This window comes from Aphis gossypii, chromosome X (genome assembly GCF_020184175.1).
Source record: "Aphis gossypii isolate Hap1 chromosome X, ASM2018417v2, whole genome shotgun sequence".
NCBI lineage: Eukaryota > Metazoa > Arthropoda > Insecta > Hemiptera > Aphididae > Aphis > Aphis gossypii.
In genome coordinates this window covers 11,401,262-11,473,350 of record NC_065533.1, presented here as the reverse complement: position 1 = coordinate 11,473,350, position 72,089 = coordinate 11,401,262, and the positions used below count along the sequence as shown (strand labels likewise).

Genomic DNA, 72,089 nt, shown 5'->3' with positions numbered 1-72,089 from the left:
ACGAATGGAAATTCCGGTGGCCGGGCGAGGCACTATAAGCCTTGGCTGTGTGATTATAGGTCGTCCGCTCATCGATTGTGGCCATTCGATGTGAACATTTCATATAATGGATCGTTCCGAGGGTTTGGAGTTTAGGTCGCATTATCGGACATCCGTATATAACAATAAAGAACAACCGGAAATGAAAAGAAAACGCGTGGCCGTTTGCGGCAGGTGAGGTTATGTGGGTCGACGTGCAGAGGAATGAGCGACGTATACATAGGGGGCTGTTTAAATTCTCGTTTCGGTATTATTTTTATTTTACCTTTTAAATAATACGTTTGTTTTCCGTTAACTACCCACGACGGAGAACGTCTTAACCCGGATACGTGTACTCATTATTAAACTCGATTAATCTTGGAGACGTTTTCGAGTTGTTCTAGTAATGGGTACCTACACATTATACAGACATTTCAGTTTTCATGACACAACACGAAAAAGCCTCGCAAAAAAAAAATATATCCAACTTAAAATACTATAATGTTTGTATGAACCATGTTTCACACGATAGAGCATTATTATTATTGTTCCAAAAGCGCGTACAAAATACGTTTTAATTATTTCGATCGGAAAGTCATAACATACGACGTGTCATAACATTAACGTGCAAGCACAATAGTGTGTGGGGTGGCCCATCACATCTGATATAATAATAATACAGGGTTGTTCAGCAAGCATGCTCATCCCTCCTTTTTTCCTCCAATAATAGAGTTGTCTAAAATCTGATTTTCTATACTCTATACCTATTATATTTTTAATTCTATTATTTAATCTAACAACTGAAATAGCTATTTATTTAATATATTTACATTGTGCTTATATTATATTAAGTATACTACGTTTACTATTCGTAATTTATTGTATTTGTTTAACATTGATATAATATACGTAGGTATCGCATAAAGGGTGAATTTTTAATAATTATTTTATTCTTAGCGGTTTATTCAGTAACTTCGTTATTTTGAATTTTTTTTTTTTTTGCTCGTAACCATTTCAATTTTGCAGGAGTTTCGGTTTTGATCGCGGTTACGGTGATTGTCGAAAAATGAAAAACTGAGGTTGCACTAAATCAGTATCAAACCTTGAATTTAAGTGAACTTTTTGGAATGATATATGTATTTATATGACATTTTAAACGTTGTATTATACAAAATGTAATGAATATTATTATGTAAGTCACTTTGTACTGCTGGTGATAGATAGTATATTATTTACCTTTACAGTTCAAAACTAATTAACATTGTAATACGGCGTTCATTGGTACGAACAAATAAAACGGTCTTTTGCCGAGTAAGTCCCTATCTATATTGCTGCAAACAGCCACTACAAAAGTCATCAATTAATATTTAACCATTACACAATATTAGCATACATTTTTCTATTATAAAACAGTTCGATATAATATAATGTTTTGTAAGTCCAACGCACTTGTGTACGCAATCAACGGTTGTAACTATCGCCATAACCAATATTTGTCTTTATTGATTGATCAGTTATGTCAATATAGTAGGTATTCATTACAAATACCGGTATCAACAGAAATGTATTGTAATGCACACAAATCATCCGATGACACGTTTAATGATGCATTACAATAGCCAATAGGTATTAAACAGTATTTACATGCAAAGTAAACATAGATTACGCATAACACGTATATCTTATGACGGTATAGAATATAATTGCATTATTATTAGGCAAGCGATTAAACAAAAATAACAATAATGTGATGATGATGATACATTGTCTTGAAAATGTTCATTTTAAATTTACATAAAGTTAAATACCGCGGAATCGTGTTAACAAATATAATATTGTATTTTGATTGTTTAAATTTCAACATATATTTTGATATGTTGTATATTATTATTATAAACTGATTTAGCTTATGTCTAAGTATTGAAGATACTGGAATTACGATTAAAATAAATAATTATTTCATTTCGAGCACTTATGTACATTTTAATATTTTTGCAGGGTAACTCTTTTAAATAATCGACGGAAAAACGTTTTTTAATAATTTACACAATCATTATAATAAAATAATTGTTTGGTAATCTTGTAAGTTTTCATACAGTTTGATCGTCTTCTTTCAGAATTGCTTTTCATCGTGACGTATTATGCTATATCATTGAATTTGAATTGAACACGTCGTCCATTACGATTCCAATATTTATTAACGAAGTGCACTCAACTGTTATTGCAGTACATAAGAGCGATTACCCACTTTTTTCCTTTTTTTTTTTTTTTTCATCATTTCATTCGCCAATAGCTGTAAAAGGTACCTATAACTTATACCGGCCGTTGAAACTCTACATCGCAACTTAATACGAATTCAGTAATAAACGTTTCGCCATTGTTTTCGAGTTTTCAGCTCATTTATGTGCGCAATAAGAGTAAAACGAAGATCATTTGCTTACGACATTATAAACCGTCCCCAGACGATTTGTTTTTATTACGTCTTGTTCAAAACTGCTCATATTTTGTGTAGGTATACGAAATACATACTATATTATTATGCCAGTAGCAACATTTTTTAACGTCTATTCTTATACGTGTTATTAAAGTTATTTTTATTAAAAAAATAATTAAAAACTCACTTACATTTATTGTTATTTTGTATAATTATTATTTTAAAAGTATCTAGGTATTATGGTTTTATGTTTCCTTAATTTTAATAATGTAATCACAGTGAGTGAAATACGGAGAGAAGTGATTTTTATATTATAATAATTTTTACTGATGTATCTTTTTAATAAAATAATAATTACTATAGTTGATATCTGCACAAAAAGGCGTTAAAATCATATATAATACTGAATAATTATACACTATATATAATAATACACCAGAAATCAACATCTATCATTAATTTAATTCCGCGTAATCAGCTAACCTATTGTTTTACATTCGATTACAATCAAAAAACGAACATCTCATTTATTTGCAGAAATAATGTCACACGTATCACAAATCAATCTAACTTTCATCTTCTGTGCACTCTGTAATGAAACTATGAAGCGCATATTTTTTTTTATCGCATGTTTTCAAACGCATTATATTCAATTATTTTCAAAATCAGTTTATTTTGCGTGAATCGACCAATTACTAGAACAAAAATAATATTATTTTAACAACTAATTATTTTTTTATACAATAAACTATAAATTTATTCATCCTGCTAAGGAATGATTTTTTTTAAAAAAACATGTGTACTATAATATAATCTGAGGTGATTTATTCATAGTTAAAAATGTTTCTAACATAATTGTAACAGCAATCAATAAATAGCAATAAAATGAATTTAAAAAATAACATTTATATTTATTATTTTGTAATAAAAAAAAATTAACTGGTCTGATAAATAAAATAAAATAATTATTTTTATATTGATTGTAGATTCGTGTTTATTAAATTTTAAATTACTATGTTTATAAACTAATTGAATTACAAAAATCAGACTTTCTGCACTCGGTTTTAAACGAAACTTCGATATGAAGAATACAAGTAATGGGGCTTCCCTATAATTGACTTGTCAAAGGTAAATGACATATTTTGAGTTATGATAATGGAAAATTACTTTTTTTACCACAAGTATTGAACAATGAAAAACGTTTTAATTTTAATAAAAACAATTATGTTCCTGCTATTTTAAATTTGATTAAATATGTATAAACTATTATCAAAAATATTGTAGTCATGTCATCAGCCATAACTGTCACGTATTTTTGTTTATTATTATTTAATATTTATTTATAAAATCTTGTATGATATCGTTGTCGTCCTGAATCGTTTTAATTTGGCTGTCGAAAATGTATAATATATTTTCCATTGCAGAGAATTTTGAATACGTAGTGGTTTGTGTGTTGTATAACTTATTTAAGATTAACGAGTAACTTCGGGGATCAAATAAAAAAATGAAAAAAATCGGTACTAGAAAATTTAAATATATAATATGTTTTAGTATTAAAATCTAGGTCCCTGTATTATTACATATTATAATATGAACATACTGGTATTAATGTTTCTATATTATCTATACGCAAGATTGCGGGATTTAATAATATTTTCGATTTTCGTCGAAGTGAATAAATAATAAGTTTCTACCCTCCGAAACCTGTCTACGAAAATATTTTATGCTATACACACGCATAGTGATCGAATCAGATTTTTTTTGTATCGAATACCGGAAAAATGTTGAAAAAATAATTTTTATCTATCAAAGCGCGAGTCCACAAACAATAAAATTGCACTTGATAAAATGTATTCTCTATGAAAATTGTTTCTATATTGATATATAAAGTATAATATAATATATACATATATATATATATATATATATATATTATTATTATATACATACGTACAAGTGTGCATAACTAACCGACTTGCATGATCCTATTGTGTAATATTATGATTTCGATGTCGATATTTATATAACACGACAATATAAACGAAACTTCAGCCACGTAATACCCATATTCAGATATTAGCTCACTTATGTGCAGAAGCTGTATATATTACAATAAGATAATAAACGAAGTAATGTATTATTATGCGAACATAATTTACAATCGACGTCGGGAATAATAATTAATACTTACTGCGGCGCGCAGGTACGTCTCTAATGCTTTTATGTAAATTCGACTGAGTTTGCGGATTGATATACTCACGTTTAAGTTCACCGCTGGTTAGGTAGCTTTATGCTGTAGATATTATACAATGTGCGTATATATATATATATATTATATGAAATCATTCCTCGTTAGTGCGTGTATCCAGATCCCGAGCCCAGAAATCATTCGTTACACCGACCTCACCACGACGTTCATTTGGCGTTTTATACTATATAGGTATTATATTATTATAAAACTGGGATAAAGATGATTTTTGAGAACTCATAAAATAATAAAAAATATGTCTAAATCGCATTTTTATTTTCATTTTTATAAAATATTAAATATAACTCATGTGTCAATTCGATTTAAAATTTCGTTCTTGCTTTTGCTGAAACAATATTTAATTGTATATAATATTACCATAAAAAGCTATATTATTACACTGATAATAATATTTGAATCCAAGATGTAAATTAATTAGAAGATACCTATATCAAGTGTTTTATTTTCGAAATCTAAATTATTTTTTAAAATAAATATTTATATTCATATTATTAAGGAATAAAAGTATATGGTAGTCTTGCGGCCGAAGGCCATAACAATAAACGTAAAAATTTTAATTAAATTAAGACAATCATCACTAAATGGGATTATCAGAATTCAATCGGAAAAGATAAAAATCGAATTACTCGATAGCGCATAGCTCATACTAAATAGAATTTACTCGTGGATTCCGTAAAACGAAGGATGATTACTTTATGTGTGAATCCTGTGGTGTTAGCCATCAGTACAACACATTTTAACCGAACGCAACATCTATTATCCTTATCGCTTCTAAATCAACATTAGATGCAGTTTTAGACAACTCCCTTGACCACACTCAGAGAATGGTCTCAACACTTTACTATTTATATATAAAAAATAACTGATTGACAAAATTAAAAAAAAAAAAAAAAAAAAATGTTCATTTTAAAAGTATAACTAATATCTGTTATAGATTGTTTGAAATTCAATAAAAATCAAGATCAATAAAAAATAATAATAATTACTAAATTACGTGCAGGCTGTCAATTATTCGTCACAGATATCTATAAAATGTGTTATTTTGAAATATCGTCGTGAGACTTTAAACAGTGTTAATCTTGAATCAAATAATAAATATTATAACTTGCGAGTGTTTACATAACATAATATAACGGTTCTTATATCGCAAACTATAGGCATTATATTGCAAAATATAAAAAATAAAAATAATATTTTTCTATCGTTAGATACATAGACAATGTCTATTAGACATGATACTATTTCATATTTTTATATGGACGTCTATATATTTTATTCTTTTAAAATGCCTTATAAATTGAATTCTCTGAGAAAAAAAAAAGAAGTTATATACTTTGATTTTTTTATTAAGTGAGGCAAAGGGGCGCTTAAAATATTTGGTATTAAAAGTGTACTAAAAGTTGTTTGAAATGGTTTTTATGAAAGAAGACATCACGTTCCTTCGCCCTTGTGTGCGCCTTTAATGTGACTTCGTTAGGTTTGCATTTTCCTTTGATAATAATTTAAGTATAATAATATCATAAAGCTAGTGGCGTACTCAACTCATTTAACTGCGGTTGGGGTGGTAACTGCAGAGTATTGTAAAGTTTAACGTGATAAGACCAACACGTGAATATTATTACAACGTATATGTTTATTATGACATTACATCCATCTTTATCGCATTCTTTGTTCAACGATCAAAGTCGAAATAATTCTACTCGGTATTTTTAATTTAATAGGTCAATTTAAAAATCACAGAGAATTTTAATTTAATGATGAGCTTGGGTTACTCGAGCATTGTCAAACATTTGTTAATAAACGGCTGTTTTAACTTTTTTCATTTTCGTGTTATTTTATTTTTATTTCATTCAAGTGTACTGAGAAATTTAAAAACTTTATTTTCTAAAGGACAACGGATCATCTATAAAAGAACTATATAATTCTTTTCGAGTTTTTTAATCACTTACAAGTGTTAATCGAACATTTTTTACATTATTGTAAAACCGAGGGCTACCTAAAATCCACTCAGAAAAAAAAAACAATGATTACCACTTTTCATCTTTCTATTACAATGACTCTGGGCATAGTTACAGTATTGTTAAATTAAGTTTAATGCTTAAATAAAAGATAAATTGTAATTCAAATATACCAGAATCCTTCTATAAAAATGTGTTTATAATATAATGTATGTTAATATTCTTTAAATGTATTACTGATTTTTTCTTTTGTTAAAATAATCTTGATATAAAATACTTATTATAGTATATGTTTTTTTAGACCTGTTCTAACCTAAAAATCTGTACACTATAAAAGTTAAGTATTTTATAATTTTGTGATATAAGTAAAGAAATATTAATGACGTTGAGTAATACAAACAAATTTAACTCGATCCATGTATAATATAGATGTGTGTATATATTTATTTTCCGTTAATAGGTCCCAGGGCAGAATTTCATATTAAACAATATTATTTCTCGGAAAGTTTAAATTTCTTGGGAAGTAATGTATATTATTAAAGATAAACAGAAAATCAATCTGTTCGAAAAACATACTAAAAGTGTACTAAAATACAAAATGTGCGTGCTCCACACGATGTTGTTATAGACTGCAGTGTTAATAAAGTCTGTGTATTGTGTTTGCATACACATCATATATACGAGTGCGTTTTAAGATTTATTATAATATGTACCATTAAAGTTCGGAATTATTTGCGAGAGTGCACGCTTTTACATTATATGATAGTATGTTCCCGTATAATATTCAATCGCGTAAAATGCAATATATTTAGCTACACTGTAATAATTTAATAGAACTATCTTCACTGATCAAATAACGAAAATACGGTTTAATAATATTTTACGACTCTACGATCGTATATCCGAAAAAAATAATAAACCGCTAGCTGTGACGATGATTGGACTCGTCATACGCACATATCTGTTACCATTACCCCGTCCGCAATATAATGTAGAAACCAAAAATCAAATAATATGATATGAGTAAATAAATAAACTAGTAAAAAAATCAAAAAACTTATGATTAAAGTCGTTATATCATAATATTAACGTCGAATTTTGTTTTATAGCTGATTTTAATCAACTTTATAATAATTGATACAGAAAATAGGTAAGGTACACAATAATATTACATTAAAATATTAAAAGATCGTAAAATCAAGATATAACGATTTTTTTTACCCTTACCTCCATCATCACATGACCATGACGATGAATGTCTGAATGTAATTTGTACGATTTTATAATACTGTAATGTTACAATATGGATGACGCATTGTCTACATAATAGTAATAATAATATGATCTATCTTTTTCTTGTTTTATATATTTCCCTTGCATTGTGACACTGGGAGGGCCATATTTTCTCGAAGTTGACTAACCATTTATAATACAGTACACCCTTTAGGTCATCTATCATAAATATTTTTAGATTCCAAACGAAAAATACATTGGTTTTTACATTTAAAATGACGTTTTTTTTCCAACAAACATTTCTTTCGTGTATGGTCTTCAAAGGAAATTGAGTCTAGGTGGTGGTTGTGTTTTGATTTTTTCGGTAGTTTTCTTGAACCCGTGAAAACATTACGGTCGAATCGTGATGACAGTTTCTATAACATTTCAGCAAGTCTGACTTTAACCGAATCGGAATGGATTTTCGATTTGCTGTTATACCATTACAACTTCACTATTCTTCGCCGGGCTGAGAAAAGTTAAACGAGTTACGAACATGATTAATAATAATATTCTATCTGGCCTTTACAGTTTTAATTTGAAATTATGAATTATGTAAGTTTGTCAAAACAAACGTTTTTAAAAACTACTTAATTTCTTTAACGATTCAGTAATTTTGATAAATTTATAATGATAACGTATGATTTTTATAATAATGTTATTATCCAGTTATCACTTGCTTACTTATGATAATCAAACATTTTTAGTGCTTGTAGAAAATAATTTTTATTTTAGTCAAATAATCAAATTGTACTTGAAAGTATTGAAAGTAATTATCACTATCAATAAATAACATTAAAAAAAACCCCGTGCTTTGGTGACCACATAAATCAAATGTTAATTAAAATATTACAAATTAATAAATACCTAATTTAAGTAATTTGAAACTTTATTGGATTATAAAAGAAAATTAGTATAGCATAAACAATATAAAAAAATCGAATTTAAATTATAAAAAAGTTTTGAACTGGTAAAAAGTTTGTTGATTGCTGACAAATTAATAAAATAACATTTATGTATAATATAGAAAACACTTGTTTTCGTGACATTTTAAAACAATAACGATAAACAAATATTTAAAAAAAAAAAATTATACACTACACAAACCATGATATTATAATAATTAGAATAATAAATAAATATTATTTGCGATATCGAAGAAATGTTGATTATTTTTTAATTTTAAATACTTATTTTAATATCAATGCTTCGATTTTTCACATTTATTTAGCTGGTAATACATCTGCGAAGTTATCCTATTTAATGTGGTAGGGAATTTTGGATATGATAATTGTTGATTGATATTTATGAACATATTTAGAAATAGTACATGTGCTATACAATTTACGTCTAGAACTCAATTAATGAAAATGATTTTTTGTATGACTATTCTAAGGTAAATAATATATAAATAAGGAGGTACATGTAAATGAAATCCGTTATTACTTAATAAAAAAAAAATAATAATAATATTATATAAATATGTTTTTATGGATCTTTATAGGTATATAAAACATTTTTCACACGCCTTTACAGGCTTAAAACGGCGTACTTTCCATCATTGTATTTTTTCTCGACAAGAAAACGAATTTTCCGTCTACGATACAACATTATTATTTATTCTATAATAACGGATCGATACAATTGTTATAATAACATCAGCCAGTGCGCAACGCCTCGTCATCACTGCCATATAACGAAGTCGTGATTTAATTTTATGGTTCAAGTTTTGTTAAAAAATCATACCTAGATCGAAGTAAAAAAAAAAAAAACAATTCGAAAAATAGACGAAACGAAACAAATCCACGTGCGTAAGCAAACTTTTGCATATTTTATAATATTGTGAATTATTAATGATTCGGCCGTGATATAAAGAACAAAAACAAAACAAAACATTGTATTTTTAGATATAGCTTTTCAACTAAAAATAATGTATATTCGACTTAATGGATGCGTGTTTTAAGTAGGTAAATTCAATATTAATGTATGTTGGAAATGAATGCAGACTTCTAATGAATATACTTTTAAAAATTAATGAATGGTAACTGAGTATAATATGTGTATATATTATATGAACACTATAGGTAGGCACTTAAGAATTAAATATTTAAAAAACTTATAACGATTTTAAGAAAAAGTAAGTAGTTTTTAAGTTGAAATATTTATTAGAAAAATAAATCATGAATAAGCACTCTATAAGAGTTAAAAAAAATATCGAGAAATTAAATTCTGTTTTTTTTTTTTTTTTTTTTGTTAACAGAAAAAGTAATCTTTGATTAATTAGAACATAATTATATTATATCATTGAAATATAATTAATTCTGAGGCTTATTACATCCAAAGAGAAGGGAGAAAATTAACTTGCCTTAGCTCTACCATCCCGTTGTTTTATTGCACACTAACCGTACTTGGTTTAGGAAATCACAATTCTGTGTATATTCAATTATAAATCTAGAAATATTTGTTTGTTTATTTTTATTTAAAATCGTTTTATATTATAAATCATTATAGCATAATAATAATAAAAAAATTAATTATTTAATTAGTTTTAGCTACAGGTAAAACTGGTTACCTACTGAAATAATAGATACCTTGTTAATAATTAAGTTATTACTATGGATACTATGGATTTAATTAGTTAAGTTATGATATTAATTAGGTAATTAATAAACTAGGTATGTACAATATGTTTAAGATTATAACTTTTCAACTGTATCGTCAATGTTTACCTTTCATTATGTGTATTCTCGTACTTACATGTAGTAATTACTGTAATGTGTAATACATGACATACAAGTAAATTGCGTACTTAGAAATTATATAAAATGAAAAATAATAAAAAATAAATAGTTCGATTGGTAATCTTTAAAAATAATATTATTAATCACTCACTCGCTCATGGCCGTATTCAACCCCGGCGGCTGATTACGAGACAGTGGTTAACTTTTTTAATATCTTAATTACATTAAATTTGTATTTGGTATAATAAGACTTTTTTTTGTATTGTTGCCTTAGGGTGGAAAATTCCTAAATACAGCTCTGCACTTGCTAAACATAATAATCAATAGTTCTTTTTGCTTAACACAAAATTATACTAGTAATTATATGTGCTTTGAAATCCTGAAAATATCGTATATTTTTTTTTATCTGTTGTGTCCAATTAAATAGCGTGATAGGAAACTGCACATTTCTTCTACTTATAAAATAATTCACCGAAAATAAATATATATGTATCTACTTGTCTTATAAACATTATATAGCAGTCTTTCAAGTTTTGTAGAATTGTAAATTTTATAAAAATATCCGTGTATCAAATTAGTACTATCCGTATTATAATGAGAATTATAACTCTAAGTTATTACTAACCCATTACATTAATACACTTATTTCAATAACAAACTTGTAAGTAATTACACAGAAAACTATCATAAAATAAATAGTATTTAAGTTCGAAAAATAATGCTTTAAGAAAAGAATGTGTTGTGTAATATTCAATGACTTACGGAAAAACGATATTTTTTTCTCACTATAAAATGTCAGAGATTAACTTCTACAATTTCTCCTCTCCGCTTTTTAATTTGGTCCCATTTTCCGAGCTATAGGTTGACGAACGGTAGCGGTGGCTCTCGAAATAGTCACTAACAATAATTATAAAATATGTAATTGTTTTGGACATCAAACTAGTTGGCTATCAGCGTACCATGTACCTGGTACACACCTGGTATGTTCAGCGGTGTGAAGGAGTAGGCAATCAGGTAGATTATTTGATTTTGTTCCGTAACGGAGGTTAACGCTGATGAATTTTTGTAGGTTTTCAACGTTTGATGAGCCTGTCATTGAGGATTATTTTGCGGTTTTACCCCCGTCAATTATCTCCTGACAGAGTGATCGAGGTTCTTATAGTAAGTGTCTGACCGTAACTGACTTTCCATTGATGTAATACGAGGTGGGGGGGGGGGGGGCATGAGGCATTCTCTGCCCTTTATGTGTTGTTTTTAGTCCAAATAGTCCTTGTCTTTTCGCTAGTGTTAATGGACTAATCTGTTGATTAAATATTTGTATATTATCTGTTTATTCGAAGAGCGTTTCATACTTTGGTATTTCGTGTCCATTCCATTATTGCATCGTTCTTAATGTACTATTATTATTGGTTGTGGTTTGTTTTTTTAGGTCATTTTCTGAAAACATTTGATTTTAGTTTCAGTTGTATCGAACAATTCTGTTTGTTGATTTTAATATGTATTATGTAGTATACGGTATGGTTTAATAATGGTACGGATATACATAAACATATATATATATATATATATATATTAAATAAATAATAGCTACTACAGAAATAATAATGTCCAAATTTGAGAGTATAATAATAATAACAATAATAATAATATACATATATATTGCATACTCTTCGAATGATTATTAATCAGAAAATACATTCAGAATCGAGCGATCAAATCATTTGATTTTGTTTTTGAATTTGCAATAGATATAAATAAAAAAAAAAAAATAGGGACAAATTCTTTATGATAAAAATACAATACTCAAAATCCCTAGTTAATTATAATAACATCGTCGATACTTATAATTTGAATAGATTACATAAATCAAAGTGCAATATTTAAAAATATTCCAATAATTAAAAATGTTTTTATATAAGGTTGGGTTGAAAAAAAAATAAGAATATTAACAAAAACATAATTTATTATTCTAATTAAATGGAAATATTTTTCAAGGAATCGATAAATGGTAATTACTTTTATTTTTATTATTGGTTATCTACTTAATAGTTTTGTGTGGATGAGTTTTATTTTTAATACAGAAAAAAAAATATACATCATTGACAATTATTTTAAAATATTTTACAACATTTATTCATCTATTTTTCTAGTACCATAAGATCTGCACTTCAGCTACCCCGTCATAATTAACTTAAATTTTTGTCTGAACTTAAATATTATCATCTCAACTTTTAGTTGGTGGAAAATAAAATAAAATTTTTATCTTCTTTTAATATTGAGTGATTTGCTATTAAATATCAGTACAATTTACAAGACATTTTTCGTTATAAACAATTTAAAACAATTAGCGGTGGGTCGAATTCAAAAGTTTGGTTTTGAATTGAACATTTGAATTGTATGTCGAACCGATGATAAAGTCGAACGATTCAGTGATGATGCCGAACTTGAATCGAATATTTAATTCAAAATTGAACCAAACTATTGTGATAAACTTCAATTTTGTAAATAATTCAAAACCAAAATAACTACATGCTAGTCATATAGTCTATCAATCATTTAAAAACATAAGAAATAATGGTTGTACGGACAATAATATGGCTATTTTATTTTTATAATTTTAAAATTATAATTGACAATAATGTAATCAAAATGAATATTCAATTCTACACTTTAAAATAAATGAAAATGCATAAAATGTAGGTGCCGATAAAATATTTTTTTTTAGAAATGAACACCGATAACATTTCTGATTCGCAACGTTAATTAATGTAATGTGTTTGAATTTATTTGGAGTTCGTACATTTCTTACATTTCTTACGTATATATATATATGTTGGAATTCGAACTATTTTTGGACCCAGATTAATCATAGAATTTCGAATTGTTTGCTCAAGTTCGTTTTTTTAAAAAAAATCAAGTTTGATTTTTAAAGCCAAACCGAACACTTTTGGTTCGTTTTTTCAAACTTCGAACAGTTTAATCACCTCTGAAATATATTTTTTAAGCTACATTCTTGTTTACCATATGTTAATAATGTAAATATTAGCTACTATTTGAAAGCATCATAATAATCTGGTAAGAAATAAGATTTCTTTTCGTGGTAATGTTTATTCTTGCTTTTAATTGAAATACCACCACACAACATTTAGACACATCGAACCAAACAGTGATCATCTAAATTTGAAGCTAAAGTGTTCACAAATGGATAAATTTAAATACATACATTGTTTTAAATTCTTATCCTAAGTTTAAAATATAATAATTAGTTATTGGGTAGTATACACTATACGGATAATTAGAAATCTACTCTGTTTTTTGAAGTAAAATAACAAATATAAACTTAATGGAAATTATTTGTAGACCTTAGTAATTAATGACCGCGATTTAATACTAGTATAGTTTTTAACAGTATTTGAGTTATGTTTTCTTAAAAATATCTATAATTTTAGGTATACGTGGGTTTTATCTCATCGTTATTTTTAAAAAAAATTTAAGATAGTTGTAAAACAAAATAGTTCCATCTCTCAAGGATCTATCGTCAAATCTAATCACCAAGGATCCCAAAAATATTCTAGACAAGTTTTTTTTCATTAAATAAAATATTGTTAACTTTTGTCTATATAAGTTAGTTCACTTATTGTTTTATATATTATAGAGTGGGTAGATCAAAAGTGTGAAAAAGAGTTAGTAAAAAGTTTTATCGTATAAGATTAAATTATATATTTCTAACGGTGAGATTTTATAAAAAGCAAACATTTGCTGTTTCTTAATAATGAGAAAAAACAAAAAAATATAAATAAATATTGATTAAAATCGGGATGCAACATTAAAATGATTAATTAATGTTGTCTTACAATTATTAATGTGGTTCAAAAACGAGATACTTTATGCAATTAAAATCTTTAAGAAATGTTAATTAATGCTATTATAATAATTTAAAAAATATTGGTATAAATACGATTTTTTTTTTAAGCGTTTTACCTAATTCATATTATACAATTCCTTAAAATCTTAAAAATTTGTAAATTTTGTATTTCAAAATATATAAAATACCTAAATGAATATAATTAAAGTCAGAACATTTTATGAAATATTTTTCCTTTGTTATTTCTCATCAAAACAATGACAAAATTAACATCTCAAAGAAAATAATGAATTTTAGTCAAATTTCGTTTTTTACTGTAGTATTTTAAAAGCATTATTTCGTCGAGACTCGAAATTCTTTGCTCTATTTAAGTAATCATTATTTACTACAAACAATGGAATTTTCAAAATATTTAGATGAATAATAAATCTAAATACTTTGAGATTTTTATAGGCGTGCTACAGTCGTACACCATAATAAATAAATAATAATAATAATCGACTCGACTCCACGGCAGTGGCGGTACGTCAATATATCGACTTGTTAAGTTATAAGTTATTAACAGCTAGGGTAAAACCGTATGTATATATGAATTGTGTACTAGTATTAATAATATATATATATATATACATATATAATACAATACAATTTCCTAAGAAAAATACGGCTGACTACGGTCAGTGTCCACTCGTAATCGTTTTTCGTATATAATATATTATTATACGCGACGTTCGAATTCGAATTCTACAAATAGTCCATCGTCATAGTGACCTAACTATTATAATACGTATACCGAGTGGCGGGACTCCCGTCGACGACACTCGCGACCGCTGCGCGGCATAGGATTTTCCCCGTTTTTTTTCGCGTGAACCCGATGAGTTCACAGTCAAATTTATCAATCGTGCGTGTTGCAGGTACCTACGACCGGGGAAGCCGAAGAATCGTCGGTGAAACGTCGTCGAAAAGACAATTTCCGTCGTCCAACTACCTCCGGAATCAGTCCGCTGCGGGGAAGAAAATTCGAGGTCGTCTAGCGGTGGCGGTGGTGACAGCGTGACGGACACTGCGACGGACGGCGACGAGATGAAGCTGCTCGTCGTCACCGGAAGCGTTTCCTGGATATTAATATTTAGCCGGCCGGCGAACAGCGGTGCGTAGCCCACGGTCGTCGTATCGTCAACGTCATGCAAACGGGCGGCGTGGCGGCGGCACACGCGCCGGCACCGCCAAACGGGTACGGCTCACCGCAGCAGCAACAGCAACAGCAACAGCTGCAACAGCAACAGATGTTGTTGCCCCAGCACAACCAGCAGCAGCAGCTGTCCAGCAACTCGCCCGCGTCGACGGCGGCCACCGGGACGGCCACCACCAACAAGATACTGGTCAACGGCGGCCGGTTCGACTTCGACGACGGCGGCACGTACTGCGGCGGCTGGGAAGACGGCAAGGCGCACGGGCACGGCGTTTGCACCGGCCCCAAGGGTCAGGGTGCGTACTCGGGATCTTGGCACTACGGGTTCGAGGTGTCCGGCGTCTACATGTGGCCCAGGTAAGCGTTTGTGAGGTGTTTGGCGGGCGGGTGGGTAGATGGGTGGGTGGATCAAAGTCTAAAACGAGATAATATACAATAAGACCTCTCTATAACAGAATCGCACTTAACCAACAACTTTTTTCCCTCATAAAGTTTTCCACTTTAGGGAGGTAGAATTATATTATATTGTTTGAACAGGAACTATTGACATTTTTTTCGTTATAAGGAAGATTCCGTTCTCTATTAGAGGGTGCGTTATAGAGAAGTCTTACTGTATTCCTCTCCCTCCGTTGACGATTGTTGTACGTACAACCGGTGGTGGTTAAAATTCTTTGCAGATATGTATCATATTATATAATATGGGAACGCAAAGTTTTTTTTTTTTTTTAGAAGTTCGAACGTTGACGGAATATCCGTTTGAACGAATAAGGTTTTGACGGAATTTAATAACAAAATATAACTAAAAAAACAGGACGTGTTTTCGACCGACACACGGCAAGGGGTTGGCCAAGCGGATGGGAGGGTGGATTTTGGCGACACTACGGGTATTCTGCGACGTTTGAGCGTGTGGCCTGAATACGTGAGCCGAGTGTGCTGCCTCGGGGGCTTATTCGATCACACACACACACCTAATGGGCGTAATATTATAGAGCTCTTAGAATATTCCCAGTGGAGCGACCACAAAATCAAAGTAGAAAACAACTCATCGCAATACTCTTGTTATAATCATTAAAATATTATATCGTCGCACATTCAACTGTACGCGTTTATATTCTTAAACGTCAGATGTGTAGACAATTAAATATTAAATCAGTGTACACTTTTTATTTTTCAATGCGTGTAATATTTTATAAACGTATGCGCATTAATTACGATACATAATATTTCGTTACAACATCATATTTTAGCCATTGATCTTATTATTTTTATTACTGTATTCGATAGGGGGGGGTCCTTATAAGGTTTGTTTGCTATTAATAGATAACTGAATCTAATTTTTCACTATAGGTAAACGCGTTGTGTTTATGTTGTACGTTTTAATTCTCCACGCAAGAGAAATGAAGCCCGCACAATTTTATGCAGCCTTACGTCGCTATGATTTATTTCTCTGTGATAACTGAAACGACCAATAACTACATTACTTATACGTTAAAATATTAATAAACGATTATTTATAATTACACTTTTTATACGACTCAACTTCGCCCGATAAAAAATGAACAAACGTATGGCGTTATACTATTGTATCTCGGTCTTAATGTAACTCAGTTCTCTGACAAATCGTTTATTATTTTATTTTTTTATAGATATCCATGATCGTTATACACTAAAATTAACCGAAAATATTTAAACTAATACGATATTGACAATTTATTTATTTACTCTTGACTTGTCAGGAAAAAAGTTTTAAAATTTTTTTTCCCATTTTTTCCCATTTTTTTTTTTTTTAATTTAATTTTATTTTGACAGTTGATATTACTTGTGTAATTTTTTTTTATTGCTCAATATTTCGTGGACAAGAATTAGTTCCATGCAACTATGCTTATAACTGGGTTTGTAGTGTGCTCTTATTCTAGCTATTTTATTTTTTTTTTAAACAAGTTAGCAAAAATTTTTCATTCAAACAAAACTTTGAAAATTCGACGTTTTTGCTATGATGACGATGACGTCTACTTTTTTTGCTCAACCAATTTTCAATCACACTTCATTAATACTAGTTATAATATTTGATAAAAATAATATTGTTTGATTAATATATTTATATTACAAAGTATAATAATATAACTGTTAATTAATACTATTAATTTTTCACTTTTAAAAGTGTTTATTCTAAATTTATAACAGATCTTTTATTTTTTATTTTCATATTTAAAATTTGGATTTTTATATAGTATAGACCAAAAAACCTAATAACCTCATTAAATATTATAAGGACTTAAAAGGACACAACTCTTATTCTAAATCAAACACGAGTGTTTACACTACCTACTACACCAAAAATATACTCAAAAATAGCATTCGAAATCAAACGTTTATTTAATATGCATTAAAGGTTTTAATTTTTAATGATTACCTACATATGTACTATTATGAGTAGATACTATATTTACCACTTAACCGTACAATAAATAATAAATTAGTTTTTACGAGTATTTAAGATGTCAGTAAAACAATTTGACTAGACCCATTAATAAGGAATACCTGGTATACGTGGATTTCGGATCACTACATTTTCTATATTACACGGTGTGTAAAATAAACAAAACGTTTCAAAAATTGCATTTTAATATTTGATATATCTAATTATAAAAAAAAACTTAAAAATTCCATAAAAAGTGTCAATATTTATTTTTTTAATTGAATTAAAAACTTTTTAAATAGAAAAACTTAATTTTAAACATTTATAAAATATTTATAACTTTCAAAACACGAAATTTCATAGTCATATACAAGAACTTACAAGTACAATCAAGTTGGAGCCTTATTTGTAATAATAACAATCGATGCTCAGAAATCACTACTTATAATGTGGTGGTTTACACAATAATAATAAAAAAAAACTTGGTTCAATAATTATTGTTAATTTTCGTGTGACTAGTATAAATAATATTATTGTTATGCAAAGTTTGGTTTGTTTACAAAAGAAAACCCTTAATATAACGGCTGTTAAATCTAAAAATGTCCTCAAAAACGTTTAATTTAAATACACATTCTTATTTGCACAGAATATGGTATGGGGACATCATTTCTTCTTTGTGTATTTTATTGAAGTGTAAACTTTTTTTTTTTTTACTATTGAATTTATTTTATTTTATGCTATAAATGATATAATAGAAACATTTTATTAGTTGAATTATCTATTCAAGTAATTAAAGTAAGTTAGTAGTTTGTGTGTTTGCGTATAAACAATGTAAAATTGCACGTTCCTCGATATCCAAAAATCAGACGTTTCTGCATACTTTCAAAAAAATGTGCCCTTCTAACATAGTTTTAATAAAAAAAATTGGAGTACTAGTTAAAATTTTAAAAACTACTGATAGTAATAATACATAATTAGATATTTTTAAAAATGATGTATTTTAAATTAATACTTTCATGTTGTATTAAAAATAGTGTCCACATTTAAATTTCTGATGATCACATACCGGACATACCATAAAAAAATTTGTATAGTAAAGATTTATCTTGAAAAACAATATTTATGACAATAAATAGATAATATTATAATATTATGACAAAAAAGCTCTAAACTTTGTTTATTAAATTTCTAGAGGTTTTTTTGAATAATAAATAATAATAATAATAATAATAGTTTGTCGGGCTGTTTTTATTTTATATAGAATTAAAATTAGCCGAAAAAGACATATTTGATACGTTATAAACTTTTTTTACGAAAAATTGCGTTATAATGGAATACTTGACTGTTACGACGAATGTACAGAGTTCTATCTATAATCTTAAAATAATCGTAATTAGAATAAAGACAATTTTCAAAAAAAAAAAAAATAATAAACATTGGTCCTAGGTATCACATTAATTTTCTTATATATATATATATATAATATTTTTATATATTATATGAAAAAAAAATTCTTAAGTGAATAATATTTTCACGGTGTGCGTCACGAACATATTTAAAATTGCCAATTGTGCAGTCAGGTAAAATTGGTCGGGAATCTCTAATTTAGTAAATCTAGACATCAAACTATATAATATATTCCGTAAAATAGACCAAGGTCTTATAACAATTAATATATGACAGCACTGAATTAATTTTCCATGATGGTTTATTCAAGAATGAAGGGTTCCTGATAAAATTATTCCGAGTAGGTACAATTAAATTTGGTGTACCCTTGATTATACTCGAAACTGATAAATATTCCTAGTCAAATATTATACTTTATGATACAAATTAAATTATACAAAATCCTGATCTAATATTATAATAATATAAATTGTATGAATAGAGGCTCTTGAAAGTCGACAGTGACATAATATTGTTATACATATAAATCACACTTATTCATGTTATATAATATTTATACTGAGATAAATAATTCCTTTTGTCATATTATATCAATCTGTTATTCATCGTGCGTCTTGTGTAGGAGTTATTCGAAAACTATTTATCTTATTGTAGATGAGCAAATAGCGTAACCAAAAGACAAATACACGTTTAAAACTAAAAATCAAAAAATAGCTCTCAGATTTTGAGCAATTCTACTGTACATAAATAATTAAATCACGAAAATACATAAATGGCAGTTGCCATTTTGGATCGATAAATATAATAATACGTGAACTATGAAAAAAAAAAAAAGTACCTATATATAGGTTATAACTAACAATAATATTATTGTACTGATCTTGAGTTAACTTGATTACAATTGCATGTTGATTTGTTTCTTAGTCACAGCATATTTCATTCATAATCTCAATAATTTTGATAATATTATACAAAACTTTTTTGGGACTGTCTTTGTACGCAATGACTAAGAGAAACAGGCGCTTTAAGGGTTTGTACCACCGTATAATAATGTATAAATTGAAAATAAATTGTATAGGTAGACGTTTTTCTTTTTTTTTTCACAGCGAATACCACCGTACTTACATCCTCTCTAATGTCCATTACACCATAAGCTCGAATGACATTTATTGATTTATCTATTATACACAGGAAATGGGAATGCGGTTATATTATACATAAATATAGTTAGGTCACTGATAGATATTTCTGTAACCATTACCTAGTTTCAAATAAGTTTATCCACAAAGATTTAGAGATGTATCGATGACGTCGATCGAGATCATAGTATATTTTTTTTATTCTCTCGGTGATTTGGAATTGGATTCAAATAAAACCACAAGCGATAGACTGGTCGAAGAAAGTGCCTGGCAAGACAACAATCAATTAACGTTATCGTCGCACAGCGAACAAAGAATTGTTTTCAATTACTTTTAATAATACAAATTTCAACCGTTCATACATCGACCATCATATTGTTGTGTCAGTTTCGGTTTGTGATTCCACAAGCGCAATCATTATATTTTATAATATTATTTTTAAAAACAAAAACTAAAATTTTAATGTGATTTTGAATCTTTTACCTAATCATGAGCGAATACGTGACCATTCTAATGAAAAATAGGTAGGTAGAGTTTTATTTTTAATTTGACTAGGATGTTCGTAGATTATTTTTTAAATTATTTAGTGCAACATACTAGGTATGGCAAATAAATTCTGTTCAAATACAAATTCGTACAAAACTATTGGTATCGATTGAAATTTTATATTTTTGAATTATGTTTAAATAACATGTGTATCCAATTTAATGTACTTTTTGATTCTATTATTATAATTTTTTTTTTTTTTTTTTTTGGCATTTCATTGAGAATTTATTATACACCATACATATTATATCCTTGAATTTGAGTTAACGGTATAAATGTTTTTCACATACTATTCAATGTAATTTTTACTTTAATTGACGATTTAGTATAAAAAGAAAAAAACTGTATTAACAATTATTTTGGAAATGTACACACAAATCATTATACGAGTTTTAAGTTTTAATTTAATAAACAATAGTACCAATATTATTCAGCTTAAACTTTTCAAATGCAATAAAAACCAAGCTAAGAGAATAATAAATAAATATTATCTTCTAAGTTGTAAAACCAATGGATAATTATTTTCAACAATAATACAATGGATGCAAACGAAATATTCGTAAGTACTTCAATTAATTACGATTAATGAGTTCATAAGAGTGTCGTAGTTCACGTGTTTTTATCATAAAAATTTGTCTCGCAGGAAAAACTATCACGCAATGTAAAATAGTCAGATTTTGTTATTTTTTTATTGTTTGAAAGGTAAATAATACTTTATAGAGGTCGATTGGATTTCGATTCAAAAAATGTATTTTCAGAAGTTGTAATAAATGTTTATAAATCAAAAATATTTGATTATTTTAAAGTTAATTTTCGAAAATCAGAGCACGATGTGACCTGAATAATCTATTCATATATTAAATAAAATAAAAAAATGATCGAAATCGAACAATTCTACGACGCGTGCCCCTAAATAAATAGCTGTCAGTGCCGAAAGCATATCAAGTGATTCCGGAGGGCTTTTTCTGCTGTGCCGGGTAACCTCGAAATGTTTTATTGAAAGTTATTTTTATAAGTGCCATACAATTACGGTTGGTTGTATAAAACTATATAAGTGTATTTAACGAAAAACATTCTTAATAATTGAAAAAATAAACTCATCTTGTTCAATTTTTAGCTAAAATATAAAGCATTTCAATAACAAGAACATAACAATAGGAACTCATACAAATCATTAAGGAACAACACAAACATCATATTATTCATAATATACATAGTCGTTTTATTTTTATTTTTATAGCACATTAAATTGAATTATTTTTTTGTTGTTGAAATGAAAATAAGAACATATTTTGTTGAATAATAATTATATTATATAATATTACAATTATAAAATATAAAATATTTAAAATTAGAAATTAAAACATGTAATTTAAATGGTATTAAAAAATGATAGGTATTCTTTCTTTAAAATAGCGTGAGTGTCTATACTATAGACTCTATAGAGTATAGACATTTGGTTCTTTTTCAAATTGCTTTTATAAAATAATTACTAAATTATAGGTTTTGTCACAAAGTATAAAGTATAGGTGTATCCATTAAAACCTTGAAAAGGTCATTAAAAATTAAGGTATTTTTATTATCAATATTATGTAATGTATATTTTGTGATTTATATTCCTTTAATATTACTATAAATTCCAGTAAAATTGTAAATTTATTCCACAAATTTCCGGTAGGAAGATAGAATATTCATAATATAAATTACATACAAATATTTTGTATTGAGAAATTGAAAAATTATTCTCGTGTTAAACAGCGATATGAGAGAATGGTTTTTGTACATTTTGATTTTTGACCCTAACTTTAATGTATTGGTCTAGTGATTTTGGCTAGTGATCATTTTGATAAAAGATATAACTGTTAGCTAATCTGTTGGCTTTTCGAATCGAGAAATATAATACTTCGTTGTACCATTTAAATTAAAGGCAACCATAGCATTAGCACTATAATATTAAGAAAAACACGTAATATAATCTTTTGTACTTGTATAAGAGTATTATATTGCATTAAGTGGATGTCAGTATACTATTTATTTTCGCTATCTGACTCGCGTCCGACATAGACAGTTTCTATGTAATCTTAAGAATGAAATCACCCTTATTGATAAGATTATTGGGAATAATATTTTTGAAAGTTTGACATATCGCTATGTCAAAATATTGTCTTAAAATAAATTGTATTATCTATTTTAATTTTTAAATTCTAATAATTAATAAAATACCATGCCGATGCGTTAAATTCCTAAAACTTACATTTTCTATAATTTTTATAATAAATTATTGTACGATTTTTTCACCTTACTCGCGTTGAACTAACAAATGCTGGCGAAGGCTTAGTGCAATTTTTATGTATATAATTTTATTATTAATAATAATAATAATAATTATTATTATTATTATTATTGTTTATATGATTTTCAAAATTATTAACATTATAATTCGTGGCAGTGAAGTGCGGTGATATTTTGTGTTGGGTAAGCTCTAAAAAAAAATTGTAAATTAAAACATAAAACTAAAGGTATTTTAATGATAAAATTACAAAAACTTGTGTGAAAGTGTATAATTGATTATAAAAATAATTCGATATGCGAAAGGAAAATAATGAAATTAAATTTTTAAAAATATCGATACATGCTCGGCACAGCGTTTTCAATCGCCACATAAAACACGGATATCTTCTTCTACCGCAACCGGTCATTCCTATATTAACGATACCTACCGGCTGGGAAATCTAAAATACGAACGTTCCTGTAAAGAAATCGTTTATACGAAAAAAAACCATTTAATTTTTTCTAAGAAAACTGATAAGTCAAATACTCAATTATAACAATTAATAAATAGTTGTGATTTTAATATAAATTATGAGACGCATTGTCATTTAATACAATACAAGTTCAATTTTTTATTTTTTTCCTTTTTAACCGAGTGAATATCAATTGAATATTTTAAATACATAACGTATTTGATGGAAAACAAATAAATTATGATTGAAATATTAACGCATTTAAGACCAATTGGTAACTGCGTAAAAAATATTAAATAACATTAAAAACTATGCAATTTGATAAAAGTAAGAACACGACATTATGTCGAAAATTAAATATTTTATATATTAGCTAATATTCTAATATATTGTGCTCCAAATCAAATTTAAACCTGGTTTTAATATTTTTTCGTCAGATTAAAGAAACATAGTAGTTCTCGAATACTCATCAACTATCCGGGTTTAAGCTGACGTCGTATAATAATATTTTAGTTATCGCGAGAGTTATATAACACCTGTTCATACTCATTATATTATCGTTGTGTGTTTACAGATTTTAATACCCGATAACGATTGATTAAACCAAAATGACGGTTTGAAAGTAGGTGGCATTATTACTGAGCTTATCTAGTCGCGTCTGCAGTGATAAATACACCGCGGAGATTTACCCCTTGCCATAGTTTTTGCGAAAATTGCTCACGTTTTCTTATAAAAGGAATTTAAAGATCCACCTGAAACGTGCTTAATCGCAACGCACACTCTTAATCAGATAAAGCCGTACGACGGGATTCGTTTTTAATATCGAATTATACTTAACTTTTATAATTATTATTTTTGTCATTATCATTGTACTCCGAAAAACTTCAACACCAAAAGTTTCTCTGTCCTACCGCATCAAAATAATTTAATATAAGTACGTCACCTGTCGCCAGGAAAAAGGATTAAAGAAATCGTTTTTTTTTTTTTTTTTTGAAGGGGGTGTTCTGTGTTTGGGCAGGAGAAAAGAGCATAACTAATGAATCGTATATATTATACAATATATATATTTTAATCAGTTCGACTTATCTCCTGGGTTTTCCATAAGCCGTTTAGCGAGTTATTCGTCAGGAACTCATGCGCGCACCCTCGCAATATAAGTATTAACATTTTCTTGTTAAGCGTTACTATAGTTATATAATAGACAGTCAATCTGCAGTTGAAAGATTTACTTACATTTTGCTGGAGTCTCGATTTTCTACGGACATTTATTATTTTGTACTTGTATACGGTTTTTTTTTATCCCTATTGAAATCCAGAAATAGGTCATTTAACACTTTGACATTCTATACTTTAATATTTACAAACATACGTACATATAAAATTATAAATAATACCGTCCATAACGACCTTAAATGCAAACAGCTAGTAAACGAGCTTGCTAAAAGCCACTATAAAAATTTCCACTCAAATTTAACTAACCATATAAAACCTTTCATTAAAAACATGTCTTTTCACGTGTTACCACAAATTCCCTGAATAATAATAATAATAATAATAAAAACTGTTCTAGAGACCTCTTAAAATAGGAAAAAAAATAATATTTTTTTTGGGATTCTGTTAATCTATGGTCTCTTCTTAGCGTGATTTATGTTTTGTTTTTACTTTTCTCTATGTTATCCTTATTAATTATTAATATTATTGTTTTTATTTTGTAGATGGAATACATTAAAATAATAATAGTATAAATCTATTGAGTTTATATTAGGAAAAATATGAATTTAACGTAACTATGAAACTAATTTTGATACTAATGAATAATTACAAACGCATCGTTGAAAAAAATCCTTTAAACTGGTAGGTAGTTAATTTTAAATAAAAAAAGTAACTCGTTATATTAAGCCACTTTAACTTTAACCTAACCCATTTATGCTCAGTCTTACAGTACCATGGAGACCATTCTGACGATTCCGATGGTCACACTCGTGTACTTACGATCACGCAGTATAATCGGGCTGAAACCGACAATCGTGCAACATGCGTAGATATATCGCCGTAACTATGACATTATAATATTGAAACATGTGCGTTTTACCGATTCGGGACGAATAAAAACGATAGTCGCATAATAATAATTGCAAATACGGCGAATAAAATTGTTATGGATAATTATATTACGTGGGTAGATGTGTATCAACCTATTATATATTTTTGTGGATACGTAATAATATGTGTACAATGATATTATTCGGTGTTACGCGGACAATATTTTTTCAAAGGCCGTTCGAACTCCCTTTACACTCGCCCACGGCAGTCGTGACCCGACCACAATAGTGCCGTAGGTTACCGTATTATTACACGTGCGTAATTTTTTGGGCGATGTCGTGTAGTTATTATTAGATTAATATTATTATAATGACGGTATTATAATTTTTTATTATTCTGTAGAGATATAATATTATGATTATATTTTTATAAACTCGTGTGTGCCCCTCCCCCACCCCCTAAATAAAAAATGACGTTTTGTAGTCATTTGATTACATCATTGGTAACGATATATCTATGCTGAAATTTATAAATAAAAAAAATTATAATATGAACTCATTGATAAAATGACTATAATTATGGTATTCAATTTTAATGTGATAGGCACTGCTAAATTTTCAAACATAAATAGCATTCAATGATTTCGAAGTATTGCATTCATTGTAATTACTTATACCTATACCTCCACTTATGTTAAATTATATTTTACTTGACGACCTCTTGGTACAATAAAAAATGACAGAAGAAGCTGTAAAAATGTCCATAATGCTTTAATAACCGTTTTTAAAACTATTACAATCCAATAATGGGTGATCTAAACACTCAATCGATATCTGAACTGACACCCGGTGATGTCTTGAGAGAACATATTTTACCACTAAATCAATTAAACCAATTATAAAAATAATAATATTATGAAAGAATAAATATCTTTATAAATATAACTAGTACTTCATAACTAATAGCGTCACTAATGGATGGCTTCTTGTTCTCGGTACCTACGCCTGATTTAATTTTATAAAATATTTAAATACATTTTTTGTATTTATAGTTTAATATATATATGTATATATATAGTTTTTAATGATTTATTAAAAATCAGTAATTATTATTTTTAGTTGTGTTAAATTAATAATAAAAAAATATATTAAAAATGTTTTTTTTTTTTCATTTAATTTAGTTAATATAAAAATATTTTACTCTCTAGAATTTGGCTTTGCTGCCAAACGTTTATTATATTATACAAAAGTTTTTGGAAATTTCATTTATTAAAGGATGATTTAAAAAAAATTTTATTACAATATGAACTCATCTAAACAACTTAGTTTAGTTAAAAAACTGCAATATGTTTCTTTTGCGCCACTGTTCTGCAATGCTTTATAGTTAATTAAACAGAAAAATAATAAAAGTTATTACATACGTAAAAATGTATGAAAACATAAAATCTAAAAAAATAGTAATTTAACATAACTTAAAATAATCTATTTTAATATGTATATATATCCAAAATTAAAAACTAAAAATTTTATATTGAAATAGTATTATTTGTTAAAATGTATATTTAAATAATATATATACAGGCTTCAGAGGAACAAATTTAAACTTACCGAAAACTATAATGAAATGTGATTTATTTTAACGTTTTTTTTTTCAAATTGATTAAGACGAAAAGGCAGCACAAACGAGTAAAATAAACTTGACATTTTTAAACTCGGTAGGACGGGTAAATAATCTATTTAAAAATAGTGACAAAAATGCAATTTTAAATTCACTTATTTTCATAAATCAGCTTAAATCAAACTCGACTTTCTAAGTATATCAACAAATTATACTCTAGCGAATTACTTTTTTTATTACACAAAACAAATTGAATAAAGGCCTTTATACTTTTATTGACTTTGAGAAAAACCGCTATAGTATTATACAGCCTGGAATATTAAAACTGAAACAAATTTTAGACCCAGATTGGAACTAACTTATAATCAAGACATTCTGTGTACCTATTCAATTTAAAATGATGATGTATGTAATATGTATGTATGTTTTTTTTCATATATTTTTACATTTGTAATCACGTTTTGAAGCCGAAAGTTTGCAAATTTGCTTTAATCTAATTTTAAAGAATGGTTTCTTGTAGAATTTCAATATAGTTGATACTTTGGGTAATTAGTAAAAACTAACAAAAAAAAATAATAATAAAATAACCGACTACAGGTTCGTAAACACCACATCAATTTAAAAAAAAAATAGTTGTAGAGACTTGACACTGTTACAAATTATTTGTTTAAGAATGGTTTATACTTTAATATTTTTGAAATAGTGTGACATTTTTTACTATAAAAAGGATATTTATATACCTTCAACTTTTTTAGTGTTGTTTTTTCTTTATGTTATTAATTATTATCCATATAATGTTATAATAATATATGATATTAATTTTAGTAACATTTTTGGTTATCAGTCAAAAGGTGTAAAAATATAATAAAATGCACCACGTAAGTTTTTTTATTCCAAAAATACTAAATCTAAAATACACTCAGAATTTGTTTTATGATTATTTTATATATTTAAATTGTTTAAATAAGATTTTTTTTAATTGATTTATTTTGATTTTTTTTTTATTTATTAAATACAAATCACAACATTTTCAAACTTATAAACATTATAGTAAACTTATTATATCAAGCACAATTTTTTAAAACAATTATAAATTATCAAAATATTTAGATTGTTATACATACCTAATTATACTAATTATAATAATATTATACGTCATTGCCAACTTAACACTTATTCACACTGAAATCCTAATTTTATTGTAGAACAAAATTGAAATCTGAGATTGAAATTCTTCCTAATATTATGATAGTAATAAGTTATTCTAAAAGTTTGCTGCTTTTAGTTTTAAATTTTCAATATTTCATTGTTATGTGTTTTTTCTGAAGTTTGATTCTTTTTCAATCAATATCATTTATGTTTACTTAATATTTTATAATCAAATATCAAATAAAAATGTTTGTTATACAAAAGGCTTAAGTGGTATATTATAATGATTAAATGAAGCTCAGAGATTTCAGTTAATTTTCACTCTGAATAGAAATTTATTTGTGTTAGAGAAACATATTATTTACAGTTTTTTAATTTTAATAAAACGATTATTCTTAAGATTTCTATTTTAAATATATCACAAAAGACGACCTTTAGTGTAAGAAAAACTATTTATTTTTTTAATAGTTATTATTATGAAATATAAAATATATTATACATATATCAAACATTTTTATTTATGAATGATAATAACGTAAATATCCAAAATAAATTTTAACAAAATTTAACAAGATTTTACGAACCATATATTATATTCTATCTACTTCTGTAAGAATTAAGACACATAGCGTTCCGTATTTTAATATCATTCCTCGTCATTATTATAACATAATAGTGTACATGCAAGGAAGTTATGTACTTGTTCAATGTATGTACGAAAGTAACAAGGTTATATCGGTTATTATGTTTGCCGGTAAATATTAATTAAATTGAATGTTTTTTAAGTAAAAGTAATTTTTTCGATTCAAACATCATATTTTTTATTAATAAAACAACACTAATGATTTAAAAGCTGATCAGTAAATATTGCTATTCATGGAATTTTAACAAGATAGTTTTCAGGTAAATAAAATATATAACCGTTATTCGATTTTATTTTTAAATATCAACGCAAAGTATAGCAAGCTGTGCGCTAAAAATAAATATTAGTACAATTATATAACTTAAGTCTTAAAAGTATCAGTGAATAGTAATTAACAGTGAATATATGGAATACCTTAAATTGTTAAGCTTGAAACCCGCCGGCGTAAATCGTTTTTATACTATTCCCGCTTACATAAAAATCATCATATTGACCCATCTAATCAGCAATACTAGCAAACAGTGCTTAAAACAACATCTAAAAGAACGATTTTGTTTAGATCCACTTACATTACTACCGTCCAAAACAAAACGTCGACTCACCCAAAAAAGGTATAAATAGGTAGGATGTCGCGTTTCAAGCAGCTATTTATTTTAATCTATTTACAATTTGATGTTATAAAAAAAATAATTTACCTATGTACAGAAACTCGTATATAATAATATAGTACTGCTAAATGCGGTGCGACTAAGCTGAATTTAACAAATAATAATAATAATCTTGTTTTTGCACCATTGGCACTCATAATATTATAATATTATAAATTATTGATGAAAAATGTTGTATTCTATCGTTCGTTATTGTTGTTCACTCACTGACAGAATACGTTATTATGTGTGCACACGTTTATTCTCTATGTAAACCTACTTATCTGTTTGTGACTAAAAAATAAAAATAAATAGTCATAAAAATAAAAAGTATATTTTTACAAACGAAATTCGTACTGGCGTCCTAATAAGTTGAGCGATGACGTTTTGTGCGGCATACTGCTTATATTGGCGTCTCTGTGACAGCGTCGAGTCCGATTAGTAAACAAAGTATTAAAGTATGGTCGTGAGTCTAACAAACAATGACCGCCACCGACGCCGCCGCCGTAATGTTGTAGGCAATGATAATAGCAAACCGAACACATTTTTTAATTTCGATAGGTACTATGTGCATTGTGCATGCGATTTTTTGGATTTGTGTAAAGTACTACGGAGGGTATGCCAAGACCCTCCTTACAATATTGTATGAATAATATTACTCTGTCTCGAGTAAAAGTTGAAGAGGGTCATGAAACAGCTGTTTTTTTTCTACACGTTTAGTATTAACAAGCCAAAGAAAGTATAATTACATTATTTAGTTTTAGTTCGTATAGTTCTAATTAGATAAATATTTCGGGGTCAGCTAACATTTTTAATTGGTCACGAACCTACTGAGCTCTATACCTTTCCTTGATCCCATTGAAATAACTCATTCCTGGGCCTTTTAAATAGATAATGTTTAAATCAATTTAAGTTAGATATAAGTAATTTGGTGACTATTATTTATCTTTATACCGATATTTAATTTTACGGTACATATTTCAATTTTAAATGTATTATTCTATACAACATATTATACACATAAATATAGTTATTAAATAGTAAAAAAAAAAAAAAAAAATTAAAAACTAAAATTTTGTATGCAAAATATTATTATGTGTTACAAAATTATTTTTCTTGTTTTTGTACTGCACATATAAAATACGGATTGTGTTTTAAGTTATTTTCAATATTTATTTAAACGGGATATACCCAAAAACAATTTGTTACAGTTATTACAATAATTGTGGACTTAAATCTGTATAAACTTAACGACAGTAAAAAATAATCACAAAACAAATAATATTATAATAAAAAAACACACACACACACAAACATATATATATATATATATATATGTTTAATACAAAATGATACAAGAAATATCTAAGTATAATAATTAATATAATTACGAAAACATCCAAAAGTGAGAAAATTAAATAAATCAACATGGACGTCATTAGCTAATTTAATTATTCTATTTAATTCGACGTTTTGAAATAAACAACTCAGTGAACCATCATTGTAACATGTTCCTGCAATTACTGTTTTTGCATACCTACTTGAAAACTTTGATTGCACGTATATTTATCAAGCAACAAAATGTTGGTTTCGAAAACGGAATTCCTGTTTGACGTTGTATAGGCAAGTTTGGTTATTAATTAAATTTCTTTTTTTACCATAACCTTATATTGTGAAATGTCTTTTATAAAATTTGTACATTTTTATATAATACTATTGTACCAAGAGTTGTTATGCAAAATGTATGAGCTAACATTGAATAATCAGTGAGAAAAAATTTCAAAGGTTTTAGAAATTTCAATTAAACGCCCTAAATACCATGAAAAAGATGAAAAAATGAATTTGTCTTTCATTTTAGATAATACATGGTACATACGTGACATTTATGTTCAATTTTTCGACAATAAGTTTATTTAATATAGGATAATACAATACATTATATATTTTATATACCACTCGACAATACGTTATTCCGTCTGTTTCTTAAATCGCGTCTTATCGTATGTTTACTGATTCCATTGTTCAGATTTAAAATTGAGTTTTTCACGAAAACCGAAAACAAATAAAGCAAAATAATACACGACGGTTTTAAAAAGGGGACCGGATTCAATATAATGTTAACATAAAACAAAAATATATATTTTCGAGCTCAGATCCTTTAAAATGTTTTATAAGCGTGCATCGTGCTCGCAATGAAGTGGATTGCACATGTAGGACGATTCATCATATCATAACGATCAAAATATTTTATTCCGTCCGCACTTGAAATATCGCCCATTATATTGAACTCCTCTTCAAATAAAAAAAGAAAAATACGGTCTCTGAAAATTGGCCCGAATGAATGTGGGGAGATAGAAAAAAAAGTTCAATACGTGCTTTACACAACCGTCCACCTTCGACAAACGACTGATTTTAAATGGCTGTTTGATTCGTTGATATTTCAGAGGTTCGCTTCTATACTATACTATTATACGGTTTAACGCTTGAATAATTCAAAAAGTTCGCACTTTCGGTATTAAAGTTGTGAGTAGTCATGTGTGTAGATTTGAAACAAACTAAATCGTTCAAACGAGTTTTACCTAGAATAAAATCAAACATTACAATAATAATTAACATATTACATATAAATTAACCGTTATAATTTTCGATTTATCGTGATGAATGTAAAAATTAACACCTAAATAAAAACACGAAATTGAGTTAAAATAATTACAAAAGAATCCTTGTATTATTTAAAAATATGAATACAGGTGTCTAATATATTATATATTTGTTTATACACCTACAATTATCAATAAATTGTAAGGATTTCATGACCTAAGTATTACTTAATTAATGTGTTAATATAAATGTAAAAAGTAAGGACGAAGTATATTTTAAGATGTATTTAAACACGATACAATATGAGCATTGATATTCAATCTTAAGAGCACACATGATTATTAAAAATTGTTTCTTTTTCGTATATGTAAAACCAAAAACAAAAGTATTTAAGTTATTTTTTCTGAAAGGATATTGTTACAGAGAAATATTTATAAATATTTACTTGTAACGTACCTACCTACTATCCAAATACACGTTTCTCAGTAAAGACTAAAAGATGAAGAAAATATGCGAAATATGCTACTACAGTTTTAACTATAAAGTAAAAAATCTGGTATTTATTCTATTTAGTTTATATTTACATTTTTTATATTTTTATTAAAAAGTACAACATGTTATAGTATCTACTCCTATATTTTTTGCGTTAAAACAAAAAAATCTGTTATTACTGTAGTTTTTACTTTTATAGATGTTTTTATTTTTTATTCGAGTTAGTATATTTATCAATTGTATTTTGTACAGTTATCAATGTTGTAATTTTTTACAACTTCTAAAAATTTGCATACAAACCCTATGTATAAAAAACCGCCATCTGCTGTATTAGTTCACTTCCAATCAATAGAGATGTTGACATTATACTATGTTAAACTTTTAGAGCGATTTTACTGCTCCATAAAAGTGTTTTCGGAGAAATAAAATCAGGGTAGTAAAATCAACACAGTCTCTTCGCATAATTCGAAAGTGTATATTATTATAATTTAATGACATCAATATAATAATAATTCCAGTTGTACCCTTGTATAGTCGAAGTTTAAAAAAAATATAATAAATTCCAGTTACATTTTTTTTTATATCGTCGTTGGTGTAAAATATTATTATTATTTGTGTTCTATAATCAATTAAATATTTAAGGATTATTCGATTTCGATATTGTTTAGGAAAGCCTGGTATTTGTTCGTCCATCGCAATGCAGAAATTCGGAGTCCCGATGTTATTATTTTTAATTTGAAAGCAATAACAAAACCGTTCCGCTTGGTGGTTTACGGAACGTTTATTTTTCTTCAAACTTTAAGTGCTCATAAAAATCATTTATGGGTTTTAAATATGTTCAATGTTATTGAATTTATAGGATTATTATAGTAGAGAATATTATGATATGAGCCACATTGTGTATTGACATTAATCATTTATTATAGTCTCATAAATATCACTAAATAACAAATATTTTATCGACCCAAAACTCGGTAAATCTCAGAAGATGTACTGAGTTAAAATGTTTAATTAATCAATGAAATGTGTAATTGCTGATAAAAAATTTAATGCGCGATTTTAAGTAAAAAAATATTTCATGTCTGTAGTTACCTTTACCATATTAACCAATAACTATACAACATTTCAAAATATTATATAAAACCTACCTTTATTTCGCATTTTGTTGATTAATTTATATTTAATGACTATATAATATGTATAATATATTATGTATATATTTTACATAATTATTTAAGCATTTTTTTTTCTTATAATTTATAGTATGACTTATGCTTTTAAAATTTTATACTCCAAAAAAAAAAAATGTTTTAAATTTAATTTCACCCCCCACCCCTCCATTATTATTGTATATTTATACTAAAAAATTCTACGAAAATATTTTTTTTCAAGAGTGTTTGATGTAACCTATACTATAATTAGTTACTTATTTCAATGTTTAATTGATTTTAAATAATATTATTGCCTTGTACATACGTATTACTAATTGTTTTTAATTAATAATACATTTTATCTAAAGTTTTTTATTTATTCAATTGAAAAATTTCTTTTAGATCTTTTTAGTTTTATCGCATAGCCTTCTTATCCAGTTATAATTAAATAATTAATTATGTAATTAAAAACATTTGTGTTGAATTTTTATGTTCAACATTGTGAAAATTATTGTACCTTCATGAAGTTTTTCGAGATATTTTATGTCGTTATAACACGATTTATTTATAATTATGTATTCAAAAATTAATTTGAGGCTGTTTATTTTAAAATGAAACTCGTTATTTAGTTTTTCATGCAATTTTTAATTATTATATAAAAATATTATAAAATATTATTATTATACATTATATACTAAATTTACGTGTTGCTCAATTATATAATCAGTCCAAAAATAAATTGCGATCAAACAATTTTTAAGTTATTTAATTTATAAAAATTAAAAAAAAAAAACATTAACGCAATATATTTGAAGCCTTTGCAATGTTAGTTGCTTCATAAATATAACTTGCAGTTCATTTCAATGTATAATTATTTTTGTTTAAAATTATTTTACTCGCAATTATTAAACAAATAAAATATTGTTTACGTTAAAATGATAATAATTTTCTTTGTCACGGAAATAAATTCAATTTGAAAAATATAAAGCAAACATAATAAGTAATATTATACGCTGTATTGCGTATTTTATTAGAGTTGTTGAAATATTTTGACTTCTGAAACTTATTATTGTATAAATATAACTAATAATGTTTCAAGGTGTTGGTAGTTCCGAGTTTAATTCAATGTTTAATACATCACAGAATAGTTATTAGAAATAAAAAAATGTTCTCTGATTAACATAGTAGTTACAAATTATTATTAAATTGTTCAGATTAATTTGGAAAAAAAAAATAATTGATGTATTATATAGATAGTTTAGGTTTATTAAAATATATACATTTTATAGCAAATCGAAAGACTATAGCTGGTTTAGACATATTAATTAATTATAAATATACATAAATATTTATTTATTTTTATGACTTATAATAATAACATATCATAATATTATTTATAGAAAATATTCGTATAATGTATGTTCTTTTTTTTTTTGCATAATGTACTGCTGCATAATAATATAGTTTGAAATAATACTTTAATTCATACATATTTTTATTAAATATTATTTTGGGTATTTTAAACAAAAAACCGGAGAGAGTACTTGAAATATCCAAACTTTTATTCACGTTTATAAGTTTAAATTTGACATTATGGTTCTGACAATAATATTAAAATGTTAGTAGGAGATCGCAATCGATTACACCACGCTGATTGTATTGTTGCACCAGACAACTGTGACTAAAAATGAATAATTGAATCATTGACAGCTATTAGTATTGTTATACATAACGTTTGTATTTTAAGCGTGTTCACCAATAGCGAATAATTAATAAATTATATACAGAAGAATGCTTAGCGTTTTGAAAAGGGTTGAAAAGACATGCATTTTTGTCTGTTTTCAGATCATATTATAATAACATAAAAAAAAATATTCTTGAACTACCCTAAGCGTTGTAGTTAATTATAATAATATATTATTGACCGTGTGTATACAAGGGGAATGTTTGTATATATATATATTATGTTGTCAATAACGTTTTGACTTAAATCACCTTGTGATGGCGGTAAATAGGTATGCTTTCATTTCTGTATCACGTGTGGTGTGTGTTATCGTTATCGATCAACTCATTAACTTATATTATAAAATATTAAAAAAAAAAAACACACTCTGAAAGAATATTTAATACGTGCATTTTCGTTTTAACAACAAACTTAACATTTTTTTGTGTCGGTGAGAAATCAATAGACAAAACATATCCAAAGAGGGCGTTGAGATATGACATTTTCATCACATTCACTTTACCTTGTGCGCTCCCGATGATGATATTACGATATTGTTATTAAAACCTATCGACTATGTCTTAGATTTTAGTTGAAAACTCGTAATGGTAACAATATTTTAACACGCACTGTGGTGTGATTTGTTTTTTGCAGTGGTAACACTTTTGAGGGTCAATGGCAGAACGGCAAGAGACACGGGCTAGGCGTCGAGTCACGGGGGCGATGGCTGTACAGAGGAGAATGGACACAAGGTTTCAAGGGCCGGTACGGTGTCCGACAGTCGGCAACGACCAACGCCAAGTACGAGGGGACTTGGGCCAATGGACTGCAAGACGGCTACGGGTCGGAAACGTACGCTGACGGTGGTACGGATTTAATGTCATTAATTATTATTTTACGATTTGACGGTTTTTCAGTTTAAAGTAAAAAGAAAAAAATGTATATTTAATGGCGTACATTATTGCAATGATAACGATAGCCCGTCGAACATGACCTAAATCACGTTGAAGTGTACATATATTATATTTTAGGGTTATTGAGTGGTTATTCTGAATTTAAAAAAAAATTACTTGAAATCGATCGTATTGAACTATTTAAAAATTGAAAATTTCTCAATTCATGAACAAACGTTTTGATAAAATTACCTATAAAAAAATAAAATATATTTTGCATATCTACATAATATTTTGATTTGGATGGTTATTATTAGTTAGTGTTTGTATAGTATGTAAGGCAAATATCGATAGCAAATTTATTAACGTTTACCTATAGCTGTAATTTAGAAATTAACTTGTTAATGGCCATAACTCAAAAATGTATTATTTATTACTTACCCGATTAGGATTCTATAATGTATCATGGTTTTTTAAACCAAATGTTTATTTATAATATTATTAATTTGTATAAACGCATTATTGCAAAATACAGTATTTGAGTATTTCTTCATTTTCTCTTTTGTAAAATGACTACTAATAATTATATTAATAACATTAATTAATTATGATATTATAACTTTTTTATAATTGTCAAACAATATAAAATAATAATAAAGAATGAATACAAAAATTTTTTTAAAAATTGATTATAATATGAGCTTGTGACATGAGTTTATGGGGTTATGAGTTTATGTTTTAAATTGTTTCATATTATAGATGTACTACGAGTATGAAGAAAGTTAAACATTTTATGTTAAGATTTATTTTTGTTTCGTACAATAAACATGCTTTTAAAAATATTTTCTCGCTCTAAGTACCTATATAACTAGATATTAATTTTTTATTTATCATAAAAACGAAATATTCTGAGGATGTAAGTTGCATGAAATTTTCAAACCCTAGGTTCTTATAGTGTTCTTAAATCGTATACTTTTTTATTTCGTTTTCAACTCGACACGGTCACTGGTATAATTTAATCTAGTAGTTATTTTTCCAACACAGTAATAGGTCAAGGGACTCATTGGGATGTGCATAATAGTGTGTACGTACCTACTGATGATGAAAGAGAAGTACTCGTACGTGCATGTAAAATATACGATCGACTCGAGAACCACCCCGCTATAATACGTACATTATAGGCATGCATATCGCTAATACAGTAATACAAATAGCGAATAATAATTTACTCTGTCCCTTGTTTTTTCCTTTTTTATAGTGGAACAATTTTTATAAATCAATGATGGCCTACATATTACATATTACTATATTTTTGTTTGAAAAAAAAAATAATAACAATAATATAAAAACTCTATAAATATAGCGTTTATTCTAAAAACGATTGAATACCGTCAACATCGTGTGATTTTTATTTTTAAATTGAAATTTAATTTTGTTTATCGTTCGTTACCTTTTGAATGCACTCGGAATACTTAAACAATTTATTTTTTCTATAGTCGAGAAAATATAATAACTCCCGCAGTAGCCTTCACACAAAAATATTATTTGAATACAATACAACTAGCACTTTTTTGGGCGTATTTCATTATTCCATTCGCTTATATTATTCTAATTATTTACAAAAAAATATTTCTTAGATACCTATATACACAATATTATGAACTGTTAAAATATAAAACACCAAACGAATAACACATAATATATTGTATTATATACAAGTATGATTTGTATTTCATTTGAATTTTAAATTGTGTGTAATATTAGTGCTTCTTTGAGTCGCAAAACAACTACCTACCTACATACATCACATTCCGTATATATTATACATATACTATATTAGTGTTACCACTTTACTATAATTTTGTTTTTCTATTCAAAGTAAATTGAAAATATGTGGTGTAGTGGAGTGTGTGCGTACAAATAAAATATTTTTGAACCTTTTGATTTTCAATGTAAACAATTTATTTTTCAATGTATGAAATCACAAAGTTGCTTTACATTCGTCTTTGTATATTTCATTTTTTTTTTTTCAAAGGAAAAATGTAGGTAGGTACGTACAGTCACGCGAGTGCAAACTGTAATAAAAAATGCACAATATAATGTAACCTAATAAAAATAAAGTATCGATGACATTATAATAATATTATTTTTAGCCACAAATTCCATTTAATTTAATGAAAGAGCTACTCAATTACTGTATACTATTAAATTATTCCTTTTTTCTACTTCGTAGAACTTTTTTAGAAACGTACAAAAGTTAAATATTCTTAGACAAATTTTCATACATTGTTATAATTTTTACTTCATAGTAAACATGTATCAATTTTGTTATCTATAATCAAAAATGGTACTGTATTATAAATTAAACAATTGCTTTTATAAACTATTATGTTTAATTTTTTTCACGAGTTAATTCATAAATCATATTGAATGTATATTTATAATTTAAGTGCGCATTTAAATTATAAATATATTTGATGGTCTTAAGGTTTTTGGACCTATAAGTTTTATTTTATAGTATCAAGCATTTAAGTAACTTTAACTCTTTTTTTTGGACATGCATATTTTAAAATTCTAAACCTACAAACATTTGAAATAATATTGTAGCCTATAGGTATAATATTATTAAATTTTCTGCAATGAACCTGCTTAAAACTTAACATAAATTTGATATGCTAAGGTTAAAACCAATTGTACACGATAATACCGAAACAATGATATTTTCTTTCAAAAACAATATTAACCACATATTAAGCATTTATGCTAACTTTATAAATAAATTTTGGATTATCGCTTAGATTGGATTATACCATCAATTAGCTCTATAATTTTCCAGATAAAAATAGTTAGGTATAATAATTTATTGTAATCATGAAAATAGATAATTTATTACTTAAGTTCAATCAAATAAAAATTATGAAATACTGTAAGATATTTTTTAAAATAAATATTTCAAACATTATAATCAAGTTTTACTCTGTTAAAAATTCAATAAAAATATGAGGTTTGCTAACTGTCCAATCAGTTCGTTTCATAATACATAGAATATTCCAGTGGATAACATTATAAATGCAAATTTATGTATACAATTATGTGATGTTTATTTCTATATTAACTCTCGCTATACGTCGTAAAATTTGAAATATTTAAAGATTTTCACGGGTCAAAATTAACAGCGTTTACCTTTTTCTTTTCAAGGGACGTTTCAAGGGCAATGGATGCGTGGAATGCGACATGGATACGGTGTCCGGACCAGTGCTCGGTTCGGGATGGCATCTCATTCCAAGCCAAACAAATCGGACATCCGGAATTCCTTGTCGTCGTTGGGCAGTGATGACGCGCACAACAAGGTGGGCAGCGCGTCCGAAGACCCGGTGATCAGCAGCGAGGGACGTGACAAAAAACTGGACGACACGCGCGGTGGATTCGTGTTGAAGGCTAACAGCGACGAACAGCCGAACAAAAGAAAGACGCTTGTGTCTAAGTCCACTCACAGTCTCAAGAGAACATTCATGTCTGTAAGTACTCTCGGGACGCATGCACGCACGTTGCAACTGCGGCTATATTAAGTATTGCGGAAATAACAGTAAATCCTTGGGGTAGGTTAAATTCAAGAGTGATGGTTGTTTTACCGTCAAATACCTCGATATCCTGTCTAATTTAGCAAAAATAACCTAACTCCCGACTAACAAAACTCTTATTTGACCTAATCCAAAATGGCGTGACCGTTTAATAAATATTCAGAAAACAATTCAAACACTTTTATAAAATATAATTTTTTTTAAGTCAAAACCTACTTAAGTACTAAAATTAAAAGTTTTCGATTATATTATGTTGGTTCCCATAAAAAAAAATTTGGTTTCGATTCCATGGTTTTTATTAGGATTTGATTTAAGTGCCTGCTTTCAGTCCCTTGATAAATACAACACACGAATTGCCATATTTGTTAGCTTACCTATTAAGCTTCAAGTAGTTATTTGAACTCGAAATATGTGAAACAAAATGCTTGGCAGGCATCCCATGTCGATAAAGAGAAACGTGGAGTCGTTATAATATTCTCAGAATACCGATGAAAACCTGTAGGTACGATGATTTTCCACATTCCAAGTGGAGGAACCGCCTTTTAAGTTCTACCGCCCACGGTCGTACATCCGTTTCTGTATAGATCCATCGTCACCCACGTATGGTTGTATGATAATCGTTCCTTAGAAAAAAGAAATTAAAAATATTATAAGTAGGTACTATTTTTACACAAACCCATATACCATTACTCAAATCCGTAGATTTTCCATTGCCAAAATTATTGAATAGGTACATCTTGTAATACATTGTGCTATATATTAAGGTTATGTTTTTGTCTTAAATTATTTCCTAAATTGAATCCACAAATCAAACGGTGCATATAGTTGACCGACGTAAGGATAGGTCGTTTATGGAGTATTCGCGTCTTTATTTATAGTTTTAGATGGATTTTTTTTACACGAATATTCATTAGAGTTGTATTATTTGGACAAATGACAAGCAAATAGGTAAACAAACAATGCACGTACAATTATTCATAATATTATGAAGGTAGTAAGTACGTAATAATCTTTTATACATGTTAATTCATCAAGCATGTTCATTATCTTTTTTATTCATAAAATTGATTTTTTGACATTTTTATATCATAACTACTTAAGACTCATATTTAAAAATCATTCAGATTAGTTGTAGGTACTTATTACTTAAAAACGGTTTGTGGAAATACAAACTTCTTTATTTTTAAGAGAACGGAAGGGTTTTTACTGTAAATTATTTAGTAGATAAATTTTCTAAAAATATTGACGCATTAAATCAAAATTCAAACGAGTAGGTAGTGTTGAGTTATTTAACTTTGTGGACTAAATATACTAGGTTAATGATAATAGGTTCGGAAAATAAAAATATATGGCAATTTGAACATTTAAGTAATTTATATCAATATAAATATATAATAAAATTTATAAAAAAAATGGTCTAAATATCAATAATAATATACCATACTAAATCAAATATTACATAATATATTTTATATTTTTATAAACTTTTTTTAAGGCCTATTATTCTTAACATAGTAATTTGAAAATAACTAGTTTTGAATTAGGTTCATCAAAATATTCTATAAAATTATGATCAACCAAATAATTTACAGCTGAAAAAAAGAGGTATCTTATTTAAATATAGAAGTTTGTATTGCCACACGACGATCCTCAAATATTGCAAAACGTCTCATAAAAATTAAAATAATATCATATAATATTATTACCTTGAAGCTTGGCTTATTTAAAAACCTTAATGTTAGAATGTTAATATATTAAGAAAAAAAATAAAGCTTTGTATCATGCTTGGTGAAACGCATCGTATACAGTCAATCAGTATTACGCTTCTGCAGGTATCTACAATAATATTATACTTATTAAAACGATTGATATAATGTTTTCCGTTCAATTAAGAGGATACCACACCCGCAAGTGCCATAAGTATTGACTTCGTCTTATATACATAAAACATTACAAATTTGTGTTCAGCAGAATCCATTTTCTATTGTTAGTTTTAATATTAGAGTAAATAACCTATAATCGTCAAAAGGTAAAAATATTATCTAGGACATCACGTTATTGATATTTTAAGTATGTTAATATAGCTATGTAAAATTGTCTGACTTTTAAAAATAAACTATCAATAAAAGCCTATGTTATTTTAGATAATAATATTCTTACACTAAAGTTTGATAATAGGTAAATTTATTCTCATATTAAAACTAACAATGTGAAATCGATAGTGTGGAATCCAAATTGTCCATGTTAATGTATGCACGACGGAGACATCACACGCGGGTGTGGCGTCCTCTTAATGTAATATAATTAAGACAGTATAGTGCAACTCGCTCGTTTACTTTTGTTGTTCGCTATTACTGAGATATGAGTAATAATATTATACGATAATCCTCAATATCTTGTGGAATACGTTTATTTTTGTTCTCATTCAATTCGTTCATGTGACCGAGACGAGGAGTCTGGAGCGGAGAAATTTCGTAGAAATAAATTAATACTTTAATTTAATGATGTATTACACTACAACACTCCGGCACTCATATTACATGAAACAAAATAAATGATATTTATATATATATATATATATATATATTGTATACATAATGGTGAATGTGTACTCGGTTTTTCAAAGTTTAGAGTCACTTGTCAAACGTTCAAACGCTAAAAGGTATTGATCTTGTGCTGTGTATCTAGTCGTCTGTGACTTGAGTGGTTTTTTGTTTGTTGGCTTGGTCGAAACAACCACACAGACGGTCCCGTTGTCGTCTTAGTGATTAATATTTGATTTAGTTGAAAACGTTTGCAGTGCGTAAATGGGTCGGAAGTCGTTTGAAAAAATATATAAAGCGCACCCAGACGCAAAGTTGGCACAATAATAATACCGCGACCATCGAATGAAATACGAATCGTGGGCGCCCGAGTGAGTATCCCGAAAACGGTGACGGAGCAAATAAGGGCCATAGCTTTATAAATACAACAATAACCGTCTTCCCCACCCCACTTATCATAGTGCTGGAACGAGACAATAGCCACGCGTACAATAATAATTAATAAGTGATAGGTGATTAACTTTGCAGCTTCTTTTCAGCGGAAAATCTGACGTAAAGATTAAACGCCGACTGAACGATTAACCAGCCGTTCTTGTACATCGTGTTAAATAGATTGTCATAACTCCCATAAGTCATATTATTATTATTACATTGCGCAAGTACATTGTTTTGGGCGTTTCCCGTTTGAGCGTCGGTAACTTTTTTTTTACCCAAAAATAGACATTATTAATAGGAGCTCACTTTTCGGGTCGTTCGAACACGACAAATCTTTTTGCCTTAAGACCATTTATCATTGGTCAGATTTTTTGTAAATTTTCAATTATTATAAAGGAAAAATATAAGTCAACAATTGAAAAAACATATACTTAATAAATTATTGGAAAACTAATAAACCGTACAATTTGTAAAAAATGGACAATACTTTTCTTCGTTCTTAATAAGTATATTATTATTAAGCGTTATGTTCAATTATAATACCTTATAGTATAGGTTAGGTTAGATTATATTAAATACTTTGTATAATAAAAGATCCTCCCGGACCGTTTGTAATAATCTTTAAAATATTTGACTTGCTGCTCTGCAAATATCATTATGCTTCTTCCGATTTTTGTGGTTATTTTTAATTCTTTTATAATTAATTATGTTCAGTATATTCTTCATGTCGATGTTGATTTTAATATTTAGATAAAATACAGTATATTATTATAATATATTATATTATAAGTTGCAGTCCACGTATCCATTAAAAAACACTGTATTTTTCTTTATTTTTTATCCAAACATATTCTCCAACTCTCGACTTCTGTAATATTGCATATAAATAAATAGTGAGCACTGGAATCCATCTGGTGCTCGTATGGATTGAACGTTTTATTAAAGTAGTTATTCTCATCCTCCGGATTATTGTTATTACTAGGTGTGAAATTCTATAAAATAAATTGTTATCTGCGTACTGCGATGATATCTACCTACCCGTGCAAAATGTATAAGAGCACCTAACGTCACGTTTCATTTATTGAACTTACGATTGTCAATTTTTCGGTATATTTTAAAAAAAATACACCGAAAAATCGCAAACGATATTATTATGTTATGATGTATGGAAGCCTCAACTTATTTAGTAAATAAATATTAATATAATATTGATTAGGGTGGTATTTTAATATAACTAATGTGCGAAAATCTATTTAATGTTATTACATGTAAGTACCTACTAAGAATATTAATCCAGTTATGGTTGAAGTGAAATAATTTGAATTATTAGTGCTAATTTTCTAAACCGGATATTTCCTATTTTATTACCTAATTAAACTTAAGTACTTGTTACGTTTTAACCTAACTATCCAGTAGTGTAGTTAGAGTTACAATTGTTACTAAAAATGTACCTATGTTTGAAAATTATTGTATCATAATATGCACGTATTCAACTCATTAATAACACGGAAATCGGTTATGATGGATCAATTGGAAATAAATTTTGCCCACGATAACCGATATAACGAGTGACATTTTTATTTTTATATTTTTATTTAATTACTCTTAATTATAGTAGTGGATTGCCTATTTTTATTGATTAGTCATTTGTTTATTTTTGACGAGCTTGCGGTTTTAATGTGTTTCTATATAATATTTTTCACGTATATTTTCGTTTGTTATCGCTCCAACACTCGTAAAATGTGTATAATGATGTGTTTATTCAAATCCTAACCAAATTGTTAATGTTATATAATATAAACTAAACTTTAAAATTTAAATTGCAGCGTTATTAATGTGTATAGCACAAATGGAATGGTATTCGGCAAAAATTTCGATCTCGCAACAAAAATGTATAGATAACTTGAGTCATATTAGAAAATATGACCAGATGTTGTAATGGAATAAAAAAAAAAAAATTCTATTTACAAAAATAGTCAATCCGGAAATAATAAATGCCAAAACAACAATTTAATACACTTATTTATATATTTGTAAAAAAATAGCTTAAACATAATATACTATTTTAGTATGTATATTGTATAGGTACGAATCTCTGTTAAAAATAAAAATACTAAAACTTAACATTTAAATCTAAAACAATTTTATAATAAAAATAAAAAAATTATATTAATATCATGGTATATGCTTTATGCATTTTTAATTATTGATCGTTAAAAAAATCATTAAAAAATAAATTGAATCGAAAATAATATAAAATTATATCACTATGTGAATAAAATAATGGTTTTGAATAAAACTCCAATTGTTAAGTTACTGTAATGGGCGTGATGAATTTAAATGAAAAATTTCGAACAACGCAGCGCGTAGACCAACACATTTAATTTTTTATGATGGATTATATTTATATTAATATGTAGGTAATTGTATTTAAAAGCAATTATAAGTGAGCAATGTATAAATTCTTAAGATTAATTTTTTTTAAATTACAACAAAAAAACTATCACTGGTTAAGGTAGATCACTATTTTTCGTTCAAATATCTAATTTTGTAAAATTTAAACGTTTATAAAAAAAAGAAGTTGGGTATGCATTTTCGATGTTTTTCAACTTATATAATAAAAAAATATAAAGAACCTTGTATCACATTTTCGAGCTTTTTGAGTGAGAAACAACATTTCTTTAAACATATAAGTCAAAAATTTGAAATATTACAAATAGCTCAAAACAGTTTTGAAAATAACATAATGTCAAAAAATGCTAATACAAAAATATTGTGAAAAATACCAAGCATCTTCTATTTTTTTCTTTTTGAATAATAGCAACAACAGCAACAACAACAACAAAAATCGATTTTGTCGAAAACTGATGTGTAAATATTTCTTTTTACCTACTATTTTCGATTAGTTTTTTTTCCAATTATTGTTAAAATTAATTATTTTTAAGTAGAATTGAAAATTTCCAATTTTTATTCCCCGAATAACTATACTTTCAATATTGACGCTTGGAAAAAATCATCTGCCCCCACTCTTAAACTGCGTGATAGACAAAAAAAAAATAATGATAATGAAAATAAAATAATGATAATAAAAAATATGTCATCGCAAAAACCAATTTATTTCTTGCTCCTCCGCTCATAGCCTAAAATGTTAACCGAAATTAATGGCAGTTAATAAATGTCAAATACTATATTACGCAGTCAAATAACAATAATGTTAAACGACACATGATGATTAATAAGATAAAAATCAAACATTATTAAAATGTTAATTTATGGATATTTTTTTCTGACGTTTCTAACCTCCCTGCAGTTTTTATTTACATTTTTAATTTTTTTGCACGGATCCATACCAAAGTAGGTAATCGTAGTGCAGTGCACGAATAATTAAATTGTAATCATACTGTCGAGTAATAACAATAATATGTACGTAGGTACTTCACGAAACATAATACGCAACTGTCATCCGAGTGCGTGAAAACAATTAGTCAACGGCGTTATTGGTGCAGTGGTGAGATCCGTTCTGTTTTAATGAACGCGGACGAAATCGAAAGAAGAAAAAAAAGCCTTTACGCGAATCTCGGTCAAGCGTAATACTTAAGTCATCTACCGCCGCTGACTCAGCGTAAACGCCTAAAGATTTATCTTGGCATTGGTCACTCCTTCCTGATTAATTCATGACACAAGCTGGCCGTCGGCGTGTTTCTTGGCCTCACATTTTCAACACTGCGTTCCATTTCTAGGACGTTCGATTTGCCAAATTAATAACCATCAATCACTGTTGTGCTACCCGCGATTCCCCTAGCGTTTTTTAATAATAATAATAATAATAATAATACAAATATAAAAATAAAAAACGATTTGCGTCCGGTTAATATCGTATCGCGAACTTGCTACTGGGTAAAAACGCGTACGGATTGTTTGACGATCGCAAAACGCTATATTGATATAATATGTAATTTTAACAAAAACAACATTATTTATTTGTGTGTGAGTGTGTAATTTAAAAGCTACCGAACTTGATTGCATCATAGCAATTTATTTTATTTAGTTTGTATGGAAAGCAAATAACACAACACTGTTATTGCTATGAGCGTATAATATACGTACGTATATAGGTACTCGGGACGGGATTTCAGTTTCCCTAAATGGCAAATTTGCGCCGAAAAAATAAACAAAACAAAAAAAACAGAGACCATCGCAAAATATATTTTTATTTAACTGATAATTTTTAAATAAATACTGTAAAAATAACGTTTTATTATCCGGAGTTTTTAACTAGATAAAAACTACCGTATAGTTAAATAAATAACTGCCTTCCATTTATGATGTAGGTATTATACATTGTTGTCGTTGCCGTTGTTGTTGTTTTTCCTCCCCTATTTGGCTATTTGTTTGGTTATATAAGTTGTTTTAAAAGCCTAATAAATTTCACATCAGACCGTCGCGATATTACTATAATATTGTATTGATTGTTTGTGTTGTTAATGCTCAATAATTGCAAACCCTATCGCGATGAAATGACAGGCGCCTATTATAACAGCGCGAGAGCTTCTATTAAAAGTCGAAAAAAACGCATTCAAATACCTGAGCAGCATCACCACGGCGATGTACTTTTTTTCACACTCGGACGAATCAAATTTCGAATTCGACGAAATCTCAGCACCGATATGACATTATTATTATATTTCTACCACCGTCGCCGTCGTCACGATAGTCGTTTTCAAAGCACGCGGAATTGATCGATTTCAAATTTTGCGAGCAGATTACGACCAATGATGTATCCACGCGTCGGCGAATATCAATAGTAATAATTATTATCGTAAATCTAACAACCGTCGGAATCCTCATTTATATTATTCTGGTTGATAATGATAATAAAATTATAATTATATCCATCTTCGTAGCCCCCACAATAATAATATAAAATATTATATAGGAGGTATACATCTGCAGGTACACCCGAGACTAAATTCTATCGAAATTATCGATTGTTAATTTTTGACTGAACTTTAAAGTTTATTTGTCTGTTTCTGACTTCGGTTCTACCAAAAAAAAAAAAAAAAAAGTTAAAATATTTTTCGACAGACCCGCGGCGATGACGCTGAACTTTTAAAAATTATATACTCTGATTAAAAGTCTCGGTATGGCCACCGTGTAGCAATAATTTATGTGATGGCCGTAATGGTAAATGGGTTAATTTTTTTGTTTTCAGGAGAGTTGATCGCATTTTTAATAAAAGATATCAGAATAAATTATAATTTAATACAATAATCATCACCGTTTTGTGAATAAAACGTTTAGAAATTCGTAAACGATAGCCACGTTATAATTAAAATTGTTTTTACATTATATCGAATAGTATTATGTCATGTTATGAATTATGGATGACAAACACTCGTTAACAGTTCTCACGATTAAGCCATAACATTTCATATTTCCTTCGCTGTGCAGACACATAAACTTGGACAAAATAAATGAAATAAAATGAAAAATAAACGATCTTTCACATAAATGTTGCTTTTTTCTTTAACAATATTCATTAGATGTTTCTATTAAAAAATATTGAAATGTAAAAATAATTAAATTTGAATACAATATATATTTTTCATTCTCTTTAATACCATAAAATAAAAATTACCAACATCGAATAAAGGAAAATTCTGCTATAGTAGATGAAAATATAGTTTTTTGATTTTATATATTGTATAATAGATATAAATACGTTGTTACGCGAAAGAGAATAAAATATAATACCATGTAGAAAACTAACCTTTCTTATAGTGAATTTTATGTACATTAAGAATTTTATTATAACCGTATTATCTACATAATACTTAGGGATGTATAATAGAGTACGTCCTTTGTTATAATGTCTGAGTTAAAAATTCTTTTTAAGGCAATCAAAGCATATTATGTATAATATTATTATGCGCTGATTGACTACATCGTGTGATAATAATAAATCGTGTTGTCGTTTTAAATTCGTGTAATAAAGTATACTTATTAAGTACTTATAAGTTTACTTATTACATTTAAATCCAAAACATACAATAGTGAAATATATAGATGTCAAACGAAATGTAATTATGTTTTTAATACCCGAGTCCTTTATTCATACTTCACAATCCCTTTAAAATAGTTTTTTTGTTTTTTATTGTATTTAACATTTGTTTACGAAATGAATTAATTTGTGAAATTTGTCATGAGGCATGATGTTCACCGAAAATATTTTACAAATTTATGGTTATCTGGTTAGGTTATATATTTTGCTTTTGGATGTATTGTGTCTGATTAAAAATTACATTAGATGATTATTACGATTTGTTTCAGGTACATTTTTTTCGCGTGATAAATGTTATATACATTTGACCGTAAAATGCCTTCGTTTTCAATAAATTGTTGTGGATCGTATCGGCGATTGAATTGAATTTATTCTCGGAACGCAGCACTCGACATTTCCATCGAATCGGAATATCACATATCTATTATTTATTTTTTTACAACAAAGTCGTGTTTCGAATAGTTTACCGTTTTGTGGTCTGTCTAATCGACTTTTGTGAAATTATGTTTTTGCTCTCATACTGAATGCACGCGTATTAACATAATATTATTTTAAAGGTTTTCCACATGATGAACATTATGACATATACGAGTTTCTAACCTATCAATATTATTATATTATTCGGCCACGCACGTCAGTACTCATTTCACTCTTAACCTGATGGCTGGATAACTAAATTAAAATATTTAGATTAAATTTACTCTACGAAATAGAATATTCATTAATAGTGTAGTCATGGTTAAAATTTACACATCATTTAATCTTGACGATCGCCGTATAAACATATTAATTGGTTCTAGCACTACCAATATTATGGCGGACGAGAATTAAATCCAGTATTATTTAGTTTTTTCTCGTACAGTAATATAGAAATACCGATACATTATTACAGGTATCTGCTCACCTCTTAAATTTTATTGCATCGTAGTTATAGGTATTATACAGTTGAACATTACTTGTATGGACCTATTTTAAAATATTTAAATGTAGACCCATTACACGCATAAGTGCATAACGAACCAAACTTGATGTGTGTTTTCTATTTATACTGCTATACGTCGACTTGTTGATTGTCTCAAAGTCTTAGATGAAATTTATTTTTTGGCATCATCCTGCCATACTAGAAAAAAAACATTTATTTTATCTGGGTGTTCGTCATAATAATTAAATCACTTTAGATCCTCCAACAAAAAGGTTTATGTGATTATCAAATACCATTGACCTAGATCCTTTCATAAAATATATTATTATAATTATTATATATAACTATAATCCGTTATGATCGATTATCATATTATAAAGTACACATTTCAAACTATTTTATATTTTCGATTTCATAACGATCATTGTTGTTTTTTTGTTCTTGCATATTTTTCGTTTCACATCTCATGAAATATTTTAATTAATTGAAATCTTTGAAAAGAATAGAGAAATACTGTTTACATCGGAAAAACTCGTTATGTCTATACGTCGCGGTGTTCATGTGATCTTACTCGTTATATAGATAATATTGTTCAGATATTTCAATGAAAACAAATACATAAACAGTTGATGAAATTTTTATAGCATTTATATTATATAGGTATATAATATAAATCGTATTGTACTAGTGAATAATTATAAATTCATAGTCTTCTATTATTTATTTATATATATCGTGTATATACTTCAATATTTTCAATATAGTTCAGTGCACTCGTAATTCTTTTTTTTATTTGCGATTTATTTTTTTCTGCCCAGTCCAGAGACTTGAAAACTATGTCGTTAGTTTTTCCTATGTCCGATAGCAATCAATATTGTCGTTAGTTTAAAACAAAGTGGATAAGTTTAAAATTAGATATCTATATACCTATGTCGATATACTCTTCTCAAGTATTGAAATCGCCTATTTACAATTTGCCTATTTATCATTTTTCGAAGATAATTCAGGGAAAACAGTATTATATGCGTAGGTATATGAATCAATTTTATTTTATTAAATCAGATTTATATTTATTTGAAATTATCAAAATATTGGTTAAACTATATTCAATTGTTTATTGTTTTATTGGGCGGAATTTCCAAATGTGCATCGTCAATCATTGGTACAAAACAAATATTTACGAATTATCGACGTTCGCTTAATCATATAATGTATTCTACGGAGTAAAATATTTGTTAAACAGCGTATCTAGTGACATGCGGACGTATGAAGTACATATTTAACCTGAGATATAATATTAAGATATTATATAGACAGCTGTATAATATTATGTGATCCACGCATATCATTAATATAGGTACTATACAGAATTAATCGATACGATTTATGTGACCTAGTGATTGTACATTTGTATACATTTGATATCACACGACTTGTAGAATCTTAAACAGTACTAAACGTTTTTTATTTAACTCTCGACTCATTTTCACACATTACACTCACCTCCTTATTCATAAATCTACTCTCCCTTCTTACTGAGTATCTACCAACGGTGGGTCCTTATGAATTAAATAATATTTTTTTACATGAAATTGACGATATGCCTAAATTGATATGCCTCGATTGTCACTTTTATCAAGGGTTTCAAAATGCGAAAACAGAGAAGCACCGGCGAGCTGGAGAAGAAAGTGTCGGGAAGCATTAGGAGCACGGCATCATGTACGTCGTGGATCAGCACGGGATCGTCTCAGTCAGCGATGGGTGAATCCTATAACACAGACTCTAACGCCAGCTTTATCGTTGAGGTACGTGGTGGTGGTAGAGGTGTTATTAAGACTGTGCTGTGGCCAATTTTGGCAGAAAAGTTTAATAGGTCGGGAGGGGGGAGGCAGACAGTGATTAGTTGAAAGGTAGTGTTAGAAATCGATTATAATATATATTGGGAGTATTGTCTAAAATAATGTTTTTTTTTTTTTTTTTTTAAATGAAATATATTTGTTTTTGAATTTATCGCTTCAGGACGAACATATGGACGTTAACACGACAGAAACGTATGTCGGGGAGTGGAAGAATGACAAGAGGTCTGGATACGGGATCGCCGAGAGAACAGACGGGCTAAAGTACGAGGGCGAATGGTTCGCTAACAAGAAATATGGCTATGGTGTGACTACGTTTAAGGACGGCACAAAAGAGGAGGGCAAGTACAAGAACAACGTATTGATTACATCTCAAAAGAAAAAACACTATTTCCTGATGAGATCAGCCAAGCTCAAGGAACGAATCGAGGCATCCGTGAACGCGGCGCACAGGGCATCGAAAATCGCGTTGCAAAAAGCGGATATAGCAATATCTCGGTGAGTTGGGTGTCGTTTGAATGTGTATGTGACTGTGCCCGTACAAGTGTTAGGGTGGAGATAAAACGACGTTAACGCATTTAACAGTAACACCTAGCTAATATAATATATTAATATGTGGGGTGGCTGAAAACTTTATTTTTTATTTTTTTTTTGTCAAAAAAAAAATCTTAAAAATACCTTTTCCATCATCCTAAAAAAATTGAATGCAACACGAAATTCACTTGAAGTTATTATACAAGTAAAAATATCAAATAGTATTATTTCTGTTTTACATACTAAGTTAAATATTATACTAAAACAGTAACCGAAAAAATAATAGTACAACACAAAAGTTAAAAGATCAATATTTGAAAATCAAATCAAAAACATCAATTATTTTTAATTAATAGGTATTTGAATTTTATTTGAAACGTCAATGGAAATACTATATAGATAATTAAATACTATAATAAACTACAAATCTCTGTATTTACCTAATTATAACAATGATAACGTATTGTGAATAATGTTACAGTATACTTATTATGTATAATATTTGAGTAACATATAATATGCCAACATTATGTATACCAATTTCAAATTAGTTTTCAGCATTTGCTAACAAGTCATTACATTATCGAAAACTATAAACCATTTTAAGGGAAAAATTTAACACAGTCCTTTAACTTTGAACTTTGTCCGATTTTTTAAAAAACTGTACTGATATTTTGCAAACGAATTGCAAATAATTAAAAATGTATTTTTAGAATTTAAAATTATTATTATTTTTTTTTTTACCGTGAGTTTTGTAATTTTTTTGTTTATAACATGAATAGTTTTTAGCTCACACTATTTTAATGAATTAATATTATTCTCGTTAACATCATAAAGCATAATATAGATAGGTATTATAATATTTTCAACAGTCATATAAGTTTTTTAAGTGTCAGTGGGTACGTAAATCACATGATCGTATTCAATAGTAAACCTACTGATTTAATTTTGGTAGGAGTTTTAAAAAACGCGTTTGATTTGATTAAATTTAATCTGGCCTGTGGTTTCACATCCCCTAGCTGACAATGATTATTATAGGAGTTTCGGATCACCCACGTCCGTGGTGCTGCTGCAGGCGGCCCGCGCTGGCGTAATAATACGAACTTTTACCGTCACGCTTTCGGCGCGAATCCGGAAAATAATTGACGCCCACGTACTAGAAACAGGGCGACTTGATCCTTCCGCGCTTGTGTAGGTACTTCGCAATCGCCGCCCTCTGAGTTCTCTGCAGTCGTGGTCCGTGAGTTCTTTGCAGTCGTGGTCCGTGAGTTCAGCGTCACTGTTGTTTGAAGATACAGACTCCAGAGCACCAGATATCCGAGTTTACACACGACATCGGTTTACAGTTATAAATTTATAACATATTTGATTTTTTTCGTTTACTTTTCCTTTTTCCTTTTCTTCTTGTATTTTTCTTTTTTGTCTTTTGTCATTTTTTTCATACTCTTATTTTTGGGATTTATTTATATATTAATTTTAATTTTGACGCTTCCAATCAACCACACATTCAACATGGCAAGTATAACAACATATTTATTAATATCATTTTTAAATAAAATGATGTACACATTTTTTTTTTTAATTTTCACAGAATTATTTACCGTGATTAATTTTATTTTATAGCTCATAAATTAAGAAGTTTCAGTAATAAAGGTGAAATACACTTTTAATAATTTTATTAAAATTTAATTAAATCCAAAAAAAAAATCTGTGTTCATCAATTATTTAATTTACAATTTAAAACGTACGAAATTGGTCGATAAAAAATATTGGATCGACATTATTCATCAATATTATATTTTTTAGTTATAAGTTTAGTTATAAGCATACATATTATATAGGTATAAATATGATATTTTTTGTATCATAGCTCTGCAATGCTCATTTTGTTAAAAATATTTTTTATGTATTTTTGACTGAATATTTTGGGTTTAATTTTTAAAAATATTTAATTTAGATGACATTTTCAAATTTTAGCATAACTCCAAAGTTTTTATGACATTTTTTGTTTTAAGTCGTATTTCAATATTTTTCAAGATTACCTATTAGATTTTATTTATTTATCAAGAAAATATATTGAATAAGTCTTATAAAGGAAAATTAATTTAAAATAGTAAAATATTTAATTTTTGTTTTTGTTTTCAATTTTAATCGTATTTTTTTATATTCACTAGGAAATTTTATGTTGTGTAGGACAATTTACACTAAACTTTGTAATTTTAAATTTGATTTCAATATTTTTATGATTACCTACAATATTTTATTTATGAACTCAGAAATAATATTTTATTAGTTTATTATTGTTTTACTTTGGTTAATTTAAAACGCACAAACTTGATTAATAATACATAATATAATATTATAATTTATATTGCATTGACAGTAATGGTTAGGTCATATATTCAGTTTTAAGACGAACACAAATAATAAATAAAAATTAATTGTTTAAATGTTATTCAAATATTTCATAGCTTAATAATAGCCGTTTTATTAAAAATCCGTTTTATATATTATTAACTGAATAATATAATATTATCAAACTACCTATTTTAGTTTCAGTTTTTTGTTTCGATAGGTATTTATTTAAATAGTATATTGTTAAGGATTTTGTTTTGATATATTTTTCATGTCTACTTAAAATATTTTTTTTAAAAATCCAGATAATATTATTTATCATAGGTTTATATTATAATATTAGGGTTGAGGACTTCTAGTATTAAAAAATTTAAGAATGTGCATGCACTTATGTAACTTAAAAATGAAGAAATATGCGTTTAAAATATGATTAAAAAAAATTATTTTATTTTATTATTTTGTCTAATCATAATATTTATATAGAGATTAGAGAATCACTAAATTCCGACATAATTTTTTAAACAAAAAACCAAAAAAAATATTACTAAAAAAGTTTGAAATATACGAAATTATTACGCAATGAAGATATTTAATGCAGTAAGCGCAATGATAAAACGAGTACTCGCCAAAATATAACGGACAACTTAAGTTCACTTCCAATATGCATTTCGGGTTTATCGGTTTACCGGTTAGATAGTAAATTATTACCTAACCGATAGTGAAAATATTATTTTTTAATGAAAAATTTACCATTAAGTTTTTTTTTTGTCTAAGCTAATTTATCAACTTATTTCGAAAATTGCAATGTATGTTTTCAATTTGTATGTTATACCCAAGTATGCATTTATATGCAATAATGACAAAATATGCAAATTAAAATTTTAAATTTGATCTCTTGGCGTTGTGAAACACGTTTGTTGATAAATAGAATTCTTCTACGATCTTTCTAAAAAAAAATATGAAAAAACTAGAAGTCCTCATTCCTAATTATAATATTATAAAGGTATATAATATGAAATAACAGTAATGCATAAACTGCAAAACAGCTTACAAATAAAAACGCATATAATAGAAAATTAAATTATACCATTCGATTGTCTAAGCCGTAATAGCAGGTATGTGGTGGTCGGTGCTAATATGAAGTAAGTAAAATATAAATGGTAAGACTTTTAACTTGTTATCAAATGTTATAGTTTATTTTATTTTAGATTTAATAGAAATATTATGTTAGTCTATTGGCATACCATAACTATTTCTAAGTAGCTTACGGGACTTTTCTAGGTCCTAGTCATCAATGTCTGATTTAAGTGTATGGGTAATTTCCGTTATTTTATGAATACAAACACCTAGTCTATTACATATATATTAAAACTATTTATCCCAATAAATTCATTAAAACCAATATTATCATAATACTATTCATTAAGTTTTCATATTAATATGAGTTCGTTCGTTATTTTTTTTTTTTTTAAATTCGAATCTCTCGAGATTCAAGAGTATACCTATGATGGTATTTTCAACCAAATCTTGATAGTGTATGACGTATAATAAATAATGGCATAATATTATGTAGTGTTCTCTATGGGGAATACCGATGATATAATATGATGATGAATATTATAATAATATAGTAATATATACCCACGAAACTAGTAATTTTCTTTTGCCGTTCGTCCGACCGAACGACTTCGCCGCATTATCGTTTTATTGTCGACCGACGACATGATGGGCGTGACCGCCGAGCTTTCTACCCCCCTTCCCCATCTATATCCATCGTGACCACTTCAGATCAAATACATATTTTTTCATACAGATAACTAATAATATCAAAAATAAAATGACCAAAAGACCAAAAGACGTTCTTCTTTGATTTCGTATTCATTGCACATAGAAATATTATTACTTTTCCTTTTCAATTTTTTTTTCGGTCGACTCGGTATGATTGCAGTTGTATCTAGTATTTTTTCTCATTGCGAGTAAAGACTGTAACCTTTTTCCAAATAAATTCATAAAGACGATATCGCGTGGTTGAAATTTATTGGAATACTTAGTGACACTCACTGTAACGATCGTTAATAAACAAATTTGTCTGCTAATTTATAATTAATATTTATCTAAATCAGGCTTAGTAACTAGAAAGACAGTTATTTTTTCAAAATCCGTTACCGCTGTTACTGTTTTCAAAATACAAATATAATATGTTCGGAAAACATTCTAGGAAAGAATGATTGAATTAAAAACACTATTTCAAAATGTATTTGTTTAGAAAAAATCATTGAAATATTCTCAATATCATAACCTTGTACGTAAGAGCCAATAAACGCAATCGACAAAATCCACTTCGATAAAACGCTCAATTGTGGTGAGCCTATAATTTCTTAACGCGTACGAAGTCGACTAAATTTCCACTGCGATTTCGCACAAGCGTTTTATTGTTAATATTATTAATCTCTCGCCGTCGTCATTCGGTCATTGAACAAACGACATTATCGTCTAGACGACGAGATGTTGCGGTATAGGTTTCACTTTCCCGACTCCTAAACCGTTGACCACTAGGAATTTAGGTAGATCCGACTGTTAGAAATTGTATGTTTCCGAACAATATAATAACTTTTCCCTCGCGTCCGCGCGATCGAACAACATCGTCGTTATAATGATAGTATCATCGTCGAAACGATTGTTTTAATTGGTATAATCGAATAGGTACCTTGCACAGCTCATCGACCATAATTATTGCAGGATGACAATGATTGTGTGACAGATATACATCTGACCCGACGCGATTCGTCCATCCGATTAAACGCACATTGTATAATTTATAGTTTATGCATTACAATGTCAGGTTTCCTGTAGGTATTCGCTATTTGTTTCCGATCACAGTAGCGTAACAACATTGTACGTCCTCGTGTTTTACAAGCCATAATAATGTTTTTGAGTATCTCTACCGCCTTCTGGTCCCTTAGGTATTCTGAATAGTCTGTAGGTAATTGTCTATTTATAGTGTTTGAATCGAATTCGCAGAACCCGTTAATAATGAAGTGACGTCACTATACTATTATACAGATGCAACAATGTTGTATCTAAGTATGTTTAATATTATGTTTAATGGACGGTATGCAACATAATTTATAAACGTTTAAACTTTAAAATAGTAAATGCAAGTTACAATAGGTATTCATAACTTTAAAAAAAAAAAAAAAACAAAATTTAAATAAAATCGTAATTAATAAGACAATAATATAGGTAATTGACATAGTAATATATTTTTTTTTTTTGCTTAATTACAACAACTTTCACGATTAAACTAAAAAAGTCCGATACACCTGGTGCACCAGGATTCAGCGTTGAACTCTCCTCTTATATTCTTAGTAATAACAAAAACGACGAAAATTTCTAAGATGATGTTTGTGCTATCAAACATGATCTATGTAGATGATTTTGTGATAGTGTTAGAAAATCAATCATATTGTATAGATCATAATTTTGAACAGTAGAAAATAACATTTTAGATGTACCGTATAGAGCTCTATGAAAGTTTGGTATAAAGGTGGCAACTATAGGGGGAAAATACGAAAAAAATAAACATTTATAAAATAATATTTACTACTTATGTAAAGAATTCCAATTAGACCTTTTATATCTGCCAAATCTGTTTGTATTATTTTTTATACTTATTTAGACATCTTTTTTCGATACTTATTCGTGTCTACATTTTGTAATTAACTCTGAAATATCTTTAGACAATTTTATACCAAAAATCTAAAATGTATTTACATTTTGCTTAACTTTTCTCATATATCAATCTTTTTAGTGACGCGTATGTGTAACTTTTCGTCAAGCTCAATCTTTATCTCTCTTATAATTTACACAACTCATATTTACTGCTCAATCATTTCTTGTCAGATCCATCATACCTAACCAATAATAATAAGCATAATTATCAGAATTGAATAACATAAAAAATAAAATACGAATATGACTTAAACATAATATTGAAAATGTCTCAAATAATATTAAAGCCATACAAATGTACAATACCGTAATAAAAATTACTTTTATAATTGATTTAAATACATTTCACTTTATAAATAACATTTTAAAATTCTTTTTTTTTTAATGAAAATTGATATTAATTTGTTATGTTTAAAAATTACAAATGTTTGTTTCTAATAGAATTTTAAAACATTGAAAGTGTAATGTAAACGTTTTATCTAAATTTATGTTTTATTGAAACGTATTTTCAATTAGGAATGCATTTCCATTACTCGTTAGACATTTTAAAAAAGTCATACGCTTCCGAGACTAACTAACGGCCAACGAATTATTTAATTCGTTAAGTATTTCAGGAAAACCAGGCATAATATATTTTTGTTTACCTGAACATCTCAATCTTGAATTACTTATTATACTATGTTAATGTAACTACACAGGCTTTTTCAACATCTTATACAGTATCGTTAAATCGGAAATAAGAATGTATGTGTTTTTATACGTCGGTCTGAAATACCCATGAGTAATATTGTAAAGTTATATCATTTGAAATGACTTGGTCTTTGTGAATAATTGAATAATTACCATCGCGCTTTTATTAAAACAGAATTAATAATACGTACATTTACTTTGAAAACTCGAATTCTGACGTACCAAATATTTTTTCATTTTCTCGAACCTGGTAAACACATTTCTGGATATTACACGATCACATGAAGTGTAAATAATAGTTTATGAAAAAATTATATGAAATAGGTATATCATGTGACCATATCAAAAATATACTTTAAAAATCATACCTACGCATGACATGATATCCACTTCACAGATTCCGTAATAAATGCGCCCATCTTTTTGTAGGTGAAACTCGATGTTCAGAGTAAATTATACGGATTTTTTTTTTTCTTATCATACAGTAATCTAATTGCAAATCGTGTACATTATATATTTTCTTCAAACTAACCTGCGCAGCTATAAATATGTTGTGGAATGACTAGAATAATTTGAAACAGTTCGTCTTTGGTGTAGAGAAACGAATTACGCCGATAGTAAAGAGGAAAAAAAATTTTCAGGATGTCAAAAACGTAGGTCGGTTAATGCGAAAAGACAGAAAAATATCCGGTCGGAATGTGTGACGTATCGACAGAGACTTCAATTCGAGACAAGCGGAATGAGAATTCGGTACATAAAAACGAACGTAAAACTATCGAAAAAAAACGCTTTAAAATTTAACAAATAAAATAAAAAATAACACCCGTAATATACACTTACAATTGTAATAATTATAGTTTTTACATTCGACACTATGGTACAATTCATAATATTCACAATGCGCTTTGATATTATATTATATTATTTCTAGCCAATAAACTGCGCCGAGTAGTTTAGTTTATTATTACCATATCACGTCGACCGGCGGACCACCTGTCGAGTTGTAATAACTATAGGAACTCGAATTTCAAAGCAAAAAGTTAATTTTTCAAGTACTCTCCACTAGCTTCAATACTAATTAACTATTAATTTTAATTTATTTTGAATTTAGTTATATTCGCGTAAAATATAGCATCTAAGACATTCCAACTCTTGTCCGTAATGTGTAATACATTTATAGTAGATAGGTTTATAGAAAAAGTCTTATACGATTAAGTCACTGCAAATATTGTAGTTAATATTTTATTACAAATTACAATACAGATATTCGCGCTAAGCATTTAATCTCTGAGTGATGGTCCATTAAACGTAAGACTCTTATGTTTTTGAAATTATCTCTTTTGATAGGTTATTTTAAGTCGTTACAAAACAAAATGAAATAATATTTTTACTATTTTATCGTTATCAAGTTACTTATTTTATCTTATTCTGTTGGATGAAAACGTATTATATTTTTAATTTCATATTTCGAAGCAAAATATTTTCTATTTTAAAATCAAAATTTAAACAAGATAGTTTATTAGTTTTGGGTATTTAAAGTTTTGTATGAACAGTGTAGTGGATCAACATTTTGCGAGGTACCTCTGTAGTACCACTCCACTCCGCTCATCGCTACTTTAAATATTTATAAAGCATAAACAACTCATCCAAAATTAAATTTGTATATAGATACTAAAGAAAAAAATATCCTACACGGAATTACAAAATTAATTATGCATATTTTCATAAAAAAAAGATAAAAAAATATACGAGTAATAACGATATAAATAATAAAAACTAGTATTTTTCTTAAAACAATTTTTTGTATCGACTAACGACTAAGTTATGGAAAAAAAAAATATTGTCTAAAATTTTAAAAGTTTTTTAATTATTGAGAGTCTTACTTTACGTATGGTTAGAGCTAACCTATGAATAGTATACCGCGAGTAGACCATATTTTCCAACATCCGATACTCGGCAGTATCACGAGCTGGTCAGCGTTGTCTCGTTTGTTCGACAGTAATGACGTTATCCTCAACATTGATATTACATTTAAACCGATTACCTACCCGACAATGATGGGGGCGCCTACGAGACAGTTTCGATTTCACACTGACGGAAAACGTTATGCTAATTCTGAAACGTTGTGAATGTAAAACAGTCCCGAATCCGTGAACATCATAATACGATTTTCGACAAAGAATATTGTGCGTTGCACGTCATATTATTATTATTATTGTGCTAGTCGCGAGCTCATTACACGACTACCTAGGTTTTGGACGCGAGGGACGAGGGATGACAGTGAATATATATAGGTAGGTATATCACGGCGCGGTCTCTCGCCCATTAAACCGGCTTTGTTTCTACGTATATTATAATTCCGTTATTGTTGTCGTATATTTGATTACAACGTACAGAGTCGCTTTGAACTGTGATTATACTTTCGGTTCGAATTTAATGTGCGATTTGAATTTCGGCGAGCGAAAATATTATTTCAACCATCGGCCCCGCCGTATCGCGGCGGCCAAATTCGTCCGGTTTATTGTGTTTGTTATTACAGCGAGTACCACAAACGGTACCAATCTGCGAATCCGTCCCAACACAACACAACGTAACGTTTATATGATAATAATATAAACGCCGCACGACTACGGCTGCGGTGCGTATTATGTACAAAATACGTATATTAATTTGCCACGACCGCGTTGCGTTTCGCGTTCAATATGCGCGACGCCGTTTGTGCGTCGGCGGCGATATCAATCAAAACCTCGGGCCGGGATCGCACAAAAGATTCGTCCTGACGGATAAAGTGTATTGTCGTCGTACGACACGGTCTACTAATGTCTTGCGAACCGTACTGTACCCTCGGGGCGAGGGACTAAAATATGATTATTTCCGGGCCACTCGTCTCGTTCCTTGCACCTGCAGGTGCAGAGCACTAGACGAATTTGTTTTTGCACGACTTCAAAAGTAAAACTTACCCATGATACACGTCATATCACAATAATACATATAATAATATAATATACTAGATCTTTTCGATTTTTTTCGAGAGTGTGATGAAATATTTCGTTTGGTCTATCCGTCTTTTTATACTTAATAATTGAATTTATCCACTTTTTGAAATTGTTCAGGGCTGATAAAAACCGCTTCATTCCATGATTAATCGATACTAAAACTATTACAGTTAATTTTTTTCTATTAATCGCGCGTGATTGAAAATAATACTGTGGATTTAGAATTTAGTTGACTTTTTTTTTCTTTGGACAAAAGTTGTTCAAAGTTATGTAACCTATAGATTTGTCTGGTTATTGCTCCAAAAATATATTGTTTTTTGAGGGTATACTCGTGGTAGTTTAAAAAAAATTTGCCAAAAAATTAAAAATTTTTATTTTATTACTTTTAAATACAGTACGCCTTAGGTTTTAAATTGAGTGATAACAAAACAAGTGAGCGGCATAAAATGCATTATATTCACAACAACAAAACAAAATTTTTGTTTGGTAAAATATTTTACGGATTTATCTGGTTTTTGCACCCAAATGTATGTATTGTGTATCCTATACTAACATTCTCGAAAAAGTGTATTGTTGATAAAAGTGCATTTACCTAGTTGTTGTTCCAAGCCCTTCAATTTAGCAATATTGGTTCCCTCTATCGTATTGGTAGCTGATAGTATATGAATTACGCATCTGCTAGTTTGATGTTGAATATAGACGATTTAACATCAACAGATCAAGTCAACTCGTTACTGTAAATATAATGTTTTATACAAAACACTGGTTAGGTTAGGTTAGGTTAACAAAAACATTAGTTCATGATTTAAATATTCAGTTACAAGACACCGATATTACATATCTCATCGTTCGTGGATTACAATTCAGGTCGTACAAACACTGTTCCGTTATATTATTAGATTAATATTTCTACACATTTTTTATTATTTCATGCATTGTTTCACGTTACTACGTTATTTTATGGGCTTATTGTTATCAAGCTTTTTGTAAGAGCTTTAAATTGAAATTAATTTATGTAATTTTTTCATTTAAAAAATGTACTTGTTCAAAATGATATATCCGACGAGCATAACCTTTAGTGGAAGTCGTAATAAATCTAACAAAAGAAAATAATCGCTCGACTGGAACAAATTGAATACAAATTCGTATTACATTAAATACACACACTTTTTACTAAAAGGCACTTGTTTAATAGGTTTCAATCTGATTTTTACCAATAAAAAATATAAAAATGTATTATACATTTTCTATATTTGATTCAGACACACGATCATACGATGCACAATTGCATTTAAAGTTGTAATTTAAAATTTAAATAATAAGTAGTAAATGTTACCATATTCTAAAAATATTTTAATTAATAATGTGTATGAATTATTAATTTTTTTTTCCTAGTTAGATAATCAGTATAGTCTGTTTTTTATTAAGATTTAAGTGTTGATTATATAATATTTTCTTAAACTTTTCTTAAAAATTCTGATAGGACAAAAAAAACTACCATGTAGTACCTGAAAATGTTTTTTAATGATTTTTTTTATATAACCTTAGTAAATATTTTATGTTATGCGTAATAATTATTCATAACTATTTTACTATACCGTCTTAACTTGAAAGTGAAATCAACAAATGTAGAACAGTTAAATCAATTCAGAATACAAAAAATGGCAAAGATATACAGTGTTCGTGTTTTCTAATTTAAATTAACACCTTCGAAAAGAAATGATGATTCTATAAATAATGAGTTGAGCATATTAATTATTTATATAATCCAACGCATTTCCGACGGGTTAAAAGCTTCCAATAAACTAAACATTCAAACTTTACAAAAGCATTATTCACTACAAGCTAAATTTATTAAGTTTTAATTAATATTGTGATTTTTTCCTTACCTATCTAAAGACTTAGATTTAGATTTAAATCTAATCACTTAATGATGCAACATACCATCTTACCAACAATTGTTATGATTGATATTAAAAATATTTATAGATATAGATATAATAATAAATTTATATTTATGGTTGAATATTTCTATTTATATAGTTCAATATTTGAACGCATTTTCTATAAAGGTATCAATTAAGACTTTAACACTTCACTCGCTGTTTTTACTATCATTAAATGTTTTATAATATATGACACATGATGTTTACAGTGCAATATGTAAAAAAACTCGAGTTCAAAATTGAAATAATTTAGCATATAATCATATTTTTTCTATGCGATATTTAATTGTGACTAAATATAAAATAATATTAATTGAAATCAATGAATTTCAGAATATTCCACTATTGTTAATAATTAGAGATAGGATATTGATTACGTTTGTCATTTGTATATTTTCCTCTTATTCCTATACAATAATAACTAAGTTATAAATTTGTTTTATGTTTCATTGATTCAGAATAAGTTTCATTTTCTATTTTAAGAATTGTTTAATATAAATACATTTTTTGTAGGTAACATAATTTATTTTCCATATATCTAAAATTTTTTTTTATTATAGATAATTGTTTGCTTTTATTATTATTATTGAAGATTTTGTTTTGATAAGATTTATAACTTTCAAGTGCTATCCAAGCTTATCGAATATTTTATTTAGAATCATATAAACCCGATAGGTAATTTCTTATCATCATTTTTGATACATTTTTAGAGCGTTGAAATTCTATTTCTAATGATATTACTAATCTTGCTGAACATGACAGTAATAATAGCGCAAGTAGTAAGGTATTTAAAATATTATTCAAGAATGTATTTTCATGTGTGATTTTTAATTAATGACAGCAGGAGTATAATATAACAAAATTAAAAGAGAAAAAAAGTAATTCGCATTACTCAAAGCAGTCGTTATTAAAGCGAACTTGTTTATTTCATGTATTAACAAAAAAAAAAAAAATGTTCCCGAACGGTATTTGTACAAAAGACTTGTATCATTATCTAGTGGTCAATAATAATTAATAGAGATACAATTTATCGCGAACGACAATAGATTTACCTTTTTGGGAACACAATTGCGTATATTTGTAGGACAACAAAGGAATCCATTATATACGACACGATTGTTAATTAAATGGGGCCCATCGTTGTGAAGTTTATAATTACATGCAAATTTCAGAATACCTAACACGATCGCATTTTTTGTCTTTCAGCTTTTAAAAAGAATCTTGTAAGCATAAAAATTAATTAATTTCACTCAAAAAATCAAAAATCAGTTTCACAAAACTATAGGTAGTTAAATATCATACTTAATTTCAATAACAATAATATAAAAAAAACAATAATTTAATTAAAAATATAAATTATAAAAATTTATTAATGTATAAAAATAAAATCGACTTAAAATAAATATATTTTTTTTAATATGTAACTATTTTCATATTTAAGACAGACTTAAAATGCTTTTGTGGATTTCTTATTTATTGTACACTTTTTTTTAATTTTAGGTTCGTTTTAACTAAGATCAAACCATTTTCTCCAGAATGCATCTTGTGATTGCACACATTTTTTTCCGTTATTTTCTACTTGAATCTTCATTAATATTTATACTTTGTTGCTATAAGTTGGTGCTAGGTGAACACTAGGAATTGACGGTTGTAAATTTTGTGGAAACTTTCCGGGCCGTTAGTTAAGACCGTTGTGTTGTAGACCTTACCGCTGTTGACGAGTTATAGTTGTTCTATACATTCGTTTTATTTCTTCGGTTATATACAAATATACAACTGTAAAATTTGTGAAATTTTATTCGAAAACACTCCAAAAACATAAAATTAATTTAACCTACGGTCGTGTTATGAAAATAGTACCACCTGCAATCATTGTCATTTTACGGCTCCTACGCAATCGTATTCGTATAATTGCATACCTACAGATATTAAACATATTGATAATACCGCGGATTAAAAAAACAAATGTATTTTTAAATTATAAATATTTATTATTAATATGATTATGATATAATACGTGATGGTCAATTAATTAAATGAGTAATAAAGAAGTACGTTACTATTCTAAGAATACATTTAATGAGTCAATTCACGTGTATTTCTGGTTTTTTCATTATCATCTCATAATTGACCCAGATTTCAGTTTCAATTTTGGAATCACCGAGAATATGTTATATATCTTCTACGTGTATGCCATAGTGTTTGTCCCACTCCTATTGAAGGTATAACATTCGTGCCAAAATAATTATTTACTATATTTACGAAACGAAGTATATTTTTGACATTTAACTCACGCTATATCGAGTAGGAAAAAGAAACAAATAAAATAGCCAAAAAAATCGATCGATAGGTATTTCAAACCGAGTTGGTCAACGAGTCGGTGTTATCTTATTAATTGTATAACACATATTTTCGAATCATTATTTACAAAACAGGTGTGTCCATTCCCATACTCGACACTCTTTTATATAATACACTTATTTAGATCTGAGATACGAGCAACCTGCGATATTGTTAAAAATTTTAATAAATCTATTTGAATACCTACACTTTTTCATTACCTTATTATGATTGTATTTATCGAAAAACGATATTTTTATGTTTAAAGAAGACGACAAATAATTATTTGCTATATGATTACATGGTTTATGTTTTTATTGAACATAGTATAGAGGTTAAGTTAGGTTAGATTTGGTTACGATTTGAGAAGTAAAAAGTCATATCAAATATTTAACATGAACAGTTTTTTTTATTTATATTTATTATTTAAGTTTATGTGACTTATAAATAAGAGCTACTTACCTAAAAATTTGATTTGATAAAACGAATGAATAATTTAATTTTTAACTATCCAATTTCCAACAGGGATTACCAATATCGAATATACATATCTCGTTGACAATAGGTACCTAACAAGATTTTTAAATGTGATTTTATAACATTTTTTTTATTAAACTTTTGAGTCAATTTTTAAAATACTTTATCTACGATAATATTCATACCGTAATGGGCTCCATAACTCGTTTAAATATTATCATTATTACTATCGATAATTTTAAAATTCAATACAAATAATTGCCATTAATCACAATAGAATACATGTAAAACTGTATCATAAAAATAAAAAATTCGTAAAAAAAAAAATAATATTGTTTGTAATATTATTATTTATTAATTAAAAATGTAACAAAATAATTTTAATTCCAAAGGCATTTCTACAGATAAGTTTCTTGTGGGTACCTACTTGTTAAAAATGTATTAATAACTGAGAAAATATTGTAATTTGGCAGGTAGTTTATATGTATTATATAGGTAATAATAACTATAGTTATAAATAATTTTTCAAAGTATGGTGTACACCTTTTCAAAAAAGTTTTCACTTTTAACGGTTATCAATTTTATTATAATAATAACTATTACATTTTTAATACTATACCTATCCAAAAGGTTTAAGTTAATTAACTTAAAAAGTTTATTGTTTTAGACATGATGTAACTTTTCAGTTAAAATTTAATAGCATGTAACTATGTATACTATTCATAGTGATTACTATATTTTATAGTCATTAATTATTGTAATTTGTAATAAAACGTAGATAAGTTGTAGCCCGTAAGTACTATTACTTCAATGAGTTTGATTTTTGAAAATCAATCCTTTCAAAAACTTGAAAGTATAGCTCACTTACTTAATATTTTTTTTATACACAATAATTACATAATAGGATTACTGACGTAGATATTAATTTCAATAACAGTTTAAAATATTTAATTGTGTATCTATAATGTTATATTGTAGCGTTTAAAATAAAATTAGGTACTTCTCTTTGGGTGTAAATATAAGTACCAAAGTTTGAAACAGACTGTCCGATATATGCTCATACTATTGCTATAAATCTGGTTTTTTTTTTTTTTAATTAAATGATAATAAATATTTGTTCTGGCGTTTGTAACACGTGGAGGACCCGCAAATCCATTTGTTGTTTGTATTGCTCGAAAATTAATTTGACTTTCAATTTCAAAAGGCAGTAAATCGGTTGTTTTGAAATTCCATCAGTATAAAAAGTATCAAACAATATCAGTTAACAACAAAGTAGGAGTTAATGTAGGTACGCATATTATATGAAATAAAATGAATATACTCAAATTACACACAGGTATTTATATAATATAATATTATAATGATTATTTTAAAATATTATGTTTTCGTTGTATTAAACCTATCTCATGCTTTTAGTAGGTACCCCAAAGTTTTGCTCTTTACAGTAATGTTCAGTTGTGTTGTATGTTACGATTAGTAATTAGAAATTTATTAGATTTAACAGCCCTCAAAAAAGATAAACATTAATAAAAAATCTCAAAAATATGTTTTTCAGTGTTAAAAATTAATAAAAAAAAAAAAATTATATTTAAGTGAAAGAAAAAAGTAGGTTGAATAGGTAGATTTCTGTTGATTTGGTTCAAAATCCCGAAAACGTAAACCTTGTATACGAGTTTATCCCAAGAAAAGTGTTGTACTCTTATAAAATTACCTTAGTGCCTAATTTATAATATACGTTATTCACTATCTGACCAATAATTTTAGTATTTTATTTGTTGAAGAATATTAACTATTTGTGAAAAATCTTCTGAGACTTAAATATGTCGTAATAAAACATTAAAAAGTAACCAAAATTTACTTGAGAAGTTAAATTTGTCAAAATAAATTTAAAACAGTACAAAATTATAATCAGTACATAGTTTAATATACACTATACAGGTACCTAAAACACGAAGTGTTCCACTTACGGAGTTGTAAAACAGAAATAATAAATATCTCTGCCACAATAATATTATCAGTTACGTGTAAAATTTTAATTGTGACAACAATTAATAGTAACTATACGTATACAAATTTATCACACGACAGCATACAACGATTGTTTTTTTTCATATAGGATGGCCACTGCTAGAGGTAAAGCGGAACTCTCTGACATCGCAGCGGACCACGCTCGAGAGGATTACGAAATAGCAAAACTCACAGCTAAACAGTTTGCGCCAGATTTCATTCAACCAGGTGTGTTTCCGACGTTTAATTAATATTAATATTATATATATATATATATAGTGTAGTCCGCACGCATTAATCAAAACTCTTAACAGCAAACGTCAGCGAGTTGTGCATATCACAATTTTATTGTTAACGAAAGACACGCGGGATGCCGAATCCGAAATATCGATAGGTATATTGACGGCGACGTAGAGTTTCAATGTAATATAAATTACTTCGTACAGCGATACTCTCAAGTCGAAACAATCGCTAATATTCCACCACCTTCGTGTTCAGTTATGTGCAGAGACACATCGGTATAATATCATTACGATTTCTTTCATATTTTAAGATCGCGCGGTAGTGCGACGTAATATTAGGTACAGCGCGATCTTAAAATAATAACACAAATTTAGACTGTAGGTACTTTTTATAACGTGACGAGCGCAGCACGAACTAGAACCTCTAAAATATAAAATAGAAATCTAAAATTGAATAGTATAAAATCTCAATTATGACCAGCTCGCGAATACAGTTTCAGTAATCGATATCATTCTACGAAAAAAAGATATCAAGACATCGTACAAACAAAAATTACGTAGAGACGTCAGTGATATGCTAGAAAAACTCAAACGAGAGATAAAAGAAATATTTTAAGTATAGACTGGACACGAAGTCTGCGTAATTTGAGACTCGTGGTATAGGGCTTTTATGTAATATATATAATAGGGTTACCTCCCAGTAGCGGACGACTTCTCGGGAGTTTTCATTGCTTTTCAGAGGTATATCCAGAGGTATATATCTATCTGTCCGTCGGATACTGTGTAAATACTAATACGGTGTGCGTTTTCAGGACTGGAAAAGACCAGACTCCGGGAGATTTTGAAACAGCGCATGTCAATTGACCAAAAGTCGATATTGCAGCCGCTGATATCTACGCCGAATCCAGCTGGTCCGACGCAATCTTCGTCAGACGCAGCCGACGCAGCATCCCTGTCGTTGTCCACCAACAACTTGTTGTACACGTCCACCGGTGGTGGCCAGCAGCAGGACGCGGCAGAGACCACACCGCAGTTCAGACCTAGGTCGCACTACGCGCAACCTTACTATCAGTCTACCGGCGGCGGCAACCTTCAGCAACAGCAACAGCAGCAACAGTCGGGAGGCGTTAGCCCGCAGCAAAGCAACATGGGCAACACGTTCAGCCGTAACAGCACCACGCCCGAAGTGAGGCAGAACCAGAACAGCGGCGGGTCGTCGACCAGGACTCACGGTCGGCCCGCCAACAACGGAATCGCTCCCGAATCGGTCCCTCGACGGCCGTACGTCACCCATAACGACGTCGGCGTCGGCACCGAGAGCATGGGAATCGCCGGAACGTCCGGAAGTGCCGGAAGCGCGCCGACGTCCGCCCGCCAGAGCGCCCCCATGGACAGGGCGCCGTTTTCGCCCCAGCGCGTGCCGTCCACGTCTTCGCACGGCGTCTACTCGCGCGCGGGCAACGAAGACGGCGCGATGGGCGGCATGAGCGGCATGGGCGGAATGAGCGGAATGGGCGGAATGAGCGGAATGGGCGGAATGAGCGGAATGGGCGGAATGAGCGGAATGGGCGGAATGGGCGGAATGGGCGCCCCGTCGTCGTCGGCGGTCCGCCGGGACAGCGGCAGCGGCAGACAGAACCGTTACAACCAGTACGAGGTAGGACCCGATTACGACGCCGATCCGTCGCTGTTGCGACGCAACGCGAAATACGTCGACAGGGAGGCACTGTTCTCGTTTCAACAGGTAACGCAGCCGCAGACCGCGGGTGGCCGCGCCGTCGTCCGTTCGGCGGAGGGCAGTTAGTGCCTTGGCCCTGCGCTCCGCCGAGAGGACTGCACGCGTGGCGTACAATCGGTCTCGTCAGGACCGTGGCTAAGTATACACATGGGAGGCGTGTTTAAGTATGGAAGTTCTGAGTCGCGTAGGTACTGCGACTTCCCGGCGCGCAAAGAAATCTCTTAGCTGCCAGTGATTTTTAACACCTTCCGAAGAACATGACGTATACCTACCTATGATGTGTGTACTTAGCCGCGGTTAGGACGACGTGCTGCCCGTCAGTTAACCGCCATCATTGTTGTTGTCTTGCGACGATAATGTCGATGCCTACTAACTGTCGTTGCCTGTTAAAATAACAAACTGTATGCGACGGTATTGCGCGAGTAGACAACACTACGTTGCGATTTTCCGGATACAATGTTTTTAACCGGTAGTCGTCTAAACTATATATACGACGGAGGAAAATCACTAACGAACACGGCCGTCGCGGCTTTTCTCTGGCCACGCGTGTCCGTCGCTTTTCGTATAATACATCATATTAATCAGCTCTGCAGACTAACAACGCATATTATGTGCATTTTTATATTCGTGCCATCAGCCACTCTGATATGACTTAGACTTTCCAAATTTTC

At 28.4% G+C, this 72,089-nt stretch overlaps 1 protein-coding gene across 1 annotated transcript; it reads left to right on the top strand.

Moving 5' to 3' along the window:
* The first annotated feature begins 52,154 nt into the window (after window positions 1-52,154).
* On the top strand, window positions 52,155-71,484 carry LOC114130182 (junctophilin-3-like). Its single transcript, XM_027995092.2, has 4 exons — window positions 52,155-52,310; window positions 52,525-52,859; window positions 69,548-69,666; window positions 70,493-71,484. The coding sequence occupies exons 1-4, from the start codon at window positions 52,155-52,157 to the stop codon at window positions 71,482-71,484; spliced, it is 1,602 nt and encodes a 533-aa protein (XP_027850893.2).
* Window positions 71,485-72,089: the final 605 nt, after the last annotated feature.

Coding starts and splice junctions, on each gene's coding strand:
- LOC114130182 (XM_027995092.2), top strand. CDS start 52,155: ATGCGAAAACAGAGAAGCACCGGCGAGCTGGAGAAGAAAGTGTCGGGA. Junction 52,311..52,524: donor ACGCCAGCTTTATCGTTGAG/GTACGTGGTGGT, acceptor TTATCGCTTCAG/GACGAACATATGGACGTTAA. Junction 69,667..70,492: donor GCCAGATTTCATTCAACCAG/GTGTGTTTCCGA, acceptor GTGCGTTTTCAG/GACTGGAAAAGACCAGACTC.